We start from the raw sequence: 72,089 nt of genomic DNA, 5'->3' as shown, positions 1-72,089 counted from the left end.
ATTTTAAGCTATCGATTGTGATTCCCGCTTTTTAAAAAACTAACGGTAAATTATGTAAACAGATGTAGGCTCCCAGCGCCATCTATTGAGTGATCCAATATGCAAGGAAAGTTCTATTTTTATTTAAGCCAAAGGATTAATCCCAAACCATACCTTGTTTAATTAAAAAATTGACATTACAGTAATTTCTAGGAAATTCATTTTTAATTAAATTTTTAAGGAGGTTGTTTGATGCTTCAATATAGGAATTTTTATTATTGCAAACCCTTTTGATCCTGTTAACCTGTGAGAAAATTAGATTTTTGAAAATTTTAGAGTTTAGATTGGAATGGTAGTTACATAGTTTTGTTATTTTACAGTTGAAATCATCCCTTTTATCGTATATACCAACTATTGTTTTATCATTAGCAATTTCGATTTTTAAATCCAGAAAGGTAGCCTCAAGTTGATTTTTATTTGTATCTTTTAGAATTAAATCTTTTGGATAGCAATTAGTAATAATATTAGTATTGTCGAAGTTAATCAAAAGTAGGCCATCAATATATCTTCACCCGTTTATTAAATTATATTTAATTATTTTTTTCTCATAGTAATGTAGGAAAATATTAGCTAAAGCACTTGAGAAAGCTGTTCCCATTGGAATGCCCTTGACTTGTTCATAAAAATTAATACCATTAAAAACGTAATTTTCAGTAATATTAAAATTACACAACTCAAGCCAGTTATTTTTAGGAATGATATTTTCATTTAAATATTCGTCATATATAAAAGTGCAGACCTTTATTAATTCTTCATGAGGTAGATTAGTGTATAAATTTTCGAAATCAAAAGTATTAAGTTTATTAATGTTATCTTTAAGAAAATCCAATACTTCTTTGTTACTAGAAATAATAAAGTTATCTTCATTTTTTATTTTGTCCAGGATAATTTTTAAGTATTTAAAGAAATGTTTACCCGTATAGTAATTATAACTGCCAGTGCTACAGGTTACGAATCTGAATTTTAATGGATTTTTATGAAATTTAACTGTTGGGAATAAATAAGGATAGTTAAGAGTAAGTCTTAGTTTTGGTTTTTTTTGCGAAAGCTAGCATTCTTTTATCTAATTCCTTTTTCCCGGTGTTCTTTAACATATAAGTTGCATTAGAGTTATATTCATTAATTAAAAGTTCTTTATAATAATATTTACAAATTAAACAGAAATTATTTGCTGATTTATCTATTACTGTAATAACAAATTTTTCTTTTAAATTTTTTATTTCGTTTTTTAATGTTTTACTAAAATAAATCCCAAGTTCTTTAGATCTGTCAAAATCAGTATTCATTTTTATTTTAATTTCCTGTAAAATTCTCACTTTCCATTCCCCGAAACCTTCCGCAGGCCAATTGCATTTTCTAGATAATTTAGCAATAAAAACATCCAAATCATTACCAATAGAGATCAAAATTTTGTTATGGTTTATTTTTTCTCTTAATCTAAATTTTGTTCCTCTTCCCATCAAATCTCTTAAAGAGTTGGATTCAATAATTTTTAAATTACCTGTAATAATATGACCTTTATCAATATCTATAAAATCTTTATATTTTTCTTTGTTACAGTAACAATCTGTTTTATTTATTTTATCTAAATTTTTGCTATATTAATTATAATTACAAATTTTTTTCTTTAAAGTTGAAGTGTAACTAAACGCTATCGATACAGTTGTTTTATCTGCAAGAGGAAAAAATATATTATTATTATGTATAATTTTGGGTAATTTTAGATATTCGAAGTAAATATCCAAGAATTTAATCACACAGTATTCTTTGTAAACATTATTTTTATTATTAAAAAGTAGATCGTTTTTTCCAATGTTAAATTTACATTTAATAAGATCTAGAATAATACATTTAGTGTACGAATTTTTAAACTCTAAACTAAATAAACTTAAACTCTAACTCTAAACTAAATAATAAATTCCCCGAATTTATTATTTAAAAACCATTTAATTTTATTATTTCTAAGACCAAAAATGTATTTCCTAATTTTGTGAATGTTTTCACTATTGTGTTCCAGATTACAGTAATTTTGAAATTCCTCAAATATAATTTGAAAATTGCCTCCTTTCTCCTTACCTCTTTTAAATCTTTTAGAAAAGTTATCTTTATTTAGAAAATTTTTTAATATGTTAAATTTGTTATAAATACAATTATTGTTTAAATCTGCATAACCTTCCCCATTTAATTTACTATTGAGACCATAAGGCAGTAAAGTTTTCAGGTTGCAAATATAAATGTTTTCCAGATCTAATCTTTTGTTTAATTCGTTAATATTGTCTTCTAGAATGTAGATATTAATATTGTTAAAGTTATAGTTTTGAAAATGCTCCAGTTTGAAGTCAGTGTTCCTATTTTTTATGAAGTTTTTTATATCGGATCTGTGATTGTTAATTCTTAAATTAAGCTCGGTGCTAGTTTGGCCAATATATTTTAAATTACATTCTGAACAATTAAGGAGATAAATCAAATTTTTGTTTTTACAGAATATTTGTAATTTTGAGTTTTCATTTTTGATCTGTTCCTTATCTGCTAATGGACATGTCCTACACTTTCCGTTTCCACAAATTTTATATTTTTTTGTATTTTTAAGATTTTTTAAACAAAACAATTGTGTCAGAAATTTTTTTTCCTTGAATGCTCCTGACACAACAAAGCTATCCACAGTGCCCCTTGGTAGAGCGCGCGACGGGCCATGCGCTATGATAAATTCGTTATTAACTTTTTGCATAGTTTAATTTATTTATTAAAATGAAAATATATCTCCCAAACGCCAAAAACAAGGAAATCTCGAAAAAGTAAATTCAGGAAAAATGATCTGAAAATTCTTAAATTTTTTAGGCAATACACCAAAAAACTTATTGACCCCCCCCCAAAAAAAAAAGAACTATTAAAAATATTTTATTTAAAAATTTTGCAGTTTGTGGAAAAGCGCACCTGCAGCTTAATTTCCAACCAAATGCAAGAACAAGTAACCAATCTAAAGTAAGAAATAGTTTGAAAACGAAACTAAAATGAAAACGAAACAAAACAGTTTCGAAATCGCAACTAAAATTTATTACCTATTTTCGGGTCACGAAGAATCATTATTAGACAAATGTCTGTATTTCCTCACAGAAAAAATCCCTTTCTTTGAATTCCTGCCTGAGGATGACCCTTGAAAAAGTCTTCAGGCCGGATTCTTTTTTTATATTTTTTTATAATTTTTTTGGTTTAATTTTTATTTGATTTTTTGATTTTCCTATTAACTTGATTCTAATACTTTTGTATATATATATATATATATATATATATATATATATATATATAATATCGAGACTTGGATGAGGTGAGCCATTCCTTCATTTGTCTTCATATTCCTTTACTTGAGTCTGACCAGAATTTATAAATTCTTTTGATTCTAAGTCGTCTAAATCCTTAATTAAATCAACATTTTTGATCCGTCAAGCCGGAAAGCCCTATGGACAATGACTTCCAAATCGAAAATCTTAAAAGCAATTCAAAATTTCAGTAATGTCTGTAAAGAAATTGAGAGAATTGAGGAGAGAATTAAAAATGCCGTTGAAAACGCAAATAGTTCAGATGCATTATTCAATGTACTAAAAACGAAAATGAATACTTATGAGCAAAAACTAGAAAATTCGTTGTCGAATTTAGATGTTAATGATAGTGAAGAGAAACTTGAAAAATATTTGAAAATTCAGGATGTGTTATTTGAGTGTGCCGTACTTTTGGAAAACACTAAACCTAAAAATAAAACGGAAAGTCAAGCTGTTAGCTCAAATACCAAAATTCAGGCTTCTAAAAAATTGCCTAAACTTGAATTGCCGCATTTGTATGGAGATATGGAAAATTGGATATCGTTTAAAGAATTATTTCAAGCAACGGTAATTAATAATTCAGAATTATTCAAAATAGACAAGTTGCAATATTTATTTGCATCTACCAAAGGTAATGCCGCAAAATTAATTCGTGGATTCGCAATTCGGGAAGAAAATCTAAAAAATTCCTGGGAATTGTTATGCGAAATATTTGAAAACAAAAGTCAGTTAGCTAATTGCCAGATTAATAAGTTGTTTAATCTAAAAATACAAAACGCAAATTCATCTAAACTGCTATTCGAGATTCTAGATAATTGTAATGAATGTATTAGAAATTTAAGTGTTTTGGGTTTAGAAGTAAATGAATTAACTGAATTGATTATAATCAATCATTGCGTTTCGAAACTGGACGACGAGAAAATTCGCAGCTGGGATTTGACCTTGAACCCTGATGCGTTTCCGACACTGAATTCCTTTAAAGCCATTATGGAGAGGGAGGCGAAATCTCTAGACAGTCGTAGCTCATCTAAACATAAACAACTGCGGGAGGGGGGGGGCTAACCACTGAAAATAAATCCTTTCCAGATGTCCGAAAATGTAGTCAAACTGAAAGGGGGGACCGGTTTAGTAGAAGGGTGGCAGACCAGACAAGAAAAGTGATATTTCATAGTGTAACTGAGGGGAAAAGCGATTCTTTTTCTTGTTTTTTGTGCCAGGGAGATTCAAATCACTCGCTTTATAAATGTCTTGTTTTTAATCAAATGAAAATCGAAAAACGATTGAGAGCAATAGAAGGAATTTGTTGTAAGAATTGTCTTCGCAAAAGCCATAAGATGGATAATTGTAAAATAAATATCGGATGTAAGGTTTGGAAAGATCGACATCACACGTTACTGCGTAGATATAAAGTGAATCTTCCAACTGAGACGGGCAGTAATCCGGATGTCGTAGCTGTTTCTAATGGACTTCAGCTTCAAACGAATCAGTAAAATAGTTCTGTTCTTCTCTGAACGGCCGTAATAAAAGTGAAAATTTATTGAATGCAGAGCTTTAATTGACAATGCATCACAGCTATCATTAATTTCAAAGAAGTTATCAGATCAATTAAATTTACCATTAAAAATACAAATCATAAATTAATCGGTATTAATGGGATTAGTGCAGAAACTACATTACATAGTTGTCAGATAGAATATAGAATTCACTCCTCATTTCTCATCTAATCATTTAATCTTAAAGCTCTTGTTGTAAATAAAGTGACTTCCCCTCTCCCAAATTTCGATATTCAAGTTCAAAACTGGCCACATTTGGATAATCTACACGCAGGTCCAAATTTTTATATTTCGCAACAAATTGAAATTTTGCTAGGTGCAGACATTTATGCATTCCTCCTGGATGGACTTCCCGTTTTTGGACCTTCAGGAACTCCATCTGCAATTTCGACTAAAGTGGGATACATTTTAACTGGAAAAATTTATACTTTACATGTGCCTGACTCAATTGTGCATTCAACTTTGTGTGTCAGTTAAACAAATTCTGGTCAATTGAAAAGACGTCCCTCCGAATGTCCCAGATGAAAAAAGATATGATCCTTGCGAGCAATTATATCAACAATCGGTTTGTCGAAAGGATGAAGGCAGATTTATAGTCAGCCTTCCATTCAAAGAGAACAAAACTCTTGAGGAAAGCAAAGAAAGAGCTATACATCTATTTTATGCCTTAGAAAATAGACTGAATCAAAAACCACCATTAAAAGAAAAATTTCATAAATTCATCAATGAATACTTGTCGCTTGGCCATATGAAGGCAATTTCGATTGACAAAGAGAAAGAATCGCCTAATTGTTATATCCCATATCATATGATTCAAAATGACAACTCCAGTACTACTAAGTGCCGGGTCGTCTTTAATGCGTCAGCTAAAACTAGTATCATATTAAAAATTATGTTGCAAGAACTATGGAAATCGAAAGCCGCTTGGGATGATCCTGTTCCTCTAACCATTCTAGAAACCTGGACTAAATATAAACAACAAAGCTATAATCTAAACTTGATTTCAGTTCCTCGACTCTTGGGAGTCGACGATAATTCTGACATCCAATTACAAGGTTTCTGCGATGCATCTACAAAAGCCTTCGCTGCCGTTGTCTATTTGAAATCTAGACAGAATCAAGTATCTCTCGTAAGTGCTATAAAACTCGTGTTGCTCCTATAAAATAGCTTACTATCCCAAGGTTGGAACTTTGCTGAGTTAATAACTGACATCTAAAAAGCACTATCTTTTCCCATAAAAGAGCGATATTTATGGACAGATTCAACAATCGTATTAAGTTGGAAAATAAACCCCCAAATAAAGGGAATATTTTCATTCAAAATCGAGTTAATAATATCTTAAATTTAACTTCAGTGTCTGATTGGTATCACATTCCTGGTAAACTCAATCCAGGTGATTGTGCTACTCGAGGACTTTTTGCAGATCCGCTCAAAGATGCATCTTATTGGTGGAATGGTCCTGATTGGATCAAACAAGATTTTCATCCTTTTGTACCGTCCTTAGAAGTGCTAACTAAAAACTTAGACGAGACAGACTCCGTGCCGGAACCTACTTCCGTATATGCGGACAGAAATAATTTGAATGACGTGCTACTCGAATTTTCATTTTACACCAACTTATAAAAGTATTCGCACGTTTTATTCAAAATTGTAAAGCTACCTGTTTAAACTCTAAATCTGTAGGGCTCCTTCAAGCAGAAGAAGTAGAGTCTTCACTTAAAAATCTAATTAAACTCATTCAGCAAACTGAATTCTACCAGGAAATTAAATGTTTCAAGTTGAACAAACCCATACCCAAATCTAGTAAATAACTCCCTTTAAATATATTTTTGGATAAAGATGGGATCCTCAAAGTGGGAGGTCGGCTTTCTAAACATCCAACTCTTCCCTATGATCAAAAATTTCCAATAGTCATCCTCAAAAGGCATCATCTAACTCCCCTTATAATTCGACATTTTCACCAACTCAGTCTCCATGCTGGACCAGAATTGGTTTTATCTCTCATTCGACAAAAATTCTGGATTCCTGATGGTCGTTTCACGGTTCGTCGAGAAATCAAACTTTGTATCGTTTGTTGTCGATTAAATTCTAAACCTTCGAACCCTAAGATGGGGGATTTGCCAAGTAGTCGAATAACAAAATCTCGTCCTTTTGAAAGAATTGGGGTAGATTTCGCAGGACCGTTAGTCACAAAATGTCAGCATCTCAGAAAAGCTACCCAATTCGAGTCTTACGATTGTTTAGTCATATGCACAGCGACTTGAGCAGTTCGTCTCGAACTCGTGTCCAGTATGTCTACGGAAGCATTTTTAGCCACACTTCATCGATTTATGGTACGACGAGGTCATCCCACTGATATCCTGTCAGATAATGGATCGAACTTCATAGATTCAGATAATTATCTAAAGCAATTATTCAAGTTAGTCCAAGACCAGTCTGTACAAAATTTCCTGACTATGAGAAACATCAGTTGGAAATTCATCCCACCATATGCTCCCAATTTCGGTGGTGTTTGGGAGTCATCTATCAAACTCGCCAAAAGACATCTCTTTAAGACTTGTCAAGGACATTTGCTTAATTTTGAAGAACTGTCTACCCTCTTTTGTCAAATAGAGGCCTGTATTAATTCAAGACCTCTGATACCACTTTCCAATGATCCAGCTGATCTCAGGGCTCTCACCCCTGGGCATTTCCTAATCGGGGAACCTCTTCTTGAGCTTAATGAAGGAACTAATCTCACTAATCAAAATCTTAGTCTTTCTTTCAGATGGAAAAGTCTCTTACAGTTAAAACATGAATTTTGGAGTAGATGGACAAGAGACGTCCTTCACCATTTGCAAGCCCGACGGAAGTGGCATCAACATCGTCCTCCTTTGAGTGTCGGAGACCTCGTCCTTATTCAAACTGACAACATGCCTAAATTATCCTGGCTCCTTCGTACTCCATCAGAACCTGCCAAAAGAGCCATTAACAGACTCATTGCTCTACCGGTGCCGACATGCCACGCCCCGGAGGATGGTGATTCACCTGAACGCCAACAGATGGCGCAATGAAAAAGCCAGAGCGTTGAATTTTTGTTTTTGTTTAGAGACTGGCATTCTTAGGGGGTGCTTGGATGAAACGGGTGCTTTCTGTACATGCGCTCGAAAATGTGTAGTTTGAAAGCTGTATTCAAAAAATCTATTCGTTGTATTTAAATCTGTAATTCATTCTTATTCTGAATGCCCATGAATCGCTGCCAAATAAATATCGAGACTTGGATGAGGTGAGTCATTCCTTTATTTGTCTTCATATTCCTTTAATTGAGTCTGACCAGAATTTATAAATTCTTTTGATTCTAAGTCGTTTAAATCCTTAATTAAATCAAAAACCTTTATGAAATATAAATGCAAACAACCGAAAGATATTCTCACTTGCTACAGAAGAAGCAGCACATGCACCATTTCTATCAGAAGAATTAGTAGTCTCCGAGTTTAAATATGGTGACATATTTAGAAACTCTTCAAATGAAAAAGCAGTCGATTTTTTCTGCATTCTTCTGTTTCTGGATCGAGATGAAACTTTATCAACTTCCAAAAGGAAGCAATTCATGCGAAAGCATATGATATTGGGAAGTTTTTTAATACGCTGGTGTATATATGTTGTATTAGTTTTTTCACAATTAGAGCATTTATAGTCAGGTAATAATTGTTTTTCCAAATATTTTCTATTCAAAACATTTATAAGACAATCATCTTTTCTATCTAAATCCAGCAGGATATCCATGAAACAATCAGGAGGTAAAGATGATGAATCATGACAATGTTGGCATTCTTTACAGCCTTGAATATCATTCTTATTAGGACAATTAACATGCTATCCCGTTAAAATCTCTTGAAATAATTCATAATAGTCTTGTTGTTCCATTCCAAGAGGTTGACTACAAAACTGCTGCAATTAAAAAAAAAATCGTTCTGATGGATCATAGGGAATTGATTTCCCAGAGTAAAACTCCTGGAACACCAGAAACAATTCACATAAAAGACAAGATTTTAAGGTACATACGTGCTTGTCACGTAAGAAAAAGTCTACCAGTACAGAGTGTGCATCAATACTTGGACAATACAATTGATATAACAACTATTTCCTATATTCCTATACTCTTAAACCATAATATGACACATCCGAGATTTTTACAATTTTGCCTTTCAGGAGAGCTCTTTCCTTATTGTTTGGTTTCCAGGTTAAGTACGACTGCGTGATTTTCAATCTTCTAGCTTCTATTTCGAATTCAGTGAGTGAATCATCAAATGTTTCATTATACATATAATCATCACATTGAAAACAAAATAAAGAGCCGTGGTTCAAATTAATGTTTATATTTCAATGCATGACCTTTCATATGACTAACATTTCCATCCACAAATTTAAAGCAACCAAAAAATGCGCATTGCAAACATGCATGTAATTTTCCTTTTGTTTCACTGCAGACACGACAATACGCATCCATTGCTAGTCTTTCAAACGGCTTATCTTCGGCTATACAAGTCACATAATAACCCAGTATAACATTATAAGTTTTTAAAGCATAAGGAAGCTCATCCAAATGGGGACAAGAATAGGTGCCCATGATTACCTTTAAAAACACTTCATCGATTAATACTCCTTCTTGAGCAAACTAAATTGTAAATTATCGAAGATTCTTCAGAGACCGAAACTGGAAAATGATTGTCTCAATCTACTTGTCGATGGTATCGTCGAACTCCACTTCGAATCCGCCGCTCGACTCTATGATAAACCTGCGTGATATGGTATGCGCAGTAGAGATGGGTCGTTCGCGAATGAACTGGTCGGAAAGAACGTATCATCTAAGTGAACGATATAGATCATGGTCGTCGAGAGATAAGGCCTCAGGGCTGATTCATGATGTCATCATCAGTAGAATGTGTCTCTACCGATGCGGGAATGGCGAACTCTTGCATAAATTGTTTTGTCTCCATTTTAGATGAAGTTTCAGTTCCTTTTATTTTCAAAATTTGTTGGGAATTTCATTTTAAGTTCAAAGGAGATATACTAAAATTATAACGTTCCCTTTTCGTTCATATTAAAAAAGCTAACTAAATAGAAATACAAACTTACGTTGAACTTTACTAAACATGGGCAATTTTTTTAATTATCTTTAATAATCCAATAGTTTAAGGAAAAAAGGGCATTTTTAATTTTTTAAAGTAAAAATTTATGGTAAAAGTATCTCTTTAGAATTGCAAATCTTTCAATGCATTTAAGTAATGTTGCTGGTTTTCTTGAGGGAAAAGGTAATAAATTTTTTCTATATCAATTACTTTATTTGATAAAAAATTATTATAAATGTTTGTTTTATTCTATTATTAAAGTTTATTTGATTTCAAGTGTATTTTTCCTGAGAGAATATTCCCAAACATGATAGACATATATAAACTATTGATGATTAAGAGTCAAAATCACATAAAAGACCAAGATTCTGAAGAAAAATAACAGAAGTGTTTTCTTACATTACCCCCCTAAAATGCTTAACAAAATAAATCGCACAATTGACAAATTATAAAATCATAGCGCACAAGTGAAAAATTTTACAGCATAATTTTATTAACTTCAAAACATCCGTGAAAGATTTTAATTTTCTCTTTGATTTTACTATATACAACATTCTTAAATTATTTCTAATGTCAGCAATCTCTTTATCCATCATGAACACAGGGTCTGCAGTGACAATCAGCTGATATAACTTTTTACTAACTTCTTGCCGGTGTCCTGGCATAGGGGTAGCGAGTCTTCCTCGTGATCTGGACGTCCTGGTTCGGGTATGATTTTTCTTCATCTGTGAGATGTGTGAATGTGCCCCCCCCCCTGTAAGAAGGGATTGTGCAAGCGGATGTGATGCGTGAGTAGTTAAGACGTACTCCTGGCCTTAGTTAGCGCTACTAAAACAAGAGACGCTTCCTTGGCTGAAAATCGCTGACTGAGTCAGCGAGCTTCTCCATGGCAAGTGCCATTATAAATAACAACAACTAACTTCTTTAAAATATAAAATTAAATTAAATAAACACATTTACTTAAATTTTTCAAAAAAAAAATCAAACATTATATGCAAAGATATATTGTAAATATAATCTTCGATAAACTCTCTTTACATTTCACAAAAGTCTACAGGTTAATAATAGAATAAGAGATAAAAATTCACTAACATTTCAGAAAGCCAGAAACTTCTGCTGAGTATTTGAAGATAACAGCAGAAATGATAAAGCCCTAAAAGACTAGAGCTCAAGTGAAAGCCGGATATGCCTGGTCTATCACTTAAGCTAGACCATTTAGCGCTTAGAAAAAAAAAGATAATTAGCTAGAATTTTAATATTCAGAAACACAGCGTTGTACTTGAGTGTTGATTATTTTTTCATTTAGTTTATATTAATGGTGATGTATAATGCCATATTTTTCTTTATATTTGATCATGATCAGTGCTTTTTCTAAAACTTTTAATGTATTACATTATTTGTACATAAATAAATTTGCCCTCCATAATATTTGTTATTAATTTTCTTTTCATTTCGGAATTACTATTTTTTTGTCACTTTTGAAATAGTAAATTGAATGATCAATTTTAGTTATACCTATTGTTAAAGTTCTAGTGCATATTTATCTTAAATATACCAATAATACTCTTAAAATAAGAATAGAAATTTATGTAATTCATATACAAAATTAATTTTTCAAGACATCAAATTTTTAATTCCTGATTTATTAAAACAATTTAATTTTATTTGGTGAAGGCATTATTAAGTCGTTTTCCTTTTTTTCTATGAAGAATGAGAGAAACGGAAGTTTTTTTTTTAAGTCAGTAGTGTAAAGGGTAAAATTTTAAATGTTAATATAATGAAAAAACGCAATATTATAAACTATAACATACAGACATTGCTTTAGCAATGACACTCTTTATGAAAGGGGTTTTAACACAATTATGTTCTAACTATTTTTATTCTAAAGAAAAAGAATAATTTTATTATATCAATTGAAACTTCCTTTTATTTGGAGTCTTTCTGATCAGTCAATATGTTAAGATATACTATTTATAACTTATAATACCTATAAATATATCACGATATATCGAAAAATGTCGATATGTGTTGGACGATATATCGCGATGATGAACTTCGGTCATCGTCCAGCCTTACCAAACACCATACTGGAAGCTTCTCATCGCCATATTTGAAGCGCCCCCGTGAGAAGACTATTCATATATGTAAAGATTCAAGACAAAAATTAAAGAAATGCATAGCGCATTAAAAGGAACGATGTTAGGCTTCTAATGTGGAATGAATTGCATGGCTCTCAAAATTTGGAGTTTGAGAATATATATATATATATATATTTTTTTTTTTGGGGGGGGGGGAAGTCATTAAGATCAAATTACCCAAAATATTTAATTGAAATTTTTATTGTCATAGTTTCATTGTTGCCAGAGGATGATAGTCTACTGCTACCTCAACATTCTCTGAGACTTTTTTTTGTGACTTCACCCTATTTTTTCTTTGATATGTTGTTAAAAATTATTTTTATAACTACAGTTTCGGATTTTTTTTTTTTTTTTTTTTTTTGCGTATGTACGATTTCTTGTTTGCGGTCTCTATCCACCGCACAAAAACAAACTTGACTGTACTTACTTTTTACAAGAATTTTAATTAGATCATAGATCTAAACCTTTTGAATTTGAATTTTCAAAGAAATTTTTTCCCAGCATTTACTATGCAAATAAAGAAAATAGTCCACAATAAGAGAAATTTATTCCATCCCCCCCCTAAACCAAAGGCTGGGGCATAACGGTAGAATAATTCTCCCTCATCCCAAATACTCCCAATTTTACTTCGAAATTTTTAATGAGATATATATGTCACATTAGTAATCAAAAGGTGACGTGAGATGAATAGTTAGATTATTAATCAGTAAAGGCAAACACGTTTAATGTTCAATCCCACATTAAGAGACAATAATTCTTATATTTTGATAAGTTCTTGGATTTTATATCTTAGTTGTAATTTAAAAGGTAAAGCACTGGCTTCTCAGCAAAAACTGAACTAAATATGTCAGTTAAAATTTTAAAAATATCATACGATCAATTATATACTTTTGAAAGTAATCAATTTCCAGAAATCTATTACAATATATATATAAATTTAGGTATGAACTGAAATTTCTGTTATTTCAGAAAATATACATTAAATATGTTTTATTTATGCGAAATAAAATAAAAAAAAATATTTTAATTAATTTATGGATGAAAAATTCTGAGAATTCTCCTCTCTCTCTTTATGGACGTGAGAGCATTACAATTATTACATTTACAAAAGACATTGACATCTTTTACACTTGTAATATATATATAAATCTTTTTTATGTAAATATTGCTTTTTATTCGCTTTGTGATTGGTAGATAACGAGTCATCTGACCTATGACATTTGTTTTGCCAGTATTGTTTGAAATATTTAATGAAAATTATTATTACGACGAAGCAAGAAATTATATTGCACTTGACGTTGAAATGGTTACAAAAAAGAAAAGCTTTAATTATTATCATATTAATAGCAAATGAATTTAAAACAATATTATTTTTTAAATTCTTCTTTTAGACACACATTTGTTACAACACTAATGAATAGCTTTCCGGTTTGTTTATCTTCCTCGAGTAGTGGAAATTTTTCGTCTCTCGACGAGCAATTGTCTGACTACCTAAGCAATACATGTGTTAATCCTGCATTGTCATTTTAAATAGTAATGGGGCGTCCAACGATAGCAGATGGGGGAAAAAAAAATGCGAAGAAAGACTGAGCGAATATCTGCTAATATAAGAAAAGCTATTTGCAAAGGTGCTACGTCGACGATAAAACATGAAGTAACAACATTTAGGTACTGGAAATTTGAGCAAAGAACATTCTCATTGAGGGGTTTTGAGTTCTGAATCGGAAATAGGCCAATCTATACATCATGGAAAGGTTAAGCTTCCAGCGGTGAACGAATGGTCGATGGAGTTTAATAACTTGCTAACTGGAACTGACGAGCATTGTGTACAGTATCTTGGGGTGGCGAGAAAAAGCGCGCAGGGGACAAAATCCCCTATTACAGAATGCGTAGTCAGAAACTGCTGCAAGAATTAAGCCCTTTTTAAGCACCTTTTCACATCAGGCATACGGAAACCCGCGTATCTTCTAAACACAGCATATTTTCAAATTTATAATACTGCATTATTTTTGTTGAAAAATGTTTAAATTTAAGTATTTATTTTTGCAACACTGAGAAGCACAAATGTCTTCTGTTATAGAACAAATTTTTAATTTTGACAAAAACCAAAAATTGGAAGAAAAAAAAAATTGAAAAAATTCTTAAAATTAACAAATTACAAGTTAATTTGGATGGATACATTATTTCTGATAATGTCGACACTGATATAGAAGCATATGAATTACCAAAAAGCACATGAGCAAAGATTTTGTATTTGATTTTTATATATGTAGCAATAAATATTCGATAAGGATGGGCTGGGAAGTAAAATTTCTTCCAATGCTGACTCGCAATATTTAACAATTTAAAGCATTTTATTTCCAGCCTTATAACACTAAGAGCTAAAGCATTCCAGGATAGAAACCATCAAAAGATTGGCAAAACTGCCAAAGAAGAGGTTAGAACATATTCTAATTTTTTTTCGATTTTTTCTTTTTAACAGAAAAGAATGATGGAGTTTAGAATTGTTCAGTCTATAATAAAAATCATAGCTTAGTACTTTCGAAGTTTGGCAAAAACCTTTCTTAAATGATTCACATTTCGGAAATTAAAACCTGCTTTTTAATCTATATGAAAAAATAAATAAAAAATGTGTTACATTAGCTTTAAAAAATTACAGAAACATGTGATTATATATTTTACAAAGAAATGAAAATTATTTCCCAATTCCTAATTTTTATATAACAAAAACAAATTCAAGAAGTCAAAAACACCCCAGCTCTGTAGTCAGAAGTAAAATGGTAATAGAAAATGAAAGTCCATGCATTTTTTTGAAGTTAACACTAGATAATATATCTCATTGGCTTAAAATTTAACAACACTCTCAACAAGTGCAAATTCTTAATCAGTGAACTGCTTTTAAAATTTTAAATTAGTTAATTTTGTTGTGATTTAAAGTTTTAAGTTACAGGAAAGAAAGTATTTTTTCTATCACAACATTAACACGTTTAACGTGATTAATTATTCGATGAAGCAATGACATCATTTTAAATTTCATTGCAATAAAAATCAATGTTATACACTATATCCAAAACTAATTTTCCAAAAATTAGTAAAATTAAAAAAAAATATGCATTCATTTAAACAAAATTGGTATCATTGAAAAGTTACCTTTTTAAAATGGTGGGAACATTTTTGTGGGATAGTAAAATAAAAAAAATAAAAAAATCTGTAACAGTTACCGAAAGAGAAAAAGCAAAAATACTAAACCCTTTATAAAAATTATAGAATCTGAAAACTAAAGAATAAAATGTTAGAAAAAATTGTTTTTCTTTTAAAATTTTAAGTATTAGATCTAATAGGATATTTTTAGAATTATAAGAAATAAAATTGGTCGAGATTGGTTCAAGAAATAAAGATTTTCAAATGGATGGGGCTATTTAAAAGAAAAATGAAAGAAATCACGATAATCCAAAACCTATGGCTTCAAGGTAAAATTTCATCACACTAGATTTTACGCAGCTAATTAACGTAATTACACACATCAATAAATTACAATTCAATATAGAACAGTAAAATTCATCTACATAGGTTGTTCAAGAAATTGCGCCAAAACAACAGACGAGAACCATGATCGAATGTGTAGCGGACAAAAGAGGCTTCACTGTAGGTGTGTTTAGAGCATGTTCAATATATATCTTTCGCGCACCATTTCATCCTGGAGTTTTATTTTCTGCTCGTCGGAACAATCTGCGTATCTTTCTTTAATACATAAAAAGGTTAAACATACATTTATTAGGCAAAATGGAAACAAATTCTTCATAATCATTGAATTCTAATCAAGTTTAAACGTTTTTCTGAGTCACAAGAAGTATGACAAAGTATGTATTTTGTACTGCCTCTTCGGGATAACCTTCCCAATATTTCAATAAACAAAAGCGCACATTGTTGTAGAGGGTGTATGAAAAAGATATTAAGTGTTATCTTAATACGTATTGGTACCCTTCAAAAAGTTTTCTTTGCAATCAGCAAAGAAAACTTTTAAAAGTAAACTTTCTTTGAAAATTAAGCACTTTTAAGGTGCTTAAAAGTGGTTTTAAAATTCAAACTTTAAAAGATGCACCTTATATATTATACATCACAGTTACAACTAAACATTGCAAATTTACATATAAAAGCAAAGATAATTAGATATTTATAGGCACATAGGCATTGTCAATTACCATAAATTTGGTCCAATGACATGCAGCACCTTTGAAATATATTCTCCATTTTGTGTTCCATTCAAAGTAAGGTAAAAAGGAAATTTTATGAAAACAATTATCATTAATAATTAAAAAAATTACATATAATATTTTCTTCATAAAAATTAAAGCAATAATTATGAAATTTTCATTTTAAATACATAAATCAATAAATAATGTATGCACAAAAAGTTTATTACTCTTTATTTAAACATGCTGAAGAATACATTTATTAGCAATCATTTTTCAAAATAATAAAATAAACACTTATGTATTAATAATGTGAATTCAATAATGACAATTAGAGATGAGTTTTTAGATTTATAATCTTTATAATATGTTGAGATCTACATATCAATATATTCATATACCTAATATGAATTCCATTAAATGTAACAGAAGAGTCAAATTAATGATTACAACTTGGAATTATGCTTTAAAGTAAAATGAGCCAACTGCCCCTGAAGGATACAGAAAGGCTATTTTCTCATGTTTATTGCAAATACAGACTTTTTTTCTTAGATTAATAAAGTTACAACAACAAAAATAATATTTTTCTATATTTCTGTAATAACATTAAAAAAATTTCTAAAAAAAAAAAAAGGAATGCTCTACATAAAAAAAATCTTACAAATGCATACATAACAACTCAATGCACAGAATTATTTGGATAGTCAGCAAGAAATCTGTAATTTGAGCAACATAAAAACACTTGAAAATAAACAACCAGAACTGAGTAAATAACCAAAAGAAATCAATACTGTCAGATTCTTAAGAATTCACTGAAAAACCAAACAAATGCAATTGACGTAATTAGTTTTCAATAATAATTTAAAATGTCATCCAAAATATTTAAATAATTTTATTTACTAATATGAGCCCAAGAAAGGATTTCAAACATTTATTTGTCCATCATATAATAAATGCTTATTTATAAATGCTTTTTTATTTTTTTAAATGAACAAAAGTTATTAAAACACTGACTAAAATGTTTCACACTGATATATTCTGTACAAATATCTTGTCTTCTTCCATTAAATTTTTTTTTACAAAACTGGGGGTTTGGGGGAAAAAAAAATTCTTTTCTCAGAATACAATAAAATTTATAAAGGAAATTTCTTTGCTTAGTTGCTCAAAAAATATCACAAAAATGAAACATTGACTACATATTTTACATTCATAAAACAAACTTCCTTTCATGTAAAGGGGAGGGGGATTCACATGCTTCAATTATCCTATATTAAATCTCAAAGAAATTGAAGTCATGAAAATGATTTATACCCTCTAAATATTTGGCAGAATTTGCAGAGAAAATTATTACAAACTTGTTACCATATGTTTTTTATTTAATAAAGGGAGAAAAAAAAACATGCCAAGAGCATTTATTCATAATAAATTAACAATATGATTCGATGATGACAGTGGGTAAAGTACTATTTTAACTAACAGGACTCATCATGATGAAAATGGGCAATAACTAGAAAGGGAGAAATAAGGATGGTTGCCATTTAGAAATCAATTTCAAGTATAAAATAAATACAGCCAGGGGAAGACTGTTTAAAAAAGTTTGGTGCAAGACAAGCACCAAGTAACAAACGGCATTAAGAACATTCTACTACATGAATACATAGCATCTAAATTCCTACCATAAAGAAATTAAAAAGTTGAATGATTTCTGGAATGTTCAATGTCAAATTCACGAATAAGACGTCTTATGTAAGATAATTTCTGTCTCATTTTCACCAGTAATCGACTACATTCTTTGTATTGGGATTTTTCAAAGTACATCTTATAAGTTTGAAACAATTTTCTCAAAGCAGCCTGAAAAATAAAATTTTAAAAAAGTTAATTTACTTATAAAAGTAAAATAATCAATACAATAAAACTTCTGCACATTAATGTTTTTACAAATATATTAAAGTGTCTGTTAAATCAAACCCAGATATTAAAAACATAGCTATAAATCATCGTAGTCAGTTTCAAAATAAAAGAAAATAATTTGATTATATTCTTTTAAAATTAAGACATGTTGACATTAAATTTGCATATTATTATTCTAAAAATACTTTCGGTAGGGTGTCTTCCTTTCGTTGTTTACATGCAAAAGTTATATTTAAAAAATTTGATTTTTTTAACTGCAACCCATGAATCTTATTACTCTCGACTTTTGCTTTCTTAGAAATTTCAAAAATCAATAACCACAAAAGAACACTAATAGCATAAAGCATACTGTTACAATAACATAAAATGAACCTATCATGCAAGTTTGTCTAACAAAATCAATTTTCTAAATCTTAATTACATAAAATTACAGGAGTAAAAAACAAGAATGGGTTATAAAGATTTCAGACGCTTTTACATCCTATGAGAAGCACGAAAACCGGGTTAGTTTTTGATTATTCCATGATAATAAATTAGTTTTCTTTTTTTTAAAAAAAAAAAAAAAAGATTGCTCAATAATTCTTTAGAATTATCTCCTTTTTTTACAGCTATGGAAGAACTATTTTGGTATGAGTCGCGATTCATGCTTCACAAGCCAAACACCTCACCAATTTCTTATTAAAATTCTTTTAACAAGAAAATCCTTCATCCTTTTAGTTATATATATTTTACAGGGGTAGTACAAATAATGATTACTTTATATCATGCGAGCTTACATAACCCAGAAATGAATATAAATGTGCATATTAATAGCATCCAGTTATAACTTACTTTTTCTTTTAGTAGATCACCATTTGTTTAACTCAATTTTAATTATTAGTTTTAACCCTTCGTCATACAAATTTATTTAACTTCCCAATTAGATGACATATCCTATCGGAGATATATTTTTATTTAAATTCCTAAAATAATATAAAGAGATGAGATATTTAAGCATTTCTATTATTTCATTTGGATAAATTCATTTATTTTGTTCCAAGCCTGTGTCATGTCTGTTTTCTTTCTATTATTGGATCATTATTTTTTTTTAACCTATTTTAGTAATTAGTTTTGATTTGAGAATTTAAATATTCCTGAATATTATGAATCAAGATTCTATTCCAAGGAAGCAAAGCTCTTAAAGTTTCCATATATGTGCACAACAAGTAGTAATTTTATTTCTTAAGCACTGCCAACGCACATGCCAATGTGCATGATATTTTCTTTAACAGCTTTCATTAGTTAATCTGAAATATTATTAATGAAATAACAACCCATCCAGATAGAAACATTATCTAATAGTGAGAATATTTTTTGGACCCCTTACAATGTCTACTTGGATCCAAACTTTGAAACCGGCCTGGAATTTTAATGACAAATTTTACTCATCTCATTGCATTGTTATATTATCTTATTCCAATAAGCATGGCCTTTAGAATAGGATTTTTATTCTGGGCTATTTTCATTTTCGATTTTTCATGTCCAAACAACGGCATAATTCCAAAAATGCATTTTTAAAACTCGGAAGATCTAAAGCAAGTCAATTTATCAAAATCATGCAAATAAGCTTTTTGATGATTATAATTATGCACATAAAAGTAAAAAGGAGTATATTGAAATTTTCTATATCATTTTTTCAAGAAGCTGAACAGGAATACGACCTTCAAATCTACAGATGAAATCGATATTTGCAATATATTTCTTTAAAACTGCTCATCGAAAGAAATTCTTCAGTTGAAAGATTCATTTGCATGTACACTTTAAAAGTTTATTATGCAATGCTAATAGCTATCACATCAAAATAACTGGCCCTGTAGAGTATCAATAAAATATCATAATAATATGCAATAAATAATTAGAAAGAAATTGCTTACTTCATATTCTTGAGTTCCTTTTGATAAAGTTTTCAAATTTTCTTCCAGATGTGCCATTTTTTCATTTGCACTCATCACAGATTCCTTGAATGCTGTGTAAACAGGCCATTGATGATCGAAAAATTCTTTATATCTGTTTCTCTGCTCCAATGAAGTAATTTTAGTAAAATTCCTAAAAGAGAACATTTTACATGTTATACAAGTGAAAGTGAGCAATTATTTTTGTTATATTCTAAAATTTCAGAGAAACTTACAATACATATCTGTTCTTTAAAAATATGTAGAATAAATATTTCATACAATTTTCAAACAATTATTATTTTGAAAAAAATATACATAAAACGAAAATCTAAAATCATGGGACAAATTTAAACATATTGAAAAAAAAAATCACTCTTTTAATAGAATATCAGGAACCAAAAGCAAAGGAAAACTGCTACAAGAAACTGACTGCCGGAGAATTAAGAAATGGTAACATTTTAATTTTACAACACAAGTACACTTCCAATCAAGGGATAAAGTTTGAGGTTCAATAAAATTAAAAATCTTTTTTAGAACATATTGAAAAAAATATTTTATAAATTGGCGAAACGGATGTAATAAGAAACACACGAACGTATATAAATATATGAGAGAAATAAAGAAAAACATCGTTTAATTATACAATTGCAAAACTTATTGCAAAATACTTCTTTAAAATAATTCTATCTTAAGTCTGTGCGTATGCCTTAACATAATCATTTCGGCCCACATATTTCGGTTCAAAAAGTGCTTTAATAAACTGTACCACTTCTCAAAATTCCTCCTATGCTTTTAGATTCAACCCTTGATATTATCTTCATGTGATGCATCTATTTCTTTTCTAATATAATGATTTTGCAGTTCTATTTTTTCATTATTTCTAAAATAAAGATTGCCACGGTTTCATAACTCGAACAGTTTTAATTACAAAAGAATGAAATTTATATTTTATTGTAAATATTACAAGAAGAATATTTTACTATTATGAGCGTTAAGATGAGGAAACTATCTCAAAAGTTAGATTTCGTAATTTTTTGAGAAATATGTTTGACTCAAACAACATAAAATATAATTTCTCCTGTCATTCATAGCAATTTTCCAAATAGAATTTTATTTGTACCACTAAAGGTTTAAAAATTAGCTATAAGACCACAAAAAGAGTGGTCAATTTGTGTGTGTGTATGTATATATAGATAAAAAAATTTATGTTAACATTACGTTTTATCCGCTTTGTGATTGGCATTTATAGAGAGCGAGTCACTTGACCAATGACATTTGAGGCTAGTTTTGCCAGTACAATAGGAAGTATTTAATTAAAATTATTATTACGCCATAGTAAATATTTAAAATGCACTGGATGTGAAAAGGTCACACAAAAAAAAGAAAAAGTAGGGCTTTTATTAACATCAAATTAATAGTATTTTTTGTTAATTTTACTATTAAGACACATGATTTGTGGCAACACTAATGAATAACTTTCCGGTTTACGTTTCTCGAACCATGAGAAATTTTCGACTCTTCACTAGCAATTGTTTGAATACCTAGGAATACCTGCATTTTTTATTTTAAATAGTAATGGGGCTTCCAGTGATATCAGTTAAAGAAAAATGCAAAGAAAGATGGAGCGAGAATCTGGCAATTTGAAAAGAAAAGCTGATCCCGAAGCTGCTAAGTTGGTGGCAAAATATGAAAAATTGATTCAATATTGGCGATATAAGCAAAGAGTATTCTCATCAGGGGATTTAGCGTTTTGAATCGGAAGTAGGTGGATCGGAACATACCCATACATGGAAAGATTAAACTTCCAGCACTAAACAAATGGTTAGAGGAATATATAACTTGCCGATTGGAACTTGGCGAGAGAAGCCCCCTAATATACATGAATGTGACATAAAAGTGAGATGTCTGGCTTATAGAAAAAGCAAAAAAAGAATTGCAGTTTTGTTCTTGTTAATGACTGAAAGTTTTTTTAAAATGGTGGGAAAAACTAAAGGTTTGCAAGACTCATAAACTAAAGTAATTCAATTTTTAAAAAAATTAAGCAGCATAAAAAAAATTATCTGATAGACACAGATGACATATCGTTATTGAGAACTTATATTTAAAGAGATTACCAAAAAACAATTGTATAAATCTTAAAATACAGTTAATACTAAATTAAGACAGAATATTTTTATTTTTAACAAGGATTTTTATGCACAGCATTTCTAAAAAATTATTGATTGCATATTAGCAGAACTTCTAGAAACTTTGATGGCAAGACTGTAGATTGGTATGGATGATTGGTTGATGAAGTATAAGTTAGGAAAATTTGGAACAACCATAAGATTTAACTTAATATTTTTGACACAAATGTGGCAAATTTTCTCTTGGTTATTATTGGTGATTAACTAAATTATATGAAGGCTGACTTTTGTATTGGAATTAAAACTTATGTAAAAATCTTAAATAAACAGATTGAAATGACTAAAAGAAGTACTTAAAAAAAAATTACCTTCTAAAATTATTAGCATCATTATCTGAAGACTCTGAAGTTAGAATTTTATACATACGACGCAGTATTGAACGTGTAGGATCTGATGTTGAAGAAACTTGATCGCTATGAGAAGATGAAGCAGCAGAATGTGAAGATGATGAAAAAGAAGCGGAATCTGAAGATGAAGAAACAGAAACCGGATTCGAAGATGAAGTAGGAGCTGGATTCGAAGATGAAGAAGCAGAAGCTGGATTCGAAGATGAAGAAACAGAAAAGGATTGTAAAAATGGAGAAGCAGAAGTGGATTGTGAAGGCGGAGAAGCAGAAGCAGAATGAGAAGGTAGAGAAGCAGAAGCAGAAGAGGCTTGTGAAGGTGCAGAAGCAGAAGAGGCTTGTGAAGGTGCAGAAGCAGAAGAGGCTTGTGAAGGTGCAGAAGCAGAAGAGGCTTGTGAAGGTGCAGCAGCAGAAGAGGCTTGTGAAGGTGCAGCAGCAGAAGAGGCTTGTGAAGGTGCAGAAGCAGAAGCGGATTGTGAAAATGAAGAAGCAGGAGGGGAATGACAAGGTGGAGAAGCAGGAGGGGAATGAAAAGGTGGAGAAGCAGAAGTGGAAAGAGTAGGTGAAGGAGCAGAAGCGGATTGTGAACGTAAACGTGGAGGAGCAGAAGCGGATCGTGAACGTAAACGTGGAGGAGCAGAAGCGGATCGTGAACGTAAACGTGGAGGAGCAGAAGCGGATCGTGAACGTGGAGGAGCAGAAGTTGAAAAAAGTTTTTCTGTTTTAGAAACACAATCTCTAAGAAGGGCACGCTTCGTCTTATTTATTACAATGGAACACCAATCATTGTTTTTTTCTGCATTGGTCAAAGAAAAGAAGGAAGGTAGAGAAGTAGAAGTGGATTGTGAAGGTTTAGAAGCCGAAGAAGAATTGTTCAAAGAAAAGGGCAACTTTTGGTTCGTCTTTCTCTTCCTTTCTCTATTCTTTTTATATTTCTCGTAAGAAGATGAAAGGGATGTAACTTGATCGTTAGATTCTTCGGATTCAGAAACAGGAGTAGGGCAATTTTTAGGTGTGGAATTCATCATCCCATATTGTACTAAACGAAGGCCTGAAATAAAGGAAATTTATTAAACTTTACATTAATCAGTAATTATAATTATAAGTAAAGTCTTCTGATACAGATTCATAACCTAAATATTACCTGGAACTTTTTAATAAAGTTATAAAAATTAATGCAAGTTCTAGGAGTTTCAGATGAATTAAATTGAGATATTTATTTACTAAAAAAATTCATGTGGTGTATATGTAAAGTATTAAAACAGCAAAGAAAAATTAAAACAATTGTTATGACAGCGAAGTGAAAAAGAAAGTAAAACCAGGTTTCATAATTAACAAGGAAAAAAATTGAAGAGTTACAAGAAAAAACAATTACCAGGATTTTCTTCTTTAACTCCAGTTTTCTTCTGTTTCTTTTGGACTGGCGTAGAATTGGCAATGATTTCATCCACTAATGAATCTTCCTGTTAAAAAATTATTGAAATGTTTAACCATAATAATGGCAGTTCAGATATTTAAATAAAATTATTTATTAATTTTATTAGAAATAGAATTGAAAAAGAAATAACTTAAAATACATATCAACATTAAGAATGACATTTTTATTAATAAATATCATATAAAATTTGAATGAGGTTTCAATTTAATTGTTGGGAAGTAATTACAAAAATTCTGAAGATTTGGCCCTTTACTTAAATAATGCTTGTTTTTAAGAACTTACATCAACATGAAAATTGATATGAGTTGAAAAGAAAGTAGAAAAACAGTTTAATAAGTAAAAGTTGAAACAATAGTATTTACATGATTCTATATGAACTTTAAAAAGGATAGTGGTAATCAAAGTTAATGCCATTTTTATATGGAAAAACGAAAACATTTTATACTCTTAGCAATTGAAAGTAGTAAATATGTTTTAGCAATTTATTTTTAAAAAGTAGCAAAATAATGTAATTTTCACTACCGTGCAAACATCTTCAAGGGCATGCTTTGTCTTATTTATTACAGTGGGACTCTTTTCTTCTGAATTGCTCAAAGAAGAATTTTCCAGTTTTCCCCTCTTCCTGTCTTGTTTCTTGTTAACAGATGGAAAGGATATAACTTGCTCGTTAGATTTTTTGGATTCAGAAGCAGGACTAGGGCAATTTTTAGGTGTCGAATTCATCATTGCATACTGTACTAAACGAACGCCTGAAATAAAAAAGAATTCATTACATTATATATTAATCAGTAATTATACTTATAAGTAAAGTCTTATGATAGATATTCACAATCTAATCTGGAACTATGCAATAAAGTAATAACAAATGCAAGTTTTTGGAGTTTTAGATGAATTAAACTCAGATATTTACTTAATGAAAAAATTCATGTGGTGTATATGTGAAGTATTAAAACAATTGTTATGATAGCAAACTGAAAAAAAAAGAAAAACCAGGTTTCATAATTAAGAAGGAAAAAAAACTGAAGAATTACAAAAGTAAAAACAATTACCAGAATTTTCTTCTTTAACTCCAGTTTTCTTCTGTTTCTTTTGGACTGGCGCAGAATTGGCAAAGATTTCATTCATTAATAAACTTTCCTGTTAAAAAATTATTGAAATGTTTTAACCATAATAAAGGCCTTTCAGATATTTAAATAAAATTATTTATTAATTTTATTAGAAATAGAATTGAAAAAGTAATACCCTAAAAATAAATATCAACAACAAACAATACTAAGAATGACATTTTTTAAATAAATATAATATAAATTTTGAATAAGGTTTCAATTTAATAGTTGGCAAGTAATTAAAAAAATTCTGAAGATTTGGCCCTTTACTTAAATAATGCTGGTTTTTAAGAACTTACATCAACATGAAAATTGATATAGGTGAACAGAAAGTCTAAAAACAGTGCAATATGTAAAAAGTTGAAGCAATAGTATTTACGTGATTCAATATCAGCAATCAAAAAGGTAATGATAAACAAGTTAATGCCATTTTTATACAATTGAATGCTAACATTTAATACTCTTAGCAATTAAAAGCACCAAATATGTTTTAGTAATTTATTTTTAAAAAATAGCAAAATATAATTCTTTCTCTTTTTTTTTTTTACATTATTGATAGTTTAATAGTTTTTGGCAGTCTGTCGCACAAATTAAACGAAATCTCAATGGATTCTTTAATAACCAAATCACAAATTTCTTACTTTTGAAGGTGGATCGTTGGGTACCCGATTTACATCAGTTTGGCATGCTTCCTGCTTACGTCTATAAAAAGAGATATAAATTATTAAATATAGTTTCTTCAAACAAATAGTCTGTACCCAAATAATATAAGTCTAGAATATAAAATGTACACCACTTATCACTAATCAACAACAACAAAAAGGTACAACTCAGTAACTTATGTTAATGAGTTACTAACTAGAAATATTTCCATTGCAGAAATCAAGTTTTCAATAATTTGATACAAAAGGCCTTTTTATGTATGTGTATGAAATTTTGTTTCGAAATTTGCCGTAGTTCTTGAGATATACTTAATTTTGTGTGTTGAAAATTCCACTAAAAAAAAAAAAAAAGAAAGAAAAGCTGACCCACTGGGGACCATATATTAAGTAAATATCAGCTTGCTAATAGTAAAATAAAACTTTTTTTGTTTTTACTCACAGGAATTTCAGAAAAATCAACAATATGATTCAAATTTATTCTTAATATGAACATGACTTTTCAAATTATAAATATTTTTTGTTTTTATTTAAATATCGAAGCACTATCATTATTTCTAAAATCAATTAATCATTCAGCCTTTTTAGTTGATTCCGCCCTAAGAAATTAACAAACATCTTAATTTTTACGGCAATTAAATACACAGTTTAACTCATTAATTAAAAATCCGTTTTTACATACAGGTTAACAATATTTTAATTACTTCAATGATCGAAGCAGGATTAAACTGTTAGTACTAAAATGATAAAATTTAAAAATATTACAGGAGTCAAAGTTAATTAGTGAAATGAAATTCAACTTATCTGGTTACAGAACTGTCTGAGGATAATATTTATGAAGATGAAACAATATTTGAAATAAAATAAAATTTACTTGTCCCTATATGAATAATACAGAGCAACGAACTGTAGTCCACAAATAAACTGATAACTAGATTGTGATAAATCTTCACCTTTCAAGCAACTCTGTATCTGAACTAAAAAGCATATTTTAATCACATCCGTCTATCTGTGAGCACATTAACCCAAAAATGTAATATATCAGAAAGATGAAATTTTTTATGTTTTCTTACATCAAAATAATTAATTTGAATGAAGTTTTAAATTAAATTGCCTAAAAGAAGACAACCTTGAGACCTAAATCTTTGCGAACCGAACATTTAAAAAAAAAAAAAAAATGATGGATGGAATTTTCCATAAGTTGAATCCTCAGACTAGTATATCTGTGCCAAATGTTAAAATTTCAGATCTATCAGTAAATGATTAGTTTAATTATGACATCTAAACTGTTAATTTATTAAACTTTTGATTCGATTAGTTGGAAAGATGAGATTTAAAAGCTATACTGGATCGAATGCATTAAATGAAAAAGCTTAACTAACATAAGCATATTTTAGAACAGACGGAAAAATCGTATTTAAAATCTTGAGAGCATCGAAAACTCTTGGTGAATTACATGATACATTTAGGACTTATTTAATATGCTATTATTCATAGAGTTGCATGCTGCAGGGTTGCCACTCAAATCTGGGGGGAAAAAAATTCCCGTTTCTATATTAAAGATACGAAAAAATGTGCGAATAGCACTTATGTACTAGTTTTGATGGAACACGTTTTAAGGAGTGGAAAATGCGAGGGAAGCAACAAACAATTTAACATTATTCAAAATAATAGCATATGAAAAGGTTTATATGCAAGTTATTAAAGTTTTTTAAAGGTTACAGGAAAAAACAAAACAAAAAAAAAATTATCTTTATTTCTTATCTAGAATTTAGTAAGACAAAATTTATATATTAAAGAGGGTTGGAGGTTAATTTTCTCTCATGCTCTTTAATTTAAGTCACAGAAAATTTATGACTCGAGTGAAATAAAACACAAAACATTTTTGTTATCATGATACAAATAATTGAATGATCACTTAACAAAAAAAAAAAAAAAAAAACTATACAAAGCAAGATTTTATAATTATTTAACTATTTTTGCCAATTCAAATGTTTGGGCATCAATATCTGATGCAGAAAAAGAGGGGGGGGGGGGGGGGAGAGAAAATGGACGAGTTTCAGCATTACACAATCGCGAATGGTATTGTGTCGTTTTTGAAAGCTATGACTATGAACTTTAATTCTTGCAATATTGGAGCCGTTTATTTTGAAAATTGGGTAAGTCCATTTTTTGTTATTGCGAGATATTTAAAGGTTTGCATTTCAATAAATTTAAAAATATTGGTAAGTATTAATAGATATATTTTTTTGTATTTTGTGGTACCTGATAATGTAAGTTTATTATCCAATAGTGTTTACAGTGCTGACTAAAAAAATACGAGTTTTATTATAACCAAGTGGACTTGCCTCACTTTCAAAGTTAATGAGTTATTGTAAACGTTCATTTAATTGGGAAATAGTCAGTTGCATCAGCCTTTTTTTAGAATATTAACAAAATACTATTCAAAAATTTATAAATATTTATTCATTTGATAAAAAATGAAACAAAACAAAGAATATTCTTGTGGAAAATATAACATAAAAAAAACCAATCCAATTTTATTAAGAATTTCAAATCATACATCTTCGGTTTATACGTAGGTAGAATTAAATTCAATTTTATTCAAGATTTAACATTCTAAAATGTTCATGATGAACAGGAGGTACATATGGTAATAAATCCATATCCTTGTACTTTTCAGATACAATAGATCTCCTTTTTTCATACATGAAAGATAATTTTATATTTCTGAAATTACTTGGTCTTCCTCATTGTGGTGCCAAAACGATAATTTTAAATTCAGCATCTCGTTCTATTGAAGTTTTGTAGAACATTTTGTATGGTGCATCCCTTGTAAATCTGACCTAGCAAAGAGTTAAACAATTCACGGTTTCTGCATCGGTATTTTTATTTCTTTTTAAAATCGCTTTCTCCAGAGGTTGGATTATATATATATCCAGGTTTCATTTCATGTACTAAAAATTTATTATATTTTTGACAATTTCGTATTACTTTACAGTAATCCTGGGGAATATACAAGGAAATGGTTTTCCGGATTGCCGTTTCTACAACTCCAAAATCACGATCGTTCGGTAAAATTTAATGCCCTGACAACAGAAATTTGTGATCAATGATATTTATTTCATTGTCACTGGATTCAACAATCTGTGTTGGTAGTAAACATATTATTATTAAGATATATTAATATAAATTAATTATGAAGATATTAAGATAAATTAAGATATACTTTTTATTACTTATGAAATACTGTACAACCACTGATTTTCTTTACCAAAGAGATAGATAGATAGAAACACCCTAGATTTCAGACGTGATGTCAAACGGCCACATCTGCTTCATCATACAGCAACCGGAGCTAAATTTTACAGTAATGTATTCGATCAAAAATTAATTTAAATCTAAGATGGACTTGCACCACTTTCAAATAAACAGATTTTCAATACTGTTAAGAGCTAAAACTTCCATCTCCAAAATACTAGAATGTGATTTTTTTTTTTTTTTTACATTAAATTGTTTACTCATAAAAAGATCATAACAATTTCTATCTATAACTGCAATTATCTCCATTTTTTTCAAAAATGAAATTGCCCACTTTAAAAATAAACAACTCATTTAGAGATCGGCGTAATTTGCATAGAAAAAAATAATTAAGATACTTAATTGTCTGTATTTTTCCTGTTTTTATGCTAAATTTCAAATTTCCCTGCATTTTTCTGGGTTTTTTTAGATGAAAAATATGCTTAAATTCCCTGTTCTCCTGGTGGTGTGGCACTATCTACAAAACTGCTTGATGGGGCTTATGAAAACTATTCTTTGTAACACAAGGAAAATATTAGGACTGTAAGAGCTATTGAAAGAATGGCAGAGGACAGACATTTTTTTTGTGTGTGTTATGCATGGCTGACAAATAAATTGGGCCAAGAACATCATCATGCTGCAATTTCTCATTTTTTTCATAAACATAAATGCAATGCAGAGATAATTTCATAACTCTGAGGGAAAGATTTTAGACATTTTGGAAATATCCTTCATCTAATTAAAAAAATAATTATGAATAAGTGCTAAACATTGAGCTATGTGTATATAAATAATCAGCACTAATTTCCTTATTTTGGCGTGAAACGTTTAAAAAGTCACAAAAGAGATTAAATTTGTTTTATCTATACACATTTTGTGACTTTATGAAATATAATAATTTTCTGCAAGTGTTTTCTTTTTTGAGAAATATATAAAAGTTTCTGATATACACTAAAAGTTCATAAGACTCATTTAACGTTGAAAGTGTTTTTTAAACACCATAACTAAAAGTTATCATCAGAATTCCATTCAATTTCGTCGAGGGGTAAATATCATGATAAATCAATTCATCAAAACATCTTGATTTCCACAATGCAAAAAATTTAAGATATTAGTTAATTATGCTAATCAACTTGATTAATCAATTTGATACGTTGTGTGGAACAAACCTAACCTCTATAGGCATTTCAAAGAATTTCTCTAAAGTCAGCGACACAAAATTTGCGAAAACCTGATAATAAATTTTAAAAATGACAGGTGTTCCTTTTTTGTTGTTGTTGAGGACCTATACTATCAAATATTATAGCAAATGACAAGAATCAAAATAGATCAGAGTACAACAACTAGGTTAATAAACAATGTAATTTGTAAATTGCAATAATATCACACTTGTCGTCTTATGAAGGAATGTAATAGATCTTTTCATAACAAGATTTAACTTGAGAACTTAAACTCCTCAATTATCTCTATCATTAGAGTTGTTAATATACCCAGAATAGTTCAAGATTAAAATCTTGAAAATGCAAAATATTTTTAATATAACAACTAATTTGTATTAAATTAACAAAATAACTGTCAAAGAGCGAATTAAAAAAATAAAAGAAATTTTAAAAAATTGTGTTAGAGTAGTTCAAGGTGTTCTAATAAAAATGCATTTTAATTAATTTCTAATTTATTTTTGTATTTTAAAAAAATTAATAATATTTTTTTCTCATGTTTTATATAATAAGTGAATGAAGTTTGGTTGAATTTAGCTCAACTGCTCAGGAAAATAGCCACAAAGAGTTTAATTTATATTACAACAATTCTTTGCATTGAATCAATAAATAGTTCATAGAATGCCCAATATTTTGTCATAATGTTTAGAAATGCTAATATTAGCTTAAAATTACAATTTAATGCACGAGCCATACTTGACAAACACAGTTAAGAGGTTAAAATCTTTTAATGGAATTAAGGCCAAGACAATGAATGGCCTATGGAATTCGTTAGAGCAAAAAATTAAATTTAATAGCTGGTTCCATGTGCTCTTAAACTTCACTTTCTGCCTGTTGTTTTTCATATTTTGTTAGAACGATTTTTTAATTAAAAACAATTAATACTATGTAAATAGATTAAATTTTCCTCGTAAGATCCATTAATCGCCCTTTATCTTAATCCATGTTTTTATATCCCGTAGATATGAAAATAAAACTTAAACAAAAATTAATGATTAGCAAATAAGTATAATCTATTGAAAAGTTTTATTGAAATTTTATTAGTTAAGATACATTTTTAAAATTATTATTACTTAGTTTATAATGACAAAAAAAGTTGCAAACATGCATTGTGAATAATTTTAATCAGTCAATTGGTATCAGAAATCATAGTTTAGTGAAGATTAATGTTATTCTTATAATACATAATAAATAACATTTAGAGAAGGACCTTGTACTCTTAAAACTTGATCAAACGATGAGGATGGTAAACAAGACAGCTCTCTTTCCAAATGTTCAGAGGAAGATTAGAAGTAGGATTGAGATCTATCTATTGTCTTTAATAGATACCAGAAATGCATTTTTTCTAATAAATCATCAAACAATTATTGCTTGGCTTTGAAAAAAGCTCATAAAAAGTTGGGTTTGAAAAGGTTTGATGGAAACAGAGGAGGACCACGTACTTTTTAACAATTGCAGCATCTTCTGGTGAATAAAACCTCCAGTCATCTTCAACTTCCTTCCATAACTTGGTATGCAGATGAAATAGTTTTCCGTTGAAAGTACCAACAAAATACAATATGGCAAATACTTGGCTCTTGTCGAATTCAGAGATGCCCTCTAAAAGAAACAACAGTAGAATCAACAAACAAAGCACCAAGTAAAAAAAATATATATATATATCCTAAGATACATTTTAAAATATTGCAACAGTTCATTCAGGATTTAAAATTTGGAGTCCAATTTAATACCATGCATGCTTTTATTTAATATGCTTTTTTAAATTCTAAAATTTCCTTTTAGAATTTAAAAAAAGAAAAAAAAATATTAACATTTCTTAAAAATGTCTTATGTATATATAAATTACAAACAATTTAGCTACATCACTTTTTCATGCATACATTTAAACTTCAAATGTACTTAGAGCTTAGTACTAAAAATTCAAAATATATAATTAAAATTACAAATTAAATGCATAAAAAAGTAAAGAAAACTCCTTCATGCTCTTTTGATTTCTCGTATTAACTGCTGATTTCGGCCGAATAATAAAAAAGAAAACACTAATATCACTCTTTTAAGTAAATAGAATCTAAATGCTTTTAAGCTCTGTTTCCCAAGTTAAAAGAATAGATCCTGTCACATAGAAAATAAAGGAATACTTATCCCTTTGTACTTTTAAAATCTGAGAAGTAACATTAAACATACAGTGTAAATCTTATAAAATTCAATATATTAGTTAACATGCAAAATATTTTTAAGATTTCAAATACATTTTTCATATTTTCTTTCTTGAAAAAAAAAATTAAAGTTTGAAGTGAGTATAACAGGTATGAAAACCGCACCCATTTCATATAATTTAAACATTTACTGGAAGATTTAAAAAACGGGGGAAAAAAATTCTACACACAAAATTCATTAATTTTAAAACGACAAAATCAGCAAAATGAAATTACTTCAACAATGGTTTAAATAAAGCTACCATATAAATGTGCAGTGTATAAAGCATACACATCATAGCATGAAATGGTTACACACAAATCTCATAATTATGCATCTTAAATACGTAAATATTTCTCCACAATGATAATAGACAGTTTTAATCTAATATTGTATCATTAGTATATTATCATAGCATCAAATTTCTAACTGGAGTAAAATTAAGCAGAAAAACAGAATGAAATACATGCCTACATTTTCTATTGCATAAATAAAACATTTTAATATTTTTCTGTGTCATAGAAACTTCACCTAAAAGGGAAAATGAATAAACATGAATATGGTTTAAATTCAACATACCTTTAATCAATCTATCCAGAAGTTCTGATCTGTTACAAGGTTTTAATGCTAACGTATGTATGATCCTTTTTCTATTTTAAAAAAATAAAGGTCAAAAAATTAATAAATAAATAAAACCAGTTAAAACTTAAAAATTTATATAATATCATGTAACAAAGTAAAAGCATATATGAATTACAATAAGATGCATCATTTATTCCATGCTAAAGAACATATTTCAATTAAATAATTTCTTTTCAGATTACCGAAAAACAATAATATCAACAATCAAGAAACAGTAATTCATTTGATCTCTGCTTAAGAGGGTTGCAATGAAAATCATTGAAATTTTAAATATAAATAATATAAATACAGGGCATTTTTTTTCGTCAAATATTATATCTAATGTAAAGTAAAAAGTATATGTTTAGTATAAACAATGTGTCCCTGGATTCATGGGCGTAGCTATAAGGGTAGATAAAATCCATATAAAGAAGCATTTTTTTTGTATAGCAATATGGAGTTGGAGATAAAAAGTGTAAGGGGTAAAAAAAAAAAAAAAACCCATTGAGGAAAAGCTCTTTACATAATATTTTTAGAGCAGATGTTATAAAAATTTAATGATGTAGGTGAATTAAAACTAAATTTTTGGAAAAAAAAGTTATGGAGTTTTTTTTTTTTTTTGTTTTTTTTTATTTAGCTTTCATTTTCAAATTGTTGCCAAATTTTTGAATTTCAATGGTATTACAAGATCTTCAGACAATTTTTAGTTGTTAGAAAATATTTTTGTGTGATGAAGCAATTTATGCTCTTTGAGAAAGCAAACATGCATCTTATGCACATACATGCTGCTTGTTTTAGAGCATTTCTTGATTTTTGCACCAACATTTCCATTTCCAACTCCTATTGTTATACAAAAAATGCTTCTTTACATGTACTTTACCTACCTTTAAAGTTTGGCCCATAAATTCCAGAACACCATGAATTTAAAAAAAAAAAAAAAAAAAGAAATGTTTTTATCATAAAACAACTGAAACACATTTATTTGTAATAGCACACAGAAACTGTAATGTGAGACAATCTTTGAATTCATAACCAAAAATTTGCACATCAATAAAACATCCAAAATTCATACATGTGATTATAATTTCAATAACATAGAGTATTTAAATTTTAATATACTTGACATAAAATTTTTGAAAGTCATTTAATTTGAAAAATAGGTTATTTAATATAAAAACTTGCAAAATAGTTTTAACAAACACATAAAACTTGCATATACTCTACTATAATTCATCATATACTAAAGATGAAAATTTAAGATAATTTCAAGTAGTCAAATAAAAGCATTGCTTTAGATTTTTATGCCAGGAATAATTCATATTTTCATTTAAAGTCAAGTAAGAAAGAAGCATTGTTAAAAAGAAACAAAAGTTCATGCGTTTTTAAACATACCTTATACACTGGCTTACAATATCAAAACCTTTACCAGGTATAAACTTTTTTTTCAGATTGCCAGTTGTGATCCTTGAATTAGGTGCTTCTGGGAAAGTACTTGAGCATTTTACTGTTACTTCTTTATCCTCTTTTTCTGAAGAGAAATGAATTATAATGCTTTATTTAAACTTATATAAATTGTTTTTCTACAATCTTGCAAACTAAGTGTCTTGTTTTAATTTCAACATTAGTAATTGTCTAAAGCAGAAATGTTATAAGAAAAATTACAAATTAGAAAGGAAAGAAACAGCTAATTAAACTAGATTAAAAAGTGTGACAAAAGGGTGGTAGAGGACAGAAATGAAAATTTTAAAATTTCATTCACACACTAGAGAAATAAAATACTGCATTGCATATAATAATTTAAATAACATATTTCTGACAGCATAAGAAGAGGGTTTAAGGGATTATTCTTAATTCTTATGATTATTCAAATGACTGAACTTCAACAGAGAATGCAGGAAATTTTTCAGCACTCGCAAACAGTTTCAAATTTGTATTTATTTATATCTCTTCTATATTAATATTATTCTATATTAATATTCTTCTATATTAAAATTTGACATTCTTTCAGAAAAAATCGTTAGCTATTAAGAAAATAAAAACTCCAGTTCAATTTAATGCTACTGGCTTATTTAACAGATTATATAGAGGTCCAGACATTAGAGGTTCTTTGGTAATAAAATAATTAAGTTAAAGAATAAATTTTATACATACTAATAAATGAATTTGGCATTTCAACTTCTCTGGACCTAACAAAAAGAAAGAGAAAATGGTTAAAAATAAAAGATTGAAAAAAATTGCATTAGAATCGTAAAAGTATAAATTTAAAACTGGTATTTACAGGTTTATTTTCCATTGATATGTTATTTTTAACCTTGTTTTTTCAAAACTATTAAAACTAGGTTTAATAATGTTTTTGTGGCTGCACAAGAACTACAGCTTCCAATGTTCTGAAAATCCAATAATTTCATAAAATTAATGTAAAAAAATTAAGAAAAAACACACTACGTCCAAATTATATTTTTATAATAAAAGTAATAATCAATCTCTAATTCTTTAATCATTCATATATTAGTAATTTTAATAATTTCTACAGAGTTTTCCTCATGCAAATAATTTTCAAGACAATGTTTGATTATATCAACTTAGTATATTATATTTTGGATAAATCAATATTCCTTACTGACCTAAACATTATTACTTATTCTTTTCTACCACAAATATGATTACATATGAAAGAGCAATAAGCAGCCAGACCCATAATTCACAATTTATATGCAAATTAAAGAAATGACATTTCAAAAAGCAGTTCTTGCTTTATAAGAAACTATTAATTAAAAACTAAATATTTCTACAGAGATAGGATGGATTGTACAATTCTATGGATAGGAAGATTGTGGAATAATTTCATGTGGTATTAATGAGAAAAATACACAAACAAGTAAGATATGAAATAGTTGGCTTTTAGTTAATATTTTAAAGAAAACCTTAATAGAATTATCAATATTTTAAACAAACATATGAAAAAAACTATATCTGATAAAACTATATTTTCACATAACTATTCAGTTCACTTTTGATTTAAAAATAGTTATTTTATAAGAATAATATTATGTCACTTTATAACGCATGAGAGAAAAACTCTGAATTAGTACATTGGAGTCACTATTTCATTAGATTAGGAACATTATCATATGTGTTTGTTCTGGTGAAATGAAAAAATTTATGATTCTGAATATAGTTTCAGTAGAATAAAAAAGATATAATTTCTGAAGTTCCAAAAAAATACTTTTTCAAAAATGAAACTTTCAGATTTTATTCTTTCCTCTTGTCCATTTCAGTCATATATAGTTTTTAAAAAAAATGAAGGACAGTGATACAGAGTTGCCATTAAAATCTGGGGAACATCCCCCCTCCCCCGTGTTTTCCTTATATATCAAGATATGAGGAAAAAAACGAATAGCACTCACACGCTAGTTATAATGGAATATGGTTTTTAAGGAGTGGAAAAAGCAAAGAAAGAAAGCAACAATTTAACATATTGCAAAATAGTATATTTAAAAAAAGGTTAATATACAGAAAACAAAACATTTTTTTATCTTTATTTATTATCTAGAATTTAGCAAGACAAAATTTAAACATTATAGAGGAGAGATATATTACTTTTCATACTCTTTAACTGTAAGTTACAAAAAATTAAGGACCTGTGTGAAACAAAACAACGCATTACAAAGCAAGATTACTTTTTATTTTACTTATTTTTGCCAATTCAAATATTTGGACATCAATTTCTACATATTTTTCAGCCATCAGTTTCATAGAGCTAATGGAACTAATCCATAACAAATAAAGTACCACATTTCTGCACGACCAAACAAAAATTTTTCAGCTACTTCACTTTTAGTGAACATATGTGAAAATATTTCCAATATATCATTGAATCTATTAAATGACGAATGTGACGCAACAAATGTTAATACCCATGAAACTTCAGCATTAAATGATTCATGAACTAAAATTTAAAAATCGGTTTATATTTGGTCATTAAATGTAACGTTTTTGGACATAACATATACCTTCTTCTTCATTCCTCTTAGATACAAAGTCGAATATTAATTATGGCTTTTTTTTTGTGCAATTTTGTATGTTTTCCTTTCTTTGATATGACTAAAAAGTACTTGTTTTTCCTTAGGTTTATTATCTTCTTACAAAGTGAGCAGTACACAATAAATGGATTTTGTGGAGCTTCTCGAACCCACTAAATGGGTTAGAGAGCATATGGAGCTGTTGTCTACATGAAAAGCATAAATGAAACCAACTCAGTTGTCATGAAGCTTATCGGTAATAAAACCAGAGTAGCCTCGATCAAAACAATTTCTATTCCATATTTGGAGTTGACAGCTCGTCTTCTATTATCGCAAACGGTGAAAAGGATAATGCATGCTCTCAAGATGAAAATAGACGATGCCATTCTTCATACAGACTCTACTATAGCTATTGCATTTATTAATACCCCTCCAAATAGGCACAAGACCTTCGTCAGCAACAGAGTGTCCCAAATCCAGCAGTTATCCAAGGATTTCCAGTGTCAGTACATCCCATCAGAATGCCATCCTGCATACTTCATCTTAACAAATAATTTTCACAAATTAATTCTAGCATTTATATTTAGGTTCAATAGTAATTGTAAAAAAGCATTTTCAGGTAAGGTATTTTTTACCAGAGATGTCTGCTCTAAAAAGAGGATTTTCAATTCCTCATTCAAGTAAGCTAAAATTTCTTAATCCCTTTATTGATAAGGATGGTTTATTAAGGTTAGGAGGTAGGATTTCCCACTCTAATGTAAGTTTAGGTCAAAAACAACCAATAGTTCTACCTGTTAGCAATAAATTATTCAAACTCATATTTGAGTATTATCACAAGGGAGATTTCCACGTAGGTCAACAAGCCCTACAAAATACTGTTCGTATGATATATTGGCCTCTTAGTGGCAGAAGCATAGCACGAAAAGTCGTCCATGAGTGTGTGGAATGCTTCAAAAATAACCCAGTTATCGCCAATCAGATTATGGGAGATCTTCCTCCTGAAAGAGTAATAATGCCCAATTCACCCTTTCTGAATGCAGGAATTGACTTATGTGGTCCGTTTCTAACAAAATATAAGGAACAGAGAAAGGATACATTTCAGAAAATCTATATTGTCATATTTGTCTATATGGCAACCAGAGCAGTTCATCTAGATTTTGTTTCGGTTTTAACGTCAAAAGCTCAGATTGATACGTTAAAATGATTGTTTGCATGTCGTGGTAAAAGTTCAATTCTTTTTAATGATAATGCTACGAATCTCACAGGTGCTTCAGCAGAACTAAAGCATCTACATAAACTGGTGTTAAAAAGTGAGAGCATTGCAAACCTGTCAACTTCAGAAAGTCTATTTCAAATATAAGTATTTTACCAATTGTAGATAATTTTATATCGCCTGTAAAAGAATTAACAGCATTCGATTGTTAATTGTGATTTTTTGTGTAGTTTTCAATTTGCTTATATATGTTTAGCAAATTGAATATATATAAGTTTTCCTTATAATGTTGTATTACATAATGTGCGATATTTTGTAATATTTGAAAGAAATCAATTATTTCAACGCCAGGCGAGATGTTCCGTAGTGTGTGTCTGATTCACCTTGACGAAGGCGTGCCAATTGGCACGCCTTTTTGTGACACTCTCGGAAACATGGAATGGAGTAGACTTCAACGCTGTAATGCAAAACACAATCGCAATAAATCTTTTTTCAAGAAATTACCATCCGCTAATTTTGCTTATAATTAAGCACACCAGCACAGATATAAGAAATTTTTATCGGCATCACTAGAGGACTGTTAAGCAAAAATCAGTGACTTTATCATCCATGGAAGCAGAGTTCATTAGCATATGCAAAACATCAATGGAGCTAACATGGCTGAAAAATGTTCTTGAAGAATGTCAAATATTATTAAGCACCAATGTGTTCTTAGGTGAGATATCTTGCAAACTATTCAGTGACAATATAGCTGCAATTCAATTATTTAAATAGTCGATTGAAAATAACCACACTGAGCACATAGATGTAAGATATTTTGTCAGGATTCTGTTAAACTTAAAAATTTTTAAGTTACTGTATGTAAACACTAAGTTAAATATAGCAGACAGGCAAAATTTTAGCTTAAGAAATTCAATGTGAAATTATTTAAAATTTTTGAAGTGAAATATTAGATTTGTATATTGGTATTTTTTTCCAAGTAATATTAATAAAAGTTAAAGGATGTATTTTTAAAAATGCCTTTAGAAGCATAGTGTGCATTTCAGACTGAGAAATTCTTTTGTGAGAATTTGTTAAGGTTAAAGAATATTTCTTTTTTTCTTTACTTTTTGTCAATGGATTTGCAAGAGATGTTTCATCTAAATATCTCCTTTCAAGAATTAAGACTCAACCTATATACAAATATTAGTTATTACAAAATGTTTGCCTTTGTAATAATATATATATTGTATATGTACTGAATTATTATCCAAGTATAAAAATTGAATGTATAACAAAGTAAAGGTATAACACTAAGTTTTAAAAATTTAATTTAAAAAAAAACGCAATTTGAATCCTGTAAATGTAGCGATTAAGCTCGTTTAAATTTCAATATTTAATCTAACTCTATAAATTAGAGTTATTCTTAAGAAAGCAGCTGAGATACTTCCAAGAGGATGCATTTATTGGGAATAAATCAAAACTTTCTTTCCATTTTATAGGCAGCATCTGCTGGATGCAGATTTTTTGAATCGCTATCTAGTTCGATGCAGTCGCCCAAGAGCTAATATCTAGGAGGATATACAAATAAGATGACTCTAATTGGCATATCATTCAAGAAGATGCAGTTTTGTGTTTATTTGCCGTATATATATATGATGGTTATCTTGGAGTTGAGGGTTATTGGCGTTGTGAGTGCCCAAGTTAATGTGCATCTTTAATAAGTAATTTTTTCTTTTCCTTCTCTTAAATTCTGGTTACGAGATGTTAACCGCGTTTTAATAAATATTCAAGTTATCTTGTAACCATCATTGTGTGGATCTCTTTCTTGATAGATAGATGCAATTTATTAATTTAGGCCAATTTTATTTCCAGAATTTATTCTTATTTTTCCTTCATCCGAGAAATATGCATTATATTCTGAAACATCACATAATGGATTAAATGTACATTTGACAATTAAAAAAAATTCACCATTTAAATTACTGAAAATTGTTCAAACATTTTTCAAGTCACAAGTCTGATACCATAAATATTTCATACTGTCTCCTTGAGATAACCACTCCAGTATTTCAATAAATGGCAATGACCACTGTTGAAGAAAAAGGGAGTAGAAGCAGATTATTCAGTATTATCTTAATATCTGTTGACAACCCTGGATTACTTCTCCAAATTCCTTTGGTTGGTTTTCTTTTTTGATATATTCATTAAATAAAACTTTACAATCATGCCTTGAACTTCTTGTATACAACGTTTAAGAAGAAGGGAAAAAAAACACACACACCATTTCTTGAGATAAATTAAACTTCTTTAACCTCTAGCTTACGGGCTGCTGTACCAGCAACAAGTTTGAATTTCGTTCCACCACTTGAACTTTCCATATGAAACCTAATTGCCTTGTAAAATCCCTTCCCTTTTGTGTTGCACCCCTTAGGGTCAGGAGATTTTGTCCAGTAGTTATAATCATTGTTGGCACTAGTAAGTCTTGTGAACCCTGCATTGGCGGCATTTTTTTTTCAGTAACATTCCTAAGAGGTATGGAATGAATTTGCATAATTTCATTTGCTAGTACTACTCAATTGAAAACTTTAGTTTTTCCCACTGTTTCTTAATTTTTTAACTTTATAAATTCCATAATATTTTAACTTAATATAATTTTGTAACTTTATAATAATATATGTTTATAGTTGGGCCCATCTAATCGTCTTAATATTTGAACCAAGAATTTACTTGAAAGAATTTACTAAATATTTGAATAAAAAGAATTACTTGAAGTTTCATTTCTGACGGAATGGTATTATGAAGGTAATCGGCATCCGAGACATACTTTTACTTTTTTCTACTTCTTACATTTTGATTTTTAAGTAAGCTGCTGTTTTCATCATTATTTTTCATAATTTATGAAAACAATTAATTTAATAATTTATAATTAATCATTCATTAAAAGTTATAATTCTAATTCTAAAATATTGAAGAAGGTTGTTAAAATCTATCAAAAATAACAATTAGTAGTTTTTCTATATCAGAAGAGAAATATTAAAATCTTTATACCTTCATCTCAATCCACTGAGAAGTTACTAGATAAATTATTCTAGAAATATTTGTATTGAAATTAAATAAAGTAGATGCATAAAAAAGTCAGGAATTCTAGATTTAATTTTAAGCATTTCTGAAAGATAATCTAAATCAGCTGCTAATAAAAATACTTGTATTTAATAATGAATGCTGATCATTTAGAATTCCATATATATTTTTTAAATTTTTCTACTAACTACTTTTCAACTTAATATTATCGCAACGTAATCTTATGTATCGAATTCTAAATAAATCATATCTAATCTTACTTTTTAAAAATTAATTGTCTTAAATCTAGTAACTATCACATATTAGTAAATTTTTCTACAGAAAAATGATTTTTTGTTATAATTCAGTTATTGATTGTCTGCAAAATTGAGCATATTTTTCAAAAATACTACACCGCAATGAGTAATTGAAATTCTCAAGTTATATATATATATATATATATATATATATTGTAAGAATCGACAATAGAATAGGAAAACATTACTAGTAATTATATTAAAAACTGTTCAAACTATGTTCGGTATAAAAATTATATTTGATTTCTGTGAGCGCAATATATTAATACTAAAAACATTAATACTAAACATTCAAAGATATTTTAATCTACAAAACAGCAGATGATTGTTATCTGTGTTATGCACAAAGAAATGGGAATATTTTTAAAAAGGAAATAAACAATTCGGATCTTTATGCATGATATATAAATCATCACAATTTAACAAAATTGACGAGTTAGAAGAATAACAAAATAAAATTCACAATGACGTGGTCAAGCTTTATAAGAAATAAATTTAAAGCTTTGGTAATGCTTGAGAAATTTATTTAATTACACATATGATTGAAAAACTGACAATATTCTGTTTAATGTGCTAAATAACTATACAGCAGTTATCCTAATGGCAATTTATTTCATGTCAAAATATTTAATTCAATACTTTTTCCTACAGAATTAATAAACTAATGTTTCAGAAAAAAAATGAATAAAACTGCGATAAATAGCTTTTTTTAGGCTTCAGGCGTAGTACAACCATAAAAAAGCAACCTGTTTATAACGGAGAGGACAGATGACCAATTACCACTACAAGTGGTCAAAATCGGAAAGGTTATTTCCAACCATCACCTTTAAAAGAAGGGGAAAGCATTTTCTAGCTTTTCTCACCTAATACCCGTATTCAAAGTAATTTTTCTGAGTTTGGGTTCCCAAAGCTTAAAAGTTAAAAAAACAAAAACAAAAACTAAGCACTTCTACAGTGATTAATGATTTTTAAATTCAAACACTTTTTATGATGCTATGCACCTTAGTAAAATATCAAGTTAACATTTAAAATTCATTAGAAAAACTTAATTATAGTATTTCTTTACCGCCAACTTAAAACAAGTGAAAAGCAAAAATTGAACTTAAAAACCAAATCACTATGCTCAAAAAGGGACTTATCATATATCTGAACTTAAAATTGATTTGTAAAAAAAAAAAGTTCCATGCAAAAAATAAATCAGAATTAAAGGAAATGAAACGCTTTTAACTATAAACTATAGATTTCAGATATGGTTTTTTTTTCAACTACAGAAAATTATATTGGTAATCTATAGATTACATTAATCAACTAATCTACAAGCTTATTAACATTAAATTCTTTCACTTTATATTAAAATTTTTCAGTTTCTGCAGAAATACATTAGAATCCTTAAACGTCCAAATAAAAAAAATTCACATTCATCCCCTACAATATTGTGGTTTACAAGAAATCAAAATTTATGATTACATATTTTTACCCACCTGTTCTCAGTTTTCTGGACACAATAAGTTGAAGCGCAGCCTGCTGTGCTACCAGCAATGCTGAAATCAAAACTTTCACTATTTGCCATTTTTATAACCTGGAATATAAAAGATTGTAATTAATTAATAATTAAAACTTAATGTAATTTATTTAATATAATAACTAATGCAATAATCCAATAAATAATAAGCACTGCTTAACGAGTTTTGGTATAATATAAGCAACAAGTAAAATTATCTTGACTTGATTTCAATACAAAAACAACAGTTTCTATCTACAATTCATTCATCTGTCATTTCAGAGAATTAAAATTAAATTATTCTTGTATTTACATTTCAAAATGAAAGTAATTTGACTATTTGATCTCAAAATCCTTAAGTGCAATTTAAATTTTTAGTTCTTAAAACACATTTTTTGTTCCCTATATTACCATTCAGGACAGTTGTAGGTATGTTATGTATAAATATATAATTGCTTAAAAATATAATATTATGACTATTAGTTACATAACTAGAAACTGAAATAATAATTAAAAAAAAAAAAGTTTTTATAGCAAAAAATCACTTAAAATATTTTTTGAAACAAAGAAAAATTTCTATATTGTATTCTTATCCTATTTCACTCTTTAATAAATTTCTATAATTATTCTTCGCTTATTTCACTCTTTAATAGAGAAAAGTAATCATGGCATTACTTACTCCATTCGAATCATCAAATTTAATTGATACCTTTGATGAAGGGCTATTCTGAAAAAGTAAAAGTAAAAAGTATGAATAATCCCTTAAATTTTTCTCTCTATTAAAATTAAGAATAGATTTCTATATTAAAATCACAGAAAATATAATATCATTGACAGAATTACTCATAAAACTGAAGTGAAAAAAAGACTATGATTGTAATTATTAGAAAAATAAGCTGTTGAAAAAGTTACATTGAAAGATACCACTTTTTTATGCCAAATTAACCTATTCATTTCAAAGTAATTATTTGTTCAATAATTTCGAAAATAGATTATAATTTGATAATTACAAGAATTAAAATTTATTCAATATTAAGAAATAAAACTCTAGATTGAAAATTACTAAAAAAAATTTCGTTCAACATGCAAATTATCTCAGTTTCAAATAATTATTACCATTTTAATCCATATAATAATTTTTAACAAGAGATCTGATATCATAATTATAAAAAGTACTCACAAATGAGAAAAAGTAATAGTCAAATATTAAGTAAAAATAAAATTTGAAGTGATTTATACCTTTCTTGACTATCTCTTTTGTTTATTGTTATCCTCTTTTGTTTATTTGAAAACAAAGCCAAGCATCTTTTAAGACACTATTATGTTAAGACTAACACTTTTAAGACTGTTTTATTATCATTTACAACATAGAAAGTACATCTTAGATTAAAGCATTAGCACAATAGATGATTAGAATATCTCTGCTACAAAATGATGAAGTCATACAAGAATAAACAAACTTATATGGAGGGGGAAAAAAAAAAAAAAAGCTAATATTCCTAAGCAGAAAGAAAGTACTTAACACTTATTTTTCAGATCAAATTTAGCATCTTATTCCATATTTTGCAAACAAAACCATAGTATATAATCCATGGCTTATCAAAAATAATTCCTGATGAAAATCTTTAATATCCAAATTTAATATATATATAAATCATAACATCAGTATTACAAATTGAGTGAATATGTACAGCACAGAAATGCCTGCTTTTAAGATGTTTTTAAAGAATTCTTCCAAAAAATCCAATCAAATTAAACAATTTTTTTAAGCTAATTTATTACAACAAAGTATTTCAGAATCACTCTCAAAACTATCAGTAAAACAATGTTTGCTTTCATAATGCAGTATTTTTTTAAATTAAAATATGATTTCAAAATATGAATTTAGATTTATAATTACTTGAAATGAAACAACAATAGCAAATTTAAAAATGCTCACAACTGTCTTAAAATTTCAAAAAATATTCTCCAAGGATTTTATTATAAGCCATTTATAGTTAAGTGCATATTTTTCATGCAAGCGCAGGGCATTATCAGACATCCTCATAAATACAGCAGATTTTTTATAATCGTTATGATTAACTAAATCTAGCTCTCCAATATTATCCTGTTTTAGTTAATATAACAATCCCCACATAGTTTAAATATTAGAAAAGAAAGAATAGATACCACTATAAGCAAGGATGGCTGTATGAAGGTTTGTTGTCCGGCGTCAAAATTGACAAGCGTCTTTGGTAGAAGAAAGGATTTACGCATCTTAACGCTCATTGGCTGTTCCAATCATGTCAGCCAAAAGCATAGGTTTTACTTATTTTGGCAAATTACTGCTTTTTTCGATTTAGTTCAGTTATATTAATGTCCCGTTTTTTAAGCAACACTAGGTTTATTTTGAGACGGACTTCGAAATTTTGTACTGCGTTCAGGTGACGAAGACGATACCTGAGTTAAGACACCCCTCTCCAACCTTCCGCACCACAGCAGAGAAAGGACGGATCTTACCATCAGGCCAACTGCGGCCTGACTTTTTGGTCAACACACACTCGCTATGGATTAAAAAAAAAAAAAATCTTTTTTTTTATTATTTGTTTTAAAATGCTATCATAGAACAGGTTTCGTTTTTTAAAAAATTATCATAATTCTTAGTGAATGTGTATGTGTAGGATTAATATATTTTTACTTAACCAATGGTATCATGTATAAACTACTTTCCTTGAAAAAAATTTATATCGATTTTTATTTCTACAAAGGCATTATTTGTTCAATAAATTGAATATGCTTATTTAATATATATATATATATATATATATATGTAAGCATTATTTTATGTGAAGCAGAATGCAGTTTAAAGACAGGGAAGATACTTTTAATTTCGTGACGTCATTTTATTTCATTTTGTAGAAGCAGGGATATGTACAAGCGATGAACACACAGAAAAGGAATGAGGAAAAAGCTCTTGGACATTTTATCCCTGGTCTTATATAACCAGAGAAATTGATAGGGGAAATATTTCTTCATGATGCTAATATATAATGAGATTTCGAGAGGGATTTTCATTACACGCGTTGAAGAGACACAGGGAGATTTTAAAAAAGAATTTGTATCGTCAGCGGTATTTTGTCTCTTCACGAGGAGTGTGGGAAAGTTAGACTTTTAGCTGATTCAGCTATTTAACAAAGCTTCTCTTGAATTAATTAAGTAGAGAGAGTGGAATTGGATCACGAAATAAGAGAATATTTTAGAATGAAGTTACTATGGGCTAAATTAAGATAAAATCTTGAAAATTAATTAAATTGAAATTAGAGTTAAAATATCATTACAATTTTCCCTCCACTGCAAGACTCGGAAGTATGTTGGGGCCCTCGACCCACAGCCTTACCTTACAGTGGTAGTCAAGTAAGAAACTAAAATTTAAAAGCATATTAAAAGTGATACCCGAGTTTACCTTACCTTTACAATAATATAAAAATCATTTTGAACAGCATTATAAAAAGTACAAGAAAGATAATGTGATATCTGCGAAAATATTAGATAAATATTCAACAACACCAAACATAATAATATTAAAATATGCAATATACAAATGATTTTCTGCAGAAACTCAATCTATTGTATCTCAGTCTGTAAGACTGACTCTGTTTGGTGAGGATTGTCTCTAGAGAAGGCTTGCATACAGTGTCCTTTAAATAGTAGAAGGCTCACCAAAATTATCAAATTGAATGTAAAATAATGGAATAACAAATTGAACTTATACAATAGTAATATATCAACATATTTCTGATTTTTATATGTAACACTTGAATCTGAAAATAATAATATGAGATTCAAAATACTCTTACTATAACATTAATTTTCAAAAAAAATGACATAAAAATGTGTATTTGTAAAATAAAAACTTTAACCCACTAGTTAGCCAATTACTGGTGAATAGTTCAACTTTGTCCACCAATTTCTAGTAGTGGGTGAAACTTAATGACCCAAAATTAGGACATCAAGAAGGGGGATATAATTTGTATTCTCTCTCTACTCTCATCCAGGAATATTTATTTCCAAACTGCAGAGCAACATATCCAGGATACAAACAGAAAGAGATAGAAATTAATTGTGAGGTTGACCCTATACTCACATCTCAATAAGACTGAGGTATTTGAATGTATGTTGTGATGACGCCTATTACATCATCATCATGAAGAAAAAAAACTCTTACGAGTGGAGACAACAGGCCAACCTAATTTAGGGATTATTTGGAAGAAGCATGGGAAATAAAAGAATTTTTTTTTTATTTAAATTATTATTCATGACTTAATTTTAATTTTTCTGGTGGATAATATGTTCTTAATTTTGATACATGGACAATATCAGTAGCTTTGTTGGTTAATGCATTTGGTTTAGTTATTTCATAATTTACATCTGACATTTTAGTTACTATTTCATATGGACCTGAAAATAAGGGAGATAATTTTCTACGATTTGGATAGTTAAATTCCTCATACATTACAATGTCACCAGGTTTGAATGGAGAATCTATAAATCTAGCATCATATCTTATTTTATTTTTATCATGATATTTTATTGTATTATCTTTAGCTAATTTTCTGGCTTCTTCTATTGGAGGATAGAATTGATTTTGAGTTAAGGGAGGAGAATAAGGTAAAGTGCCAAATAACAAATATGCAGGAGGAAATTTTGTAACTGAATGGGGTGTTAAATTATATTCATTGATTACTTGTTCTAAAAGTCTAGTCCAAGGAATTTTAGTAGGAGAAGAATTGACTTTGCACTTTAATTTAGTTACTATTGACTGGTTAACTCTTTCACATTTCCCATTAGTTTGTGGATGATGTGAAGATGTTAACAGATGCTTGACACTATAATTTCTGAGGAAATGTTTGAATTTAGATGAGGTAAAAGCACCATTTCTTTAAGTTAATAATTTGGAAGGAACCTGGATTTGGAAAACTTGCTTTAATACATTAATATAAGTTTCAGAATTTTCATTTTTGGAAGGAAAAGTCCAAACATATCTAGTCGCAAGATCAATTACTATATGAAGAAATTTTTTTGTTGAATTGTAATAGTTAACTCCACCAACAGTATCGACAGAAAGACATTCAAAAGGACGATCTGTGGGGTGCACAGCCAGTAAAAAGCCAAATCTTTTTTGCTTTTTCTTTTTATTTAATTGATAAACATCACAATGTTTAACAAAAAGTGCAATATCTTGAGTAATATGAGGCCAATAATACTGAGGAGTAATTAAATTTATCATTTTTTGAGTACCTGGATGCCCAAATTGTTCATGAGCTGTTTCCAAAACTTTTCTCCTAAGAGAAAAAGGTACAACTATTTTAAATAAATTTTTCTTTTTAACTACAAGTACATCATTAATATTTTTATATTTAATATTATCTAAATTGTCTAAATTTTGATGGTGTTTTATCTCATCCAATTCCAATAAATGCACAAAATGTTTGAGATATTGAACAGTAGGATGCCTTGATAACATATCAGCTTCAACATTAGCTGTTCCCTTTAAATATTTAACTTCATAATCAAACAAGCTTAGTTTTAAAGACCAACGAAATAATCTTCCCTTTAAATTTTTTACATTTTTAAGCCAAACAAGAGCAGCATGATCAGTATGAATTATGAATTTTTCCCATGTAAATAATAATAAAATTTATCAAGAGCATCTACTATTGCTAAACATTCCAACTCAGTTATACAATAATTTTTTTCATAAGATCGTAAAGTTCTTGAATGATAAGATACAGGGTGTAATTTACCAGAACAGTCAGGCTGTTTTAGAACAGCTCCAAGGGCTACCTGAGATGCATCACAAAAAGCATGAAGAGGTATATTAGGGTTATATAGTTGTAACACTGGTTTAGTTATCAATTTATTTTTTAATATTTCAAAAGCGTTTTGACAGTCTTCTGTCCATTGCCGTGGTGTATCTTTTTTAAGAAGATTATTTAAGGGTTCTCTTATTTTAGCATAAGAATCAATAAACTTATTATAAATATTTACACAACCATGAAAACCTTGAAGTTCTTTAACAATTTTTGGAGGTTGTAATTTTTTAATACTTTCAATATTATGATTATCAGGAGAAATGCATCCTTCTGTGACTTTATACCCCAAGAAATAAATTTTATCTTGAGCAAACACACATTTAGGAAATTTTAATTTAATATTTCCTTTTTCACACATTTGAAAAATCTGTTTTAAATGATCGTAGTGTTCCTCTAATGAGTTAGAGAAAACTACTATGTCATGAAAGTAGTGGCATGCAAAATTTGAAAATTTATGTTTATTTAAAATTCTACGAATAGTTCTATTGAATATTGCAGGTGCATTTTTAAAGCCAAAAGGTAGGACTTGAAATTCATATAAACCTTCAGTTGTTACAAATGCCAATTTATGTTTATCTTGATCATGCAAGGGTATGCGCCAATATCCAGATGCAAGATCCAAAGTTGAAAAAACTTTAGCAGTACTTAATTTATCTAACAAGGTATCTATTCTAGAGAGAGGCTCTGCCTCAGATTTACGAAGGGAATTAATCTTAGGATAATCAATACAAAGTCTGCTTTTTCTATTTTCATCTCTTTTATATGCCAATGTTACAGGGGAGGAATAATTACTAGTAGATTCTTTTATTAAATCTGCATCTTACAAATTTTTAATTTGCTTATTTATTTCAATTTCATCATTTTTCACAGGAAACTATCCTTGTCGTCTCTTTAATATTTAAGCATTATTTTACGTGAAGCAGAATGCAGTTTGAAGACAGTGAAGATACTTTTAATTTCGTGACGTCGTTTTATTTCATTTTGAAGAAGCAGGCATATGTACAAGCGATTAGCACACAGAACGACACAGAAAAGGAATGAGGAAAAAGCTCTTTGACATTTTATCCCTGGTCTTATATAACCAGAGAAATTGATAGGGGCAATATTTCTTCATAATGCTAATGTATAATGAGATTTCGAGAGGGATTTTCATTACACGCGTTGAAGAGACACAGGGAGATTTTAAAAAAGAATTTGTATCGTCAGCGGTATTTTGTCTCTTCACGAGGAGTGTGGAAAAGTTAGACTTTTAGCTGATTCAGCTATTTAACAAAGCTTCTCTTGAATTAATTAAGTAGAGAGAGTGGAATTGGATCACGAAATAAGAGAATATTTTAGAATGAAGTTACTATGGGCTAAATTAAGATAAAATCTTGAAAATTAATTAAATTGAAATTAGAGTTAAAATATCATTACACACACACACACACACACACACACACACACACACACACACACACACACACACACACACACACACATATATATATATATATATATCAAATAAATAACACCTAACATGTTTGTCGCTTGAGATATATTTTCCTTGAAACGGAAGCAGAACTGAGGGAGCAGGAACTGACACTTTCATTCGAAGAAAAAATGAACTCTGAGAAGTAGAATGAATTGAAAAGAAATGTTTAGATCTGATCTCGTAACGTGATTAGTGAAATGTTATGGTTAATGCGACTTTGTGAATAAGTTTGTGTCATCTTAAAAGAAGTTAATAAATGTTAGATAGTCGTTCAAAACCTAAGTTCACTTCCACAGTTAAAGAATCTGATTGTCACATTAAAGGCGACATAGCGTCCGCGATAGGATTGTGATATAGAAACTTGAAGGAACGATTAAAAAGACAAGTGACTGTTTTTTGATGATAAACTATTTACTATTTGAATTTTATTGATATTTGAAGAAATATTTTCCGTTTTTGAATTATTATGGAAGCTTGAAAGTTGAAACGGAAAGCAATATGAAATACATTTACCCGATTTATATTGTGGTTCAACGAAGAAGCAGAAAAACATTTTATTATTGAACTTAGAAGATGTGTAACAAATAAGCTCTACCTTTTTTATTGGCTTGTATTCTAAAATTTGAAATACGCATTAGCGCTACCTCTGTTAATCTACGATATTTATATTTAAACATTTTAAAATGTAAATTAAATGTAAATATTAAATGTTTATGTTGTCTTACTTTGGATTGAATTACTTTAACAAGAACACACCAAATGTATGACAGCACGACTTCAGTTTCGCTTTAATCATACCATATCTGGTGACCTCGGACTTTGAACTGCAGTCTTAAAAACTCAACCGTCCGCGATATGGATGTCAAAAATTCTGTACAAGTGATCAGAAATCAAGGTACGTTCGTTAAAGTAATTTAAAATGTCTATAACGGAAGAAAAATCCCCTGCTTTAAATCTCGATATTCCAGATGATGAAGTCAGTCGAATTGCAATTAAGCCGCCAAATTTTTGGCGAAACAAGCCAAAACTGTGGTTTTTGCAGCTTGAAGCACAGTTTGCAAACATCGCTATTTCTCAAGATTCAACTAAATACAATATTGTCGTCGCTGCTTTAGATGAAATTGTTTTAGATTTTGTGGTTGATATTTTGTCCGATCTTCCAATAGATAGTAAATATTAAACTTTAGAAACAGCTTTATTAAACAGATTAACTGATACTGAGGAATCGAGTTTAAAAAATCTCTTGACTGATATGGAACTTGGCGACAAACGGCCTTCCGATCTCTTTAGGCAAATGAAAAGCTTGGCCGGAAATTCTATTTCGCATGAAGTTATTAAATCTTTGTGACTACAAAGGCTTCCATAGCAAGCCCAAGCTATTTTATCAATAAGCAAACATACTATTGATAATATTGCAGAGATGGCCGATGAAATTATCACGCTTTACAACACTTCTGAAATATGCCAAGTAACGAAAGTTGGCTTATTGCCTAAATCAACTTCTTCAGCCGACCGGCATAAATAAAAAAATTATAAGCAAATATAGCTGCATTAACGAAAAAATTTGATGAATTCTCTCGAAATACTAAATCACGCAGCAAATCTAGAGAATATGGAAGACGACCTAGATCGAAATCCAGATCAAATCGATATGAATTTTGTTGGTACCACCATAAATTTGGAAGGAATGCTAAAAAATGCCTGAAACCATGTCAGTTTAAAACGGAAGATCCGGAAAACCAATAAGCCAATCGCTCGATGCGGCTAGCGATATTGGCGAGAAAAGTTGCCGCTTATATTTATATGATAAATCAACCGGCAAGCAATTTTTAATAGACACGGGAGCTGATATATCTGTAATTTCAGTAAGTAAACAAAGAGATCGTAAAGCATCAGATTTTATTTTATTTGCCGGCAATGGCTCAAAAATTCAAACTTTTGGCAGCAAAGCGCTAAAATTAGATCTTGGATTGCGTGGCCAATTTATTTGGTCATTCACAATAGCAAATGTCTCAAAAGCTATTATTGGAGCAGATTTTCACAAAAATTTCGGTTTATTAGTTGATTTGAAAAGGAAATGCCTTATTGATCCACTAACTTCATTGTCTTCATTTGGTAAAATAGCTACATTTCTAAATTTTTCTCTCACTACGATAGCTTCTTCAACATATGATTCATCAATATTTAATCTTCTTAATGAATTCAAGGAAATCACAAGGCCGAGTTGTTTGATTAAGGATTTTAAGCATTTCGTCACTCATCACATCATAACGAAAGGCCCCCCCCCCCCCCTGTCACATCAAAAGTCCGTCGCCTCGCACCTGACAAGCTCAAGATAGCAAAAGAGGAATTCTCATATATGTCGGAGCAGGGAATTTGCAGACCTTCAAGTAGTCCTTGGGCAAGTCCTTTACATCTTGTACCAAAGAAAACAGGTGGTTGGAGACCTTGCGGGGACTATAGAGCTCTGAACTCTGTTACCCAGCCTGACAGATAACCCATTCCGCACCTACATGATTTTACTCAAAATTTATATGGATGTAAATTTTTTTCCACTCTTGATTTAGAAAGAGCCTACCGTCAGATTCCAGTTGAACCATCTGATATAGACAAAACAGCCACTTGTACACCTTTCGGTTTATTTGAGTTCACAAGAATGACTTTCGGTTTGCGCAATGCAGCCCAAACCTTTCAAGGATTTCTTCATTTAGTGATACGGGGCTTAGATTTTTGCTTCAGCTATCTTGATGATATTCTCATCGCATCAAATAATGAAGCTCAGAACCTTAATCATCTTAGGCAAGTTTTTCAACGCCTTCAAGATGCTGGTATGATATTAAAGGCTTCAAAATGAAATTCTCCCAAACCGAAGTAAATTTTTTAGGTCATAGAATTTCTTCAAATGGTATCAAACCAACAAAAGAAAGAATAAAAGTTATCGAAGATTTCAAGCGTCCTGAAACAGTCAAACAATTAAGAAGATTTTGGGGAATTATCAATTTTTATAGATTTATTCCTCAAGCAGCTCAACATCAAGCGAGCTTGTACGATTATTTAAAAAGTAGCAAAAAGAATGACAATCGAATTCTCAAATGGACTGACGAAACTACAAAAGCCTTTACAACTTCAAAAGAGTTATTGAAATCTGAAAAACATATTTAGCTCGCTCTGTACCATCTGCTAAACTTGCTCTCATGACAGATGCCGCCGATGTAGCATTAGGTGGAGTTGTGCAACAATTTGTAAATAATCATTGGCAACCACTTGGTTTCTTTTCCGTAAGACTGACACTAACGCAAAGGAATTATAGCACATATGATCGGGAACTGCTTGCTGCGTATTCGTCAATTAAGCTTTTTCGATACCTGCTAGAAGACCGTGAATTTACTTTATTCACGAATCACAAACCGCTCGTTTATGCGTTTCGTCAAAATTTGGAAAAGGCATCTCCACGTCAACGAAGGCATTTAGAATTCATTAGTCAGTTCACGTTAGAAATTCAACACATTTCTGGAAAAAACAATATTGTTGCTGATGCCTTATCTAGACTGGAGGAAAATTAGAATTTCATCACAAATTGATTACGAATCCATAGCCAAAGTTCAAGAAATAGATACGGAGTTAAAAGAAATAATTACATCTCAAAACTTTTCATTGAAAATTGAAAAAATCCCAGTTTTTGGCTCTAATTACGAATTATATTGTGATGTTTCAACTAAAACTAAAAGACCATTTATTCCAGTCAACTTCAGGAAAACAGTATTCCATAGTGTTCACGATCTATCACATCCCGGAATTAAAGCAACTGTAAGATTAGCTTCATCGAAATTTGTTTTTCCATCCATCAACAAGGATATTAGCAATTGGACAAAAAGTTGTTTAAAATGCCAAAAATCCAAAATAACTAAACATGTCCATACTCCATTACAAAGTTATCCTACAGTAAGCCAAGGATTTCAAGAAATTAACCTGTATCTTATTGGTCCTTTGTCACCATCGGAAGGATTTCGGTATTGTCTTACAATAATAGACCGCTACACACGATGGACAGAGGCTGTTCCTCTACCTGACATCCGTGCAGAAACTGTAGCTGATGCTTTATTGAAAAATTGGATCGCCCGTTATGGCATTCCAACTGTAATTACAACAGACCAAGGTACTCAATTTGAATCTCAACTGTTTTAAGAACTTTCAAAATTTTTTGGTTTTAAAAGAAATAGAACAACCGCATATCACCCACAATCTAATGGTTGTATCGAACGTTGGCACCGTACACTGAAAGCCAGTATCATGTGCCATGAGAAAGCTGGACAACATCACTTCCAATTATTCTACTTGGTTTACGCACAGTGTGGCGTGATGATGTTGTTGAAAATATATGTATGTTGAAAATATAAAACTACCATGCGAATTTCTTCAGAATTCAAGCTTTCAACCACAATCTGAATTTATTCAGAATTTAAAAAGCACCATAGAAAACTTAAAATCCGTTCACTTTCATAATCATTCAATCCAAAAAACATTTGTTTTGAAGGACTCAAAAACTTGTTCACATGTACTGACAGTTCTCGTCGTAGTTTGCAACCTTATCACGGACCATACAAAGTTGAAAGGAGAACAGATAAAGTTTTCGCTTTAAAAATAAATAAAAAAGAAGTCAACGTTTCTGTAGACAGAATAAATCCCTATTTTTCTGACAATTCTACAGAACCTGATTTGATTTCCCAAATTCCAGCAACTGTTAAAAAGAATTCAGTAGCTGTATCACACACTGCAAATTCAGAAACTCCTTCCACCAAGCAAGTCACCAGCGACAAAAGAGTGAGATTTGCTGCTCCAAAGTTAGTGACAAGATCTGGACGTGCAGTCCACATTCCATCTCGTTACAAGTGACGTTTCTTCATCGTTCGAGTAGCTCGCTGGGGGGGGGGGATACTGTGGTGCAACGAAGAAGCAGAAAAATAGTTTATTATTGAACTTAAAAGATGTGTAACTACTCATCTCTACCTTATTTATCGACCTGTATTCTAAAGATTTGAAATACGCATTAGCGCTACCTCTGTTAATCTACGATCGTTATATTTAAACGTTTTAAAATGTAAATTAAATGTAAATATTAAATGTTTATGTTGTCTTACTTTGGATTGAATTACTTTAACAAGAACACACCAAATGTATGACAGCACGACTTCTTCAGTTTCGCTTTAGTCACGCCATAATATAATACACTGGATGAAGCTGCCAAAACGAAAGTCGTTAAAATATCGGAGAATTTGGATTGGTTGGCGAATTTTTAGCTTCTTAATGAGAAAATTAATGAACTTTTGCAGCTTAATGGGAGTATTTTAAAGAATCTCTTTGCATCTGAAAAAGTTGAAGAAGATGATATTGAAAAAGAAACTTCTTCAGCTGATGAGTATGCACACAAATTTAAAAAGATAAGTTTGTTAATTGATCAGAAAGCTTATTCTGATGTTGATCTCGATTCACGATCCTTACTTAGTGTTACAAAGCGAAAGTTTAAACTTCCTTCCTTGGAGTTGAAAAACTTTGGAGGAGATATCAAGAGTTGGCTACAGTTTTGGGATCAGTTTAGAAAAATTGATAAGTTTCAGTATTTAGTACAGGCTACGATTCCGAATTTTGGACCCCGAGATTGGTTGATAGTTTTCAGCCATCTCCCGAAAACTACCAAAGCAATTGACTGTTTGAAATCCCATTTTGGGAGGGATGACATTTTAGTTGAGTATTATGTCCGAGAATTGCTAAACTGACTCTAGTATTCAATCCAAAGACAAACGAATGAAGTTATCCAATACTTATGAAAGTATTGAAACTCCTCTGAGACCATTGGAGACTCTTGGTGTTACGACAGAACAATATGCTACATTTATTTCTACTCTTGGAATCATGTTTGAGTGAAGAAATCTTGAGAGCCTGACAGAGAGATGGTAGTGGACGAATGGTTGATAAGAAAGATCCCGAAGAAGAATCTCGATTAGAGAGTTTAATGAAATTCCTAACCCTCTAAGGGTTCCACACGTATTTCGACGTAGCCCCATAGATGTCTTTAAAGTGCACTGCACGCATTTTAACGTAGGGTAACGAACGATGCAAATCGTTTTGCACTGAAAATCACGTAAGGGTGTTACTGCACCGCAGATGGTGTCGACGCATTTTAACGTATTTCTTTCCCCCTACCAGTTTCGACATCTTGATGAATTGGAGGGGAGACAACACAATGAAGTTTTACGGCCATTTAAGGAAGTCACAGGATCTGAGAGCCCGAAGATTCCTTTAGGCATAGGGCATTGTGATGGTGCCGGCGTTATGGAGGAATGAGGGGTGAAAAAGGAAAGGGCTCGCCCAAGAAAAGAGGAACAGGAATTTTTCCCCAATTGTGTCTCCCATAATGGCTCTATGTGGACTTAAATTTAAATTGCATTTTGTTTCAATAGTTTTTGTTTGATATCGATAGGGATAGGATTTCTTTGATCTAAGCGTTGCCTCAAAGTTCCATTGAGTTATTTTTTTCTTAATGCAGTTTTATGCTTACTTGTGATTAAACATCACATTGAAGTACTAGCAACTCGAAAGGGATATATTTGAAAAATTGCCATCAATATATAGTTAAAATATTAAATATATTTTTCATTCTTAGTTCAACTGTTATTATGATTCAAATTTATATTTTTATGCTAATCTATACCTCCAATTATTTTTCACGAAGTAAACAGATGCAAATGAATTTTGCGTTTTTAAGCAGTCTAAATTTCACAGAATATAATAAAATATATTATTATATTGTTTCTCTTAATTTGTAAAAATTTGGAATAATGTGTCGTTTTTTATAATGCGACTCCTTTTCAAAGTTTTTTTTAAAGAACTGAATAGAATAATTTCATTCAAATTCATAAAAGAAACAAAAACATTTTTTTAAGAATTATGTCTATTCAGAAAATTATTAATATTTAGTCTTAATATACCTTGATGTAGATGAAAGCAAATAGTAAAATAAATTTAATTCAGGGTTTGATTTATTTTGTTAGGAATATTAAGAAACGAATCGCATTGTAAAAGTCTTATCATCGTAAACTATCTGAAGATATTTTTTCAACAGTTTATCAAAGAAGATATATTTCTTAGATAAAATTATAGATCTCTAAAACACTTCTAAAAAAATAAGTAGGTAGTTCAAAAATTCTGTTCTTATTTTACAGGTCTTTGAAGCAGTACCTTTTTTTTTTTTTTTTTTTGTAGATAAGTTAATGAGCATTCTTCAATATAGAATAAAATCTGAGTGGATAAATGAGATAACTTTTGGTGAATCTTGTGCGAAGTACAGAATGAGTTTTAACTATACGTTTTTAAGGATGTTCTAATACAAAATGGTGCAGATAAATTCCTGAATGGTGCATGGATAATAAATTATTTTTGAATATTCAAAAGCTTAACATTCATAGTTATGCCTTGAAATCACAACCTGCTATTTTCTCCTGTCAAATAAATGACTTTGCATTACTTTATTCAGATTTTGTTACTGATGCTGGTGTTACTTATGGAAGAAAACTTCATAAACTGCACACTAATGCAGGATCGACCTTAAAGGTTGTTGGGCCCAAACAGGAAAACAATTATTATTATTATTATTATTAAAAGCAATCCAAGGTTTACAATCAAGGTAAAGATCAATGGTAGCATCAGCATTCTTACTTTTTCCTATTCATATGCTTATGCAGTGTAGCGCTATCCATATTTCTTAGCACATTTTGAATAGAATCAAGTATGAATTTGGTGCGTCTTCCTATCCTTTCAGACTGGAGCAAAAATTCGACACATTCGCAATAACGATATCTTCTCAGTATATTCAGTTGATACGTCTATGGCGGAATTACTTCCAAAACCTTTTGGTATTCTACTTGCAACAGTCATTCGACCAAATCTGTCAATTTATATTTCATATTAAAACCATTGGCCATTAGATATATCATCAATGATCGTCTGCTCTATATAATTTTTCAATTTCGAAAGAAGAAAAAAACGCCTTTTTTTAATGTATTTTCATTTTGAAATTAATAAATTCTTTCTTTCCCCTATTTGGCTGCATGATTCATCAACAATTCAATCAAGTTTAATAATTTTTTCTACCGCTTGGAGATATATTTGATAAATTATAAAAATAAAGTATCAAGCGTTGTGGATGGGTACAATTTGTTTCAAACATTTTTTTTGTAACCATGTTTCTCTGAGCGCTGGGGAACGTGAATACAGAATTTCTGCGAAACATGCGAATAACTTTGTATAATAAATTTTACGAAAACCAGTTCTGTGATACTTGAAGTTTATAAATATTTTACTGAAGCAGATATGTATTGTAATGCTTAAAACTAGTTAAATGAATATTATAATTCGGTATAACTATACTGCAGAATATTTTAATTATTCTAATAATTTATATATTAAAAATTTTCTGTTCTTTATATAATATATATTATAAAGTGACAAAAGAAAGCGACAGGAATTTGAGGTTGAAATTTTGAGGTTGAAATGGATTTCTCTTGATGATTCCTCTATTAGCTTATACTGCGGCCATGAATTTATACTTTTGTTCCTTTTGCTTGGCTCCTTTTTAGTATTGGTTTCTATATATGTATTTCCTCTTAAAAAAATTAAAACTACTGAATTTGTGCATTTTAGTAATGCGTTTATTATTCTTGTTGTCACGTGAAGTATTTCCTTTTAAAATATTTTCATTCTATTACTTTTTTTAATGGATTTTGCTGTTGAATTCTGTTCATAATTGTCCTTATTGTGAGGATATAGAAACAACGCAACAATAAGCAACACATTGAAAATATTTAAAAAGTATATCAACTTTTTTTTTTATTGAAATGGCTGTTATTTAATTATATACAGTTTTTATAAAGTAAAATGCGTTTTCCTGTATTAAATCCAACATCCTACACAACTGTGAAAAAGATTTCAATTTTTGGTTAGTTCTTTTGGAAGTTATCAAGAAGTACAGTAAGTAAAATGTTCTGTTGAGTAAAATGTTGAGTTGAGTAAAATGTTCGGTCTGTAGAAAAACGGCGGCCCAAACTCATAGCGACACGGGTGGCATTTGAATCCGTATAGTGTGAGACGAGCCTTAGGGCCACGCGGATGGTTAATCGCGAGATGGTCTTTTTGATTTAAAGTGGGAGGATCCATAAATCAATGGAATAGCTTACAAATTAGAAAGTAACTGCTTTATAAAGGCTTTTTTTATCAAGATTTAATTTGATAAGTTTGTGGAATTAAGTCAGTAGATGTAATCGTTTAAACACTATTATTAGTTTTCGACAAAAAATATGATTAAAAACTAAAATCAACTTTTGATAATAATATGACGTGATGTTCTAAGACTGGGCATATTTTGTAAGTATCAAATTTCGAGAATCTGTGAATTATTCTTTTCAATAACGAAATACAAAGAGTGATTATTTAGTTATGGTAAAAGATAACTTCATACTTAATGAACTAAGGTATACGATTAATATATTCCTTCTAATATTGAATGTGTTTATTTACTAAATGCGATCTTCAGATTTATTTTGAATTTCTCTGAATAATCATATCATAAATCACCATAGCACTCATGACATAAATCATCATAAAACAGATTTCAAAACAAACTTCATAATATTGATTTATTTAGAGGAAAGAACAGGAGATGTAAATGTTATTTATGATTTTGAGGTATGTTAATTGTTGTAATATAATTTAGAATACGGTTTATTAAGTTATAATCAAAATAAGAAGTGTTTACGTCCTACGCGCAACTACTAAATTTTTTTTTACTAATTAAAAAAAAAAGAAAGAAAAGAAAAAAAACTTTATTTTTGTGTATTTCAAAACCGATTCAAGGCTAATGTCAATGATTCTGGATACAACAACTTTCATAAATGAAAGTAATTGCTTACACCGGTAATTACTTCTAAATAAGGAACCAGTTACCTCTTACGCTGGTTTTCGAGAGTTTTCAAACTATGCTCTCAAATGTTTGTAAAATTTATACATCCCAATTTCACATAAATACGAATATCACTATTTCTTCACTAAATCCATTTACTTATATAGTTTGATATTTTTACTATGTCTATGGAGGTAATCAACAAAAGTAAAAACTTTTCTAGTAAGCAATTAAAACTTCCTAACTTTGTTTCAAATACAGTTCTAAGACATAAAATTTCTTAATTCATTTGTGGAATTGTTGCGGTTCCTACCAAAGCAAGACGCTTATTCTTTTATAGAATCCATCGTCATGAATTATTGTTAAAAAAAAATGTTTTCGATGATTGTTATCTTCACTCCTAGCGATCATTAGAAAGAGAAAGAAAATGGAATGTTGCAAAGATACGTTAATGCAACATATGCTTTACAAGTTTAATTTTACATATTTAAATCATCAATTACTTTTCCACAGTAAACTTTATAAAAATATGTAAGCACAATTGAAACTTTTGTCATTAATTTTTTTTTTTTGATAAAACTAGCAGAAATAGCAATGAATAAATAGTGTTTTCTTTTTTAGAATGTACGAAAATTAGAAAATTATTACGTCCATTGTATTTTTTTAAAGAACATCATAAATGTATCGAAATTTACGAGGAATGAAATACTCCTGTATAATATTTTAAAAGAATCATTTGTTTGTTCTTTTGAATATTTTTGAAGATAGCAACTTCTTTGAATATGCACACAAAATAGTGAAAAAAGGTGGGGAAAAAATAGCAAAAAAAAGTCGATAATTTTAATAAATTTCTAAAACATTTTAAAATCAATAGAACAGTCTATAATTTCAAAAATAAATTTTAAATAAGGTCATTTAATCTGCATTTACCCTGATATATTTGATGAGGTTTTAATTGAAATTTCCATTATTTTGAAACATTTAAAAGCGAATATGCCATTATTTTTCAATAAAAAAATGATTAAAAAAAGTATTGAACTTTAAAAAAATTGATGTGATATATTTTAGAACCTGGGTCATTAATACATAAGTAGCAAATCATATGGCTCTAGATTTGTATATTTTTTAAGCTACTCAATCAATTTGCTGATTTGCATATTTTATTATAATAGAAGATAATGCTATTTTAATGATAAATCGGTTATATATTGTTATTTATACACATCTGATTGGCATAACTATTTGTGATTAGTCCTAATTTTAGACAAATGCTATTCAAATATTGATTACTCAGTAAAAAATATTACAATGATTTATTTGAAAGAATAATAAAGGAATATGAATGGAATTTGAATCCTCATTAATTACTTATTATATATATATATATATATATATATATATATATATATATATATATATATATATATATATATATATATATATATATATATATATATATAGTGAGACCGATGAGAGTTTCTGTGCTTAAAATACCTAGCAAAAATTAAGAGAAAACCCTTCTGTTTATATTTGCTCTGTACAACTTTTTACAGAGCGATATTATCTACTATCGGGGTTAAAAAGCAACAAAACTGGATCCCCATACACTATTCCTAGAAACCATCTGACTTTTCTAGCCATAAACGAAAGCTATAAGATTTGACATGAATGAGCGGTAATTTGCGCATACCCCAGGGTGTGTCGACCACCCGTGAAGAAGAAGAGGGGAAAGAAAAAAGTGCTCTCGCTTGCTGTACATTTCTTTAGGAAAACCGAAACGATTGTGAGAGTGAATACTAGTCAAGTTTAGTTCCCTTTTTAGAGGTTTCAGACGTAGAATGAAAACGCTCAGTTGAAAATGAAGACAGAATAGCTCTTGCTATGCAAGGATTCTCTTTAAGGAAAAATGCAAATTATGGTAAAATTAAAAGATGCATTCCAACGGCAGTAGGACTGTTTTCAGGAAATAGAAACTCTGAATCTTTTTTTGAACTGCATCGTTTGTGATAAAGATAACCATGAACTGAAAGATTGCCATTTTACTGGAAGCACGAATTTAGATGAAAAAACGGCAAGATTGAAGAAACAAGGCTGTTGCTTCAGACATTTATGTATTTCTCACGTGTCCAAGAGGTGTAAGGTATGAGTGAACTGCGAGAACTGTGGGAAATGACATCATGCTGTGATGTGCCCATTGCAAAAACTGGCGGATCTCTCAGCCATAAAGACGCTACTGGCGTCAAGAATGTTGAGCATTTCAATACATTACCAAATTCTACATGTTCCTCAAGTGTTTTCCTTTAAACTCCTTGTTACTAGCAGGTCAAAAATTATACACGGATGCCTTTTTGCATTCACTCAAATGAACTCACAGTTCTACAAATGAATGAGACGCACTAAAATCGTAAAAAATAACGCGAGAAAATTCTTCTAGCCACCATGAGCACTACCAGCATTTATTTTTTCTTTGTTTTTCAATTAGATCACAAAAAACATTGCCATTCCTAGAAAAAAGGTTTTACAGCTGAATTAAGTCATAAACTCTGCTCAGTTTACATGTACTCCCACCTTGCAAAGTTACATTTATTGACTGAACTTTGAAACCTACATTATATAACATTTAGAATTCCAAAATTAAAATTAAAGTTCAAATTTTAATGTTCACAAGTGTAATCGATGTGGAATTTTTATGGTTCTTCCTGATCTACTTTTGGGATGGTGCTGCATTCCAACAGTATCAGAAGAAGGGTCAGTTGTCTAGCTGCCTTCGAAACGACAGCATCAGTTTTTCTAGCTGTCTTCAAGACATCAACATCAGTTTTCGCTGACACTTCCAAAGGGTAGAGCCTTTGAAATGGATGGATTCTTTCACTTTTATTAGTCTTTAATCTCGCAACTCTAGGGACTTCATCTTTTTCAGGAAAAACTTCTACGATAATTCCAAGTGGCCAATCAATGTGTTTGACATTGTCATGCCCAATAAGAACAACGTCAATAACATTCAAAACATCGTTCCTTCTTATTCCTCTGTGGACTAAAAGAGCAAGATACTCATTTCTGAATCGTTGCCTGAGATTTTCACTTAATTTTTGCAGGTATTTTACACGTTTTATCAAGGAAGATCTGTCTATACTGTTGTGGTGAAAGTTTATAAGCCAGTTAACAGCTACGCTGCACGAGCAATTGCTTTTGTATTGTTGTCATGTTACTGGACTGCGAACCACGTGGTCCCAGATTTTATCCTCGCTCATTCCAATCCGCTACACTGTCAAGATCTGGAGTTTCGCTGTTGTTGCCACCATGAATAAACATGGCGGTTGTCAATGGTACCAACTCATTTCGAACCTCTTGGTGATAAATAAGTTGTCGAGCGTTTATTATTGACTCACAATCACATAATATCGTGTTGAGTTCTTCATAGTCGACGTTGGATTTACCTAGCAGCCTGCGCAGAAGTTCTTTAAGCATTCTTACGATACGTTCCCAAAATCTAACCCACCACGCTGCTGTGGGAGGAATAAATTTCCAAGTGATTTTCTGAGCGGTTGAGTACACGGCTATCTTTTCCCAATCCAAAGCCTTTAAAGCACTGCTGGTTCCCACAAAGTTCGTGCCGTTATCTGAATATAGAACGGAAATTCTGCCTGTTTTGGCAATGAATCGTCTCAGGGCTTGAATATAAGCATCGTTGGTAAGTAACTGAACCAACTCAAAATGGACTGCTCGACAAACGGCGCAAGTAAATACAACAATTCACGCCTTACCATCTAACTTCAAATATAGAAGACCAGCATAATCTATACCGGATACTTCGAAGACCTTTCATAGTGTAACTCTATCACTTGGCAGCGGAGCAAAAGGAACTTCAACTAGTTTAGATTTGAACCGCTTGCAAGTCACACACTTAGAAAGGATTTCTTTTACATATTTTCTCCCCTGCAAAATACAATATTTCATTCTAAGCAAATTTAAAAGTATCTGAATTCCTGCATGACAATTTCTTTCATGGGTGTAGGTGATGAATCGTCTCATTACTTCATGGTTCGATGGAAGGATTGCAGGCTTCAGAAAATAATCTTCATCTTTCATACAAATAATTTTAATTTTCAACCTTAATATATCTCTTTCGTCAGGAAAAGTTCCAAGGAATTTTAATCTGTCATCACTTTTGGTGGGAAAAGATTCTCTTTGGATCATCCGTATTAGACACACTTCAGTTTCTTCAAATTCCTTTTTTTTTTCCTTGAATAGTTGACTTGGGGCTAATGCAATTATTCTCAAAACGAAGAATCCAACCATCATACGAACTGTATTTTGACAATTGGAAAAATTTTATAATACCAGTCATTAGAAGAAGTCTTTTCCATATCTGCCAGAATTTTAACAGTTTTCAGTTTTTCCAATTCAATTTCTTCTTCTTTAAATTTCAGAGTTGGGGAGCTCAGGACATGCTCGAAAGGGACTTTCAACCATTTGGGACCCTCCCACCAAGCAAGAGTAACCAGTTTCTTGGCATTGCATCCTTTTGAAGGCACATCACTTGGATTCGTTTCCCCAGGCACATGGTGCTATGAAGAGGGCTTGCTTGGTTTTTTTTATTTCATGTACACGGTTCCTGACGAAGACAGACCAGTTTTCTTCTCTTGAAATCCAGGCAATTACTGTTGTCGAGTCACTCCAGTAGAAACATCTCATATCTTTCCAATGTAGAGCTTCTTTAACCGATTCAGTCAGCCTAGCTCCCACCAAAGCGGCCAAGAGTTCCTTTAGGTGAATTGTTCCGCCACCGCCTTTGAGAGGTGCTAAGCGGGATTTTGTAGCAACTAATCTTAACTCTACATTTTAATCTTGTTCAACACGTAGGAATATGACGGTGGCGTCTGCGTCTTTGCTAGCGTCACAAAAACAATGCAAAGTGCATCCCTTTATATTGATGAAATCTTAGTGGATCCATCACGGAATATGTATCTGCTCCAACAAATGAAGTTCATGAAGCCACTGTAAAAACTGCTGCTTTAGTCTATCGTCTAATATGTCTTCATCCCAACCTATTTCCAGTTTCCAAGCTTCTTGCAAAATCAATTTGGGGAAAATAGAAATTGGGGACGTGTAACCAATGGGATCATATATTTTGTGTACAATTGACAAGATTATCCTCTTCGTGAACTTCACTAAATTTATTTCACTCAACCAGTTCATATTGACTCTCAAAATGATCTTTTGGCGATTCCATACTAACCCTAGTATAGGAGTTTCGGAATTTTCTGATTCTTTTGAGATTTCTTCAGAATTTTCCCATTCCCTGAAATCAAACGCACCTTCTTTCATTACTTCAGTGGAGTTGGAAACAAAATCTTTTAGTTCTTCTTTATTGTCAACACTTGTCACAACATTATCAACGTAAAAACTTCTTTGTAGATTATTCTTGAAAACAGCATCAAATGATTCACATTTATCTATATGAAGCTCTATCACGGTTCCCAGCAGAAATGGACTACATTTTAAAATCAAAAACTACTCTTGTATGACGGAAAACTTTTAATTTCTTACGTACTTCGTTTTCCCACCACAGAAACTTCAAAATATCACGGTCGTTTTATTCAACAGAGACTTGAAGAAACGCCTTTCGAATGTCCGCTGTAATGCCATTTCTTCTTTCCTGAAAACGCAGCAGAATATCAAGTATAACTTCGATGAGATTCGGTCCCCTCTCTAAGCCTTGATTCAAAAAAGGTTGATTTTATCATTCTAGCTGACGCATCAAAAACTGGACGAATGGGAGTAGTGCTGCTTTCCTTTAATACAGGATGGTAAGGTAAGTAATGTCTAGGTAACTTCTTTCCAACTTCTGGGACTATTTCTATTATTCCGTCAGATAACTAATCTTGAAAAACCTTCTCATAATTTTTATAAAGTCCAATAGAAATCAGCTTCAGAGTAACGTTCTCCAATCTTTGTTTCGAAGAGCAAAAATTATCTGGCAGTGGAGCTTTATCATCAGCCCACGGTAACAATACTTTATAACGAACATCTTTAAATTTGACAGTTTCTAAAAAATATCGCTTGGTTTCCAAGTCTTGCTGAGCTCTGGATTTTCTTTCGATGGGATCCTTGATATCAATCAAATCCAGCTTCCACAAATCTGAAATATTAGCATCTTTAAGTTGTCATTGTCAGACGAACATGTCCTACAGTTCGCAGCACAGGAAAATGCAAAAATTCATTGGGATAAAATAAAGTCAATATTCACGAGTCAAGCAGAGGACCGTAAAATAGATGACGACAATGAAATGAAAAATCTTGAAATGAAAAATAACGTATCAGTAAACGATTATGTTGCCAGAGCAAGAGGAATGGCTACGAAGTGTCATTCTTTAGGACTGGATATCACACCTAGGGAGCTCATTATTATACAGTGCGCGGACTGAAAGGAAAATTCTCTAAAGTACAAGAAATTCTCAAAACTCCACGTGACAAATCAACGGATGAAGTATTAGAAATTTTACGTGAAAAAGAAAATTCCTGTTATTCGCCGACGAGTACTCGCGCTGAAGGAATCAATGCGGAAGTGTTTTACTCTAAAAAAAAACAAAAAAAATCAGGTGTAAGGCTGTGTTACATCTGTAGACGTCCAAATCATATCGCCAAGGACTGCTTTTACAAAAATAAAAATACGAAAAGTGCTCCATGGAATAAAAATAATCAAAGGCGAAATACACAATACCATGTCAAGCAGGCAACAAAACAACGAAGTGTTAGTGATAATGTATTTACTATTTCTCATCAACAAGAAAGCCTAAGTGATAAAATATGGTTGCTGGGCAGTGGAGCTTCTTGTCACATGGCCAAAGATAGTATGTGATTTGAAGAAATAATCCCTGAAACAAAGTTTATTTATTTAGCAGGTAAAGACTCAAAAATTATGTGTGAGGGAATCGGAACAGTTAAAGCAAAAACTGTGAGTAATAATCCTACAAATTTAACTTTTTTAATGTTAGCTATGTTGCTGAACTAAGATATAATTTACTGTCAGTAACTTATTTGATGGATAAGGGTTGTAAAATTAAACAGAATAATAATTGTGTGTTGATTTTTGATAGAGATAATAATTTAGTTACTAAATCATTTAAAAATAACAATAGATTAGAATTATATTTGGAACCATTGTATAATTCAGAGTGTTACTTTTCTAAGCAATCCACTAGTAATTATGAGATTTGGCATTACTTATTATGTCATTTAAATCCTAAGTATATGCTTAAAATGAAAGATTATATTGATATTAATGATATAAATGATTTTAGATGTGAAACTTGTGATATAAGTAAGATAACCAAAAAAAAATCCTAATGTTGACATAAATCAAAGTTCTGAAATTTTTGAGTTGATTCATGCTGATCTGTGTGGTCCTTTTCAACCTGAATCATTTAATGGCGCAAAAATATTTCATGATATTGGTGGATGATTTTTCTGGTATGTATTTTACTTATTTCTTAAAAAAATAAAAATGAAGTGTTTAATATATTTTCACAATTTGAAAATCTAACTGATAAAAGAGTTAAAAAACTAAGAACTGACAATGGCTTAGAGTTTGTAAATGAACAACTTGATACTTATCTTGCTAATTCAGGGATATTTCATGAAAAAACTATTCCATACATTAGTGAAAGTAACGGTAAAGCTGAAAGAACTTTTAGAAAGGGCTAGATCTTTATTATACGAAAGTGAGCTTCCATTAAAATTTTGGGCTGAAGCCATTAATTGTAACACCCAAGTGTCTAATGTAACCCCATGTAAAGGAAAAGAAAAAATACCCCTTGAAATTCGGACAAGTAGAAAACCAAAATTAAATTATCTTAAAAAATTCGGCTGTGTGGCTTATTTTCACGTTCCGAAATTAATGAGAAATAAATTTGAAGTTCCAGGAAGACGTGTTATAATGCTAGGATACGCTAAAGGAAGAAGGGGTTATCAAATTTATAGCATTAAAAGTCGAAAAATAATAAAGATAGATCGGTTAAATTCATTGAATCTTTAAAAGGTAGTACTTTTAAGGTAGGTTAAAAACGAAAGTAGAAACTTTGGATATTAATTCATTGCTTGAAACTTCTCCAGCGACATGCCAGATAAATCAAAAAACAAAAGGTGAAATATCTAGTTTAGAAATTCCTGCCGAATCGTCAGAGGGCGAGAATAGTGTCTCATCAATTCTATATCATAGCGGAACTTCACGTCAGAGAGACGATGCTATGGGGGATGAAATTGAAACACCAGATGTTGAGTCAAGCAGTAATAATATCATAAATCAGATCCCAGTCAGACGTTCGGAAACTCTCAAATCTAAACAAATGTCAGCTAATATAGCTCATAACATCCCGAATACATACTTAGAGGCAAAAAGTAGTGCTGAGTGGAAGAACTGGGAAATAGCAATGAAAAATTTATTGGATTCGTTAAATAAACACGAAGTTTGGGAAATAGTAAACAAGCCTGCAAAAACAAAACTAATAAAAAGCAAATGGGTATATTCTTTAAAGCAAGATAACTCTGTTGAAACAAAGTACAAAGCGAGACTTGTAGCAGCAGGTTTTAATCAAATAAAAAATAAAGGTTATTCCGAGTCCTATTCACCGGTAGTAAACACTGAATCTTTCAGACTGTTAATTGTACTTGCATCTAAATTAAATTTATTTTTAAAGTTCTTTGATGTTAAAACTGCATATTTATATAGTGATATTGTAAGAAACTGTTTATATGTTACCTCCACCTGGTTAAGAAAAAATAATTGGAGATGAAAAAGTTTGTAAGTTGCGAAAGAGTATTTATGGCTTACCACAATCTGGTAGAAACTGATATTTGACTATAAAAGGTGAATTAGAAAATTTAGATTGCTGCAACTGGCAATTGTGACAATTTTGTATTCATTAAAACTGTTGGTAAAAATATTTTTATATTATTTATGTACGTAGATGATTTAGCATTTTTTTTAATAATGATGATATGTATCAAGAGATTGTAAATGGCATCAAAACCATATTTGAAGTGCATGAGAACAAAACCGGTAAGTTTTTAAGTATAGAAATTGTTAAACATGAAAATGGTATTAGTTTGTGTCAGTCTAAATATATTGAATCATTATTGGTTAAGCATAATCTAGGAAAATGTAAAAGTGTTAAAACTCCAATTGTAAGAGAAGATAAAAATTTACCTTCTACAAATGAACTGATTGACATCACGATGTATCAAGAATTAATTGGTGAACTTTTATATTTAGCTAATAGAAAGCGGCCTGATTTATCAGTTGTAAAAACATATTTGTCACAATTTAATCATAAGCCAGAAAAAAGTGGCTATAATTTTTATAAAAGAGCACTGAGATATTTAATGGGTTCAAAAGATAAAAAATTGTTTTATGACAGTAAATTTGGTTTTCTTAATGCAAGTTCTGATGCTAGTTGGGGGAATGCAGAAAATGGCAAATCATTCTCTTTTGGTGTAATTTTATTAGGTAAGTCATTAATTTCATGGAAATGTCATAAACAAAAAAGTGTCAGTCTTTTAACATGTGAAGCTGAGTTATTTGCTATTTCTGAAATACACTGACGAAAAAAAAAAAAAAAAAAAAAAAAATCCCTACACGAAGAAAAAATTATTGTAGAATAATAAAATTTGGATAATGTATTTGTCTAGTTAATATGTTTAATTGATTAAATTTTCAAGATCACAGGTTAATTTAAGCTCAAGAAAATACATTTCAAATGTGAAATGTTTTTACATTAATAACTGGTGTATCCTACACAATTCTGAATGCCTGCCTGCTCATGCATTGTGTCATGCAGGTGCCAAATGTCACTTTGTGGCTTGGAATTCTATGATTGTTGTATTTGTTTTGTCAATAGTGGAATGGTCAGTGAATGGCTGTGGATGATGCTGGAGTTGCCGTCCAATGATATGCCATACGTGCTCAATTGGAGACAGATCTGGTGATCTTGCAGGCCAAGGTAACATATAGACACTCTGTAGAGCACGTTGCATTACAACAGCGGTATGAGGGATAGCGTTATTCTGTTGGAAAACTACTTCTTGAATGTTGTTCATAAATGGCAGGTCAACAGGTTGAATTACCAGACTGACGTATAAATTTGCAGTTAGTGTGTTTGGGATAACCACGAGAGTGCCCCTTCTGTCATAGGAAATTGCTCCCCAGACCATGACTCCAGGTGTAGGCCCAGTGTGTCTAGGCTGCAGACAGTTTGATTGTAGTGTTCCCCTGGCCTCCTCCTGACCAACACGCGGCCATCACTAGCGCCAAGACAGAACATGCTTTCATCAGAGAACACAACAGACCTCCACTCCACCAGTATACAAGGAGCCCCTAATATCAAAAAGATATCAAGTACTTGCAAAGCAACCTCTTCCGTTCCTTTGTTCTGAAGTGGTCGTAGTAACACAAACTTTGTAAAATATTCCTGGTAAACCATAATAAACCTAAATTCATTATCTGCCTGAAATTGCATGTCAATCAAATCCACTCGACATTGTATTCATTTCTGAGTGAATTATAGGTTTAGAAACCAAACCTATTAATCACCTTTTATTTATTTATTTTTCATTTTTTCTGTTTATATGTTTCATACATCAATAAAAAAAAATTGTATCATCTCAGAAGTTATGTTAGCAAATTTTCTCGAATTTTCTGTTTTAAGTCTCTCTCTATCCCCATGTCTAGGGATTGCAATACCGGACCAAAATTTCAATACGGTATTCGGTATTTTTTAAATCTTAATATCGGGATACCGGTATTAGAAATTTTAGAAAAAGAAAGAAAACACAGGTGTTTAATTGTTTTATTTGTCAGTTTTGTTAGAGAGTGTAAATATCACAAAATATAATTTGTAACTTGTAAATTATAACAGTATATAATCACAAAAAAGTAAAGGAACATCTTATTTATTTAAAACACAAAAAAAGTGTAAATATCACTATTCAGTCTGTGGTACTATTACAAATTTTTGAAATATGATCTTAAAAAAACATAATGTATCAATTGTACTGCCATTAAGCCTGAAAAGTAATTTTGTGTAAAAATTACCAGCTGTCGAAAACGCTCTTCGGCATCTACGCTAGCTGGTGATACTGTTAGAAATGAGCGATATATTTTTTTCAAGTATTTACCTGTAAATCCCTCATCTTCAAATAAATCAATTTCTCGTCGGATGGTTTTGGATATAGCTGATTTTGGATATAGCAAATGTTTTAAGTGAGAAATCGAAAAATGAAGACGAATACGAATATAACGATTATGAAGGTTTTCTTTATTATGTTTGTAACTGAGAAAATTCTATTTCAGTTTTGTCTTACAATTACAAACAACCAGTTTTACAAATTAAAAAAATTGTAAGTTCTTTAGAAAATCTCCAGTAAGAAATACCATTCTTCAAAATTATATCAAA

At 30.1% G+C, this 72,089-nt stretch overlaps 1 protein-coding gene across 3 annotated transcripts; it reads right to left on the bottom strand.

Annotated features, from left to right (window-relative positions):
- Positions 1-16,568: 16,568 nt before the first annotated feature.
- On the bottom strand, positions 16,569-45,901 carry LOC129960198 (RNA polymerase II elongation factor ELL-like). 3 transcript variants are annotated; one of them, XM_056073428.1, is made up of 14 exons: positions 45,798-45,901; positions 44,038-44,085; positions 43,339-43,436; positions 35,415-35,449; positions 34,656-34,791; positions 33,222-33,292; positions 31,889-32,045; positions 25,912-25,972; positions 25,214-25,301; positions 24,687-24,913; positions 24,102-24,189; positions 22,691-23,777; positions 20,176-20,347; positions 16,569-18,202 (listed from the first exon to the last, which is right to left on the bottom strand). In XM_056073428.1, the coding sequence occupies exons 1-14, from the start codon at positions 45,858-45,860 to the stop codon at positions 18,038-18,040; spliced, it is 2,496 nt and encodes an 831-aa protein (XP_055929403.1). In that variant the 5' UTR covers positions 45,861-45,901; the 3' UTR covers positions 16,569-18,037. The 3 variants fall into 3 exon arrangements, with proteins under 3 accessions (XP_055929403.1, XP_055929402.1, XP_055929404.1); XM_056073427.1 differs by having other exon boundaries at positions 45,528-45,867; XM_056073429.1 differs by lacking the exon at positions 45,798-45,901 and adding an exon at positions 44,598-44,748.
- Positions 45,902-72,089: the final 26,188 nt, after the last annotated feature.

Source organism: Argiope bruennichi, chromosome X2 (genome assembly GCF_947563725.1).
Source record: "Argiope bruennichi chromosome X2, qqArgBrue1.1, whole genome shotgun sequence".
Classification (NCBI taxonomy): Eukaryota; Metazoa; Arthropoda; class Arachnida; order Araneae; family Araneidae; genus Argiope; species Argiope bruennichi.
This window is presented reverse-complemented; position numbering and strand designations above follow the sequence as displayed.

What these genes read in the sequence shown, in the direction of transcription:
- LOC129960198 (XM_056073427.1), bottom strand. Translation starts at nt 45,626, where the DNA reads ATGAGCGTTAAGATGCGTAAATCCTTTCTTCTACCAAAGACGCTTGTC. An exon ending in GTCCAGAAAACTGAGAACAG is followed by an intron (nt 35,450 to 43,338) that starts GTGGGTAAAAAT and finishes TCTTTTTGTTAG; the next exon opens with GTCCAGAGAAGTTGAAATGC. An exon ending in AATGCCAAATTCATTTATTA is followed by an intron (nt 34,792 to 35,414) that starts GTATGTATAAAA and finishes ATTTCTCTTCAG; the next exon opens with AAAAAGAGGATAAAGAAGTA.